The following is a 70,672-nucleotide window of genomic DNA, read 5'->3' on the forward strand; positions in this document are numbered from 1 at the left end:
CTTGGCCTGTGTGGCTCAGTTGGTTGAGCATTATCCCGTGCACCAAAAGGTTGCTGGTTCCATTCCCGGTCAGGGTACATGCCCACTTGTAGGCTCGATCCCCAGTAGGGGGCGTGCAGGAGGCAGCTGATTGATGTCCACTCTCATGCTAATGTTTCTCTTCCTTTCTTCCTCTCTCTCAAAATCAATTAAAATATTTTTTAAAAAGAAAGAAACTGAGAGGTTGGGATGTTGTTTGGGTGAGTGGAAGGTTGGGAGTCCTTGGTGAATGTGGCAGAATGATAGCATAAGAAGGTGCAGAAGTTGGGTAGGCCCAATGAGAAGAGCCTCAAAGGAGTCTCTCGATAGGGCTGCTGAGTGTCCCCACAACATGGCGGCTGACTTCTTCCAGATGGAGCAATCCAGGAAAGAGGACAAGGAGGAAGCACAGGTGCCTTTCATGACCTGTTCCGCAAAGTTGCCAGCTGTCACTTGCTTCATTCTATTCATTTAAAATGACTCATCACCCTGGCTGGGTAGCTCAGTTGCTTAGAGCATCGTCTCAATGAGCCAAAGTTTTAGGTTCAATCTCTGGTCAGGCCACATACAAGAAGCAACCAATGAGTGCATAAATAAGTGGAACAACAAATCAACATCTCTCTTTCTCTCTCTGTCTCTCTTTTCCTGCCTCTCTCTCTCTAAAATCAAAACATAAAAATTATTTTTTAAAAATGAGTCACCAAGTCTAGCCTCACTGAAGAGGAGGGGAAGTAGGCACCACCTCTTGAAGGGAGGAGCATCAAAAAATTTGTGGACATAGGTTAAAACTACCAGAGCAGAGATATTGATTAACTTTAGACTTTGTTAAGAATGCACGTTAAAATAGCAAGAGTAACTATTAAAAAATTAATACAGTGCTTCTAAATAAATAGAGAGGAAAACGAAAGAAGAAAACAAATTCAACCTATCTAAAAGATGACCAAGCCCTGGCTGGTTTGGCTCAGTAGTTGAAGCATTGGCCTGTGGACCAAAGAGTCCTGGGTTTGGTTCCTGCTAGGGGCACCTACCTAAAATAATAATAATAATAATAAAAGATGACCAAGGCCCTGGCCAGTTTGGCTCAGCAGTAAGAGTGTCAGCCTGCGGTCCAGAGAGACCCGGGTTTGGTTCCCGCTAAGGGCATGTACCTCGGTTGCAGTTTGTCCCCAGCCCTGGTTGGGTTGTGCAGGTAGCAGCCACTTGTTATGTCCCTTTCACGTCGATGTTTCTCTCTCTCTCTCCCTCCTACTTGATCTGAACAAAAAAATGGAAAAATGTCCTCAGGTGAGGATAAAAAAATTAATTAATTTAAAATAAATAAATAAATAAATAATGACCAAGAACAGAGGGAATGAATGGGATGGTTGCTTGGGCTCAGCATTTATTCCCACCTCCTTTATTTTATTATTTTTTTTATTATCCTCACCCGAGGACATTTTTCCATTTTTGTTCATGTAGAGTGGGAGGGAGAGAGAAGAACAGAGAGAGAGAGAGAAACATCGATGTGAAAGAAACGCATTGAGTGGCTGCCACCCGCACGACTGACCAGAGCCGGGGACAAACTGCAACTGAGGTACGTGCCCTTAGCGGGAACCGAACCCGGGTCTCTCAGGACCACAGGCCGACGCTCTAACCACTGAGCCAAACCGGCCAGGGCCCCACCTCCTTTTAATGTGCCTTTGTACTTACTGCTGAGGTAGGGTGTTTCCCAGACTGTGTGCAGGCAGGCCCTGGGATGCAAATTAGGTTTTGCCAGTTAGGTGCACTTACACAAGAATTGTAAAACTGAAGGAATAGGGGGCTTTCTTTTTACTGTGTGGAACTGTTTTTCTGCTGGATATCAATGTTGAGGAGGAGTGGGGCTTCAGCCTTTCCTTCTTGTGGCAGCAATGGCTTCCAGGTCTCAGCTTGCTGATCTCTGGCTCATGACTATGGTGGTGTCTTCTTGAACTCAATAGTTACACTGCTGACCACCTGTTCCCCCACCTTACTGGTGGTGACAGAGGTAGCAGCTCCTTTGGAGAGCCGATTCTGTGATGGTGTCCTGTGAATCCTGCCCAGAACACACCCCTCTGGCCTCTCTGATGGTTGTATATGGTTCCAATTCCTTGTACAAAATCCCTTTCTGTATGAGATGGCTGCAGCAATTTCTGCTTCCTGCCCCGAACCTTCACTGATAGAAAGTGGGGGGCGGAGGGAGAGAAATTTGGAAAGGAAGACAAATAGAAAACACTTAATAAATGGGCAAGAGTAAATCCAAATGTACAGCAACCACCACCAATGTGGTCAACTAAACCCTACAGGTAAAAGACAGACAGGTAGACAAAGTCATCATGTGATCCAGCAGTCCCACTCCTTGGTGGTTACCTTACAGAAATGAAAGCTGCTCATGCAAAATCCTCTACAGTGAATGTTTCGAGCAGTATCATTCATCATTGCCCAAAGCTGGAAACAACCCAGATGTTCTTCAATGGGTTTATGGCTAAACAAACAATGGCATACTACTCAGTAATAAGTAGGAAAAACTGCCCCCCCACACATATGTGTACACTCATGTACACACAGCACCGACAAATCTCAAAGACTACACTGAGCAAAAGAAGCCAGATGGTGGGGGCAGGGTGCAAGAGTGGAGTGGAGGGGTCAATGGGGGGAAAAGGGGGACATCTGTAATACTTACAACAATAAAAATAAAATTTAGAAAAGAAGCCAGATGAAAGACTACATACTGTATGATTTTGTTTGTAATAAATTCTAGTAAAAACAGAAAGTAGCCCAGTGGGAGCCAGAGGCCAGGGGCTGGGGTTGGAAGGAATTTTGGGAGGTGATGGAAATGTTCTATATCTTGATTTTAGTGGTGGTTACACGACATTTCTCAAAATTCATTGAACTGTACACTTCAAAAGGGTGAATTTTACTGTATGTAAATTATACTTTAATAAAGCTGATTTTTTTAAAAAAGATAAGGACTTTTAGATAGTATCAAACTAAAGCCAAACCATATGCTGTTTCAAGAGATACTCGTGATTTCCGGCGCTGGACTCCCCGCCCCACGGCGCGTGCCTTCTCGTCACCGCTGCGGACCCGTAGGGAAGCAGTTCGGGCGCAGGCCGGGTGGTGTGGTCTCCTGCCTGGACAGTGTGAAAGAACAATGCAGAAGGACTCCGGCCCACTAGTGCCTTTACATTGGATTGGTTTTGGCTATGCAGCACTGGTTGCTTCTGGTGGGATCATTGGCTACGCCAAAGCAGGTAGTGTCCCATCCCTGGCTGCTGGGCTCCTCTTCGGTGGTTTAGCAGGCTTGGGTACTTATCAGCTGTCTCAGGACCCAAAGAACGTTTGGGTTTTCCTAGTCACATCTGGAACCTTGGCTGGCATTATGGGAATGAGATTCTACCACTCTGGAGAATTTATGCCCTGCGGGCTTAATTGCAGGTGCCAGTTTGCTGATGGTCGCCAAACTTGGAATTAGTGTGCTCAATAGACCCCATTGATCATAGTCATGTCCCAGCTCGGGCTCATGATGAATTTTAAAACTTCCACTATTTTTATTATATTAAGAGAAATAAATGGAGCATTTTCACATTAAAAAAAAAAGAGAGAGATACTCATAAGACACAGAAACATAGAAAGATTGAAAGGGAACAAATAGATAAAGTCCCTCTAGACTTTCTTCCTGCTCTATTGGCTTCTGTGACTCACACCTCTTCATCACATGGCTATCTGGGGGAAGTCTGGCCAGATTCTGGGGGGTTGCCCTCAATCTGTTGACTGTGCCCAAAAGGGGTGGGTCACAGCGAGCTGTGAGGAGCACTTGCCACTGAAGGGGATGTGAATGGGCTAGACCCAGCCCTCTAACTGTCTAATACTCCCCCAACCTCCACAGAGAACACGTGGCAGTGGGTGATGGCTCATCTCTTGTTCAAAACCAATCCCTCCTGTTTCTCTTGGGACTGGCTTTACCCTAAGTCCTCTCTTATTCCTCCTGCTCTTGCTCCCATTGACCCCTCCATCTCAGCAAAATGAAAGTGGGAGAATGAATGGGCTTTGCAGTCACACAGGAGCAAGTTCAAATCTCAGCTCTGCCATTTACCTTCTGGGTGATCTTGGGTAAGTCACTTGGCCCGTCTGAACCTGTTTCCTCATCTGTGAAATGGGAGCAATACTGGTACCCACTTAATAGTAACGAGCTGAGAAGTCAGTGAGCAGATGCACAAGGAATGCACAGCACAGCACCTCCTGGCTGCTTGACTGCGTGACCTGGGGCTCCTCACTTGGAGGGTGAGGATAAAAGCAGAATCTTCATCATAGGTTCATGTGCAGATACAATGAGCAAGTAAAGAGAAAGACTTCCTGGCTGTGCTCCCTGGACACATTCCTTGGCCTCTTTGGGCTTCAGTTTCCTCATCTGTCATATGGACTAATGATTCACCTCCCTGGGTTGGTGTGCAAAATAAATGTGCTAATACGTGAAATGTGCTTAGAACAACGACAGACTCAATAAATGTGACTTGATGTAATAATTGCAATGGGTACTAGTGTAATAAATGGAGACGGGACCCATCATTATGTACTTAGAGCATACTAAGTGCATTCTATCCTCCTCTTTACTCCTAGCATCGCAGTGATCAGCATCAAACCCCATATTCCATAAAGAATTTGTGGAAGTTGGGGCTGGGGAAAGAGGCTGGAAACTACAGGGGGTGAGTGGAAGTAGAGGTGGCTGGAAAGAAGAGAGGCCAGGCCTATCAGAACAGACAAGAAGCAGAGGGCAACTCAGTGCCTCATGGAAAATACCCCCATGTTGGGTGCTCAGGCCTGCCCTTCACAGCCAGCTCCAGGCCCTTTGGCCTTGTGCCCCAGCTCAGCCTCCTTGTTGCTCCTGAAGAGGCTGGATCAGTGGCACAAAATCCCTGCCAGCACTCCCACTCTTGGTCTGGAACCAAAAGACAGGCTACTGGCAGGCCTGGGGATATGTCCAAGCTGGGTGTGAAGGACCCTCCACCTTCACTCAGATGTCTAGTCTTGTCTGTGCTCCTTCTAAAGTGGGCCAGAAACATGGCATCCACACCCTCCCTGACAGAAGGTGGGGCCACTCCAAGCCTCCCCTTCCAGAGTAAACAAGCTGGCAAGATGGTTGGATGGGGTGGGGACAACAGGCCAGGATGCCAGGGCCCCTCCCACGTAGGCCTCCTGCAGGGTTTGGAGGGTCTCAGGAGGCTGAGCTGAGGGCCCCAGGAATGCTTCACTGGGCAACAGGCATGCCCATAAAAATACCGTGGCCACCAGGGCTGCAATCTGCCATCTGGGCCCTAGGCCTTCCTTGCCCTGCGGGCCAGCTCGGCTCACTCGGGAATTCCTGCGCCTCCGCGTGACCGCCGCGAGCCTAAGGGGGCACTGAGGAGGAGCTTCTTCCCCAGGCTTCCAGGACAGGACTGTGGGAGAGTGGGGCCACTGGGAAAGGTCGGGATGAGGCCAATCCCCATGACAAAGAAATAAGACGTCAAGCTTGGGAAAGCTGGCAGGGAATCAGAGGAATATCTGGGAACTGGGAGTGGCAGTTAGAGGGGCGCCCTCTCCGCGACCTCCTTGCCGCCAGGCTCTGGACTGCTCAGGAGCCGGTGCCCCTCTGTGCGTCCCTGGCTGGCTGAGATCGAGGCCCACCCGCCCCTCCCGTATTGGGCCCCTAGGATTACGGGGGACCCGTGGGGAGAGCCCAGGGACTCGGGAATCCTGCCTAGGGTGGGGAGGCGCCCAAACACCTCAAGACCAGGACACGGCCGGGACCGCGTTGCGCGTGAGTTCCCATATCTCGCCAGCACCCTGGAGGGCAGAAAGGAGGCTGAGGGGAGGGTGTCTGTTTCCCTACCCGACTCCTCTCTCCAAGGCCCAGTGGCCCCGCACCTTGGGAGCACCCCCGCCCCGCGATTCCTGCCTGGAGCCCCCACTACGGTGCGGGCGTTCGAGGCACTCCAGGGCTGTGGGCGCGGGTCCCACTGAGCTCCCCGTAGGGACCGCCAGGGGTTCCCAGCCCGCGCGGGGCTCCGCAGCCAGTCTCCGCAGGGACCAGGGTCGAGGGCGCGGCGGGGCGGGGCGGGGCGGGCGGCGGGGGAGGTGATCTCACTCCCCCCTCCCCCGCCTCCTCGGCGCTCCCCTCCCCATCCCCTGCGCGCACGCCCGTCCCGCCCCGCCCCCGCCCCGCCGCTGCCGCCGCCGCCGCCGCAGCCGCAGCAGCATCGGCAGGCATCGCAGAGCACTCGGGCGGCGGGTCCGAGGCCGGCGTGCGCGGAGGCTGGGCGGGCAACCCCAGTGGCGGCTGTAGCGCAGGTAAGGCGGGAAGATCTGCCCTCGCGACACTACCGCGGCTGCGACGCCCCCGGCCCCCGGACTCCTGCCCATGGGGCGAGAGCCAGAGAGCCTCTCCTCCGGGCCCACGGTCACGGGTGGGGCGGCCGGAGCCCCACCCAGGTGGCCCCCGGCTCGGTCCTGCGGTCGAGAGCTGGGCGGGGGAAGGAGGCCAGGGCCAGAGCCCGACAGGTGAGGGGCACCTGGGCTGCGCCCCAAATGCCGACCCGGGGAGGGACACTCTTGGGGTGGGGGGGCGATGCAGAAGTCAGGCAAGGTTTGTGCAGGCAGGTGGGGGCTTAAGTTGGCATGTCCCTATGGGTGTGTGCGTGTGTGAGAAAGGGAGCGCGGATGGGGCCTGATGACCCCCATCCGCTGCCGTGGGGTGTGGCCCTGGGCGTGGCTGCCCCTCTTGCCCATTCGATGTGTCAGTCCCACTGAAAATTCGGCCGCCAGCGTGGTAGGAGAGGAGGTTGGGCTAGACTGCCCCTGCAATGGGGGAAGGGTAGGGAACCAGGCTGGGCGCTGCCTGGTCCTCCGCCCCAAGGTAGGGGTGGGGGGCTTTGTTCTTCTCACTCTTCTTTACAAACCCCAGCCTGCACTCCCCGGGGCTCCCCTCCAAGACTGCACCAGATCTGAGGTCTCCCCAGAGGCACAGGGTGTGTCTGGAGCCTCAGTTTCTGCAGGCTCATGTGGTCAAGAAAGGGTACATCGAGTGAGATCCTCCTGGGCGCCCACCAGTGTGCGCCTGTGCACATGGTTGTAGAATGTGGATCCATCAGGTAGAGGGGTGGTAGGGAGGGCATCAGGGCCAGGGTTTCTGGAAAGCAAGATGCTCGGCTCAGGCCCTACCCCTACCCGCTGCAGGTCTTTTTGCCTGTTGCAAAGTCTTCCTACCTCTGGTTATGGGAAGGTCTGCAATTCCTATTACCCCCTTCCTAAGGCAAATTTTGGTTGGCAGGGATTGCAAAGAGCACCTAGTACAACCTGCTGCCCCCTACAGGATATCTGGAGCCCCGCCCATCACTGCCTGTCTCAGGGAGGCAGGCCTAGGGCCATCTGCCCCCTTCAAAGAGTGGGGGCTTGGCACCCCCCTCCAAATCGGAGATGCTTCCAGTTAACACCCAGAAGGCAGGGGTTGGTGGACAGCCCAGTGCCATCTCTGCTGACTCACATGGCCTTGACAGTGAATAATCCAGTCAGCCTTCCTATAAACTGCTTCTGAACCCCATCTTTCTTGTCCCCTGTGGAGTGGCTGGGGCAGGGGCCTGCCTGGGGTCTCTTGCCAGCTCCTTATTGTAGGGCAATGGGACTCAGCTGGGCCTGGCCTCTCACCTGGCACCGTGCCCATGTAGTGCCAGCATGTGCGCCCATGGGATCCTGAGCCTTTGGGGTTCTTGGGGAACTCAGGTGAGGGCTGGGACCCTCCTACCCCCAGCTCCTGGCCATTTTTCTATGCTGCATCCTGGTCTCTTTCCATACTTATTTATGTCTCTGTGTGCGTGATCTTATTGTGGTACACTTGAAATATACGGAAAAGAACAAAAGAAATTTAGAATCACTGGTGATATGATCACCACGAGAGAAACCCATTAGCACACCCCAGCCTCAGTCTCCTTCGTTTGCTACAACCTGCTCCTGAGAGGTTCCTCCACTAGTGCCCAGACCCATGCAGAGCACCGAGTGGGCACATAGCAACTTGAGGCAGCAGGGACCCCTCCCTGTGCAGTAATGAGGTCCCCCCTGCCCAAGGACTCAGTGGCCCTTGGGGTAGGCAGTCATTCACTGGGCAGCTGCTCACTGTCAAGTGCCCACTTGGGCCAGCTCACAACTGCCCATGGAAAAGCCAGTAATGAACCAGACTGACACTGTCTTCGTCCTCTGGGGGCACAAACTGGTTTTCACTTTTCCTTTGTGACTATCTGAAGGGAAAAAGGAGGCATGGAGTAAGGAAGGGCCTACTCTAGTGGACAGGAGCACACAGGCTACACTCCCATCAGCCTCTTTCTGCTGCTGAGGTGGGTGCCTTCCATGACATGTGCTTGGGCAAGACCAGCTGGGGAGAGTGGAGGAAGCAGCACATGTGCCATACTTGCCACTCCCCAGCCCAGTGACGCCCGATTCTCAGTTTCTTCTCTGACTTTGAATGTCAGCCTTCTTGGCTATCACATGAGGGTACAGACTCCTTAATCTCCAAGGTCCCTTTCAAGGCAAACAGTCCCTGGTGCCACTTTAAATGGCTACAACTGGAAAGAAGGTCTCTGGGGCACTCTTCTGGGCAGTGAGGGCCATGTGGTCTTGCAGAGTGGCCCAGCCTCCAGGAAAGTCTAGGAGAAGGTGTGATGGAGGCTTTTCATGGATCTCCTTTTTGGGCTAAAGGTTGAAACAGCTCTGGGGCCAGGAGGGGGTGTGGGTGCCCTGAGCCTAGGAAGGGCATGCTGTGGGGAGAATGGAATAGAGGTGGGAGGTCCTGTGTAGAGATCTGCATCCTAGCCAACTCCCCTACTCCACTAGGCTCCCTCTGAGCCCCAAGGGCCCCGCCCTACCCCGTGATTCAGACAATGGGGAAGGCATGGGATCTGAATCCCCTTTCAGGGTTCCCAAGTTGGCTGCTGCATTTGCCCTGCTTCTTCCCCTGATTGGGAAGGTTAGGTTTGGGTCCCTAGGTGGGGCCCAGCGCCAATCCTGAACACCCCTCTTCTGCTTCACCACCCCCTTACTCTCCAAGTCAGTTACTCACCTCTCTACTCCCCCCCATCACCTTTCCCCTCCCTGCTCAGTTGGAGTTTCACTGTGGGGGTGCACCACTCCCCTCTCCCTCCACTTGCTTCTGCCTGCTCCACCCCTCCCTGTATGTGCACTGGATTCTCTCCCTCAGCTTTCCCTTTTGTCTAGCTTCTCTCTCTGTTCCTCTCCCCTCCTACCTTATCACCTCTTTCATGTCCTCTCGATTAAACTTGGTCCCTCTGAGCTCTGAGCCCAGCACATGTCCACCGGGCTCCATGACTTTCCATTGGGCTCAGACCTCGTCTGACCTGGAGGGTAGACAGGAGGCACTTGGTCATCTCCTGCCAGAGGACTGGGTTAGCAGGGCCAGCCTGCCTTCTCCCCAGATATCTACAGGATCTTTGTGGCTTCCCAAAGGTTGGTGAGAGGGAGGAGCCTGGAGGGTGGAGAGTTCCTCTGCAGGGGGAGGGTATGGACTGCTGGTTCTTTCCAGAAGCTTTTCTTTGTCCAATGCCCCCCACCCAAGGCCTCAGGAGCTTGCCTGGGTCCTCCATGTTTCCCACAGGTCATGAAGCTGCAGAGGGAGCACCCAGGCACTATCCTGACACTCATGCCAATCCCTGGCCCTAAACCCAGTAAGGACAGCTGTGTTGGCCTTGGGATTGGGTGGTGCGAGAGGGCAACAGCACTCTGGGCTTTGCCCACTTGGCCATGGGGGCCTTCTGAGCTGTCTGTCTTGATGTCAGCCTGATGGTGGAGCTTGAAGGGGGGGTATGAGTCTCAAGGAGCCCCCTCCCCTCAGCTCTCTGGTCTAAAACAATCACAGCCAGACAAATTGGGGGAGGGCAGCAGGGCTGGAGGTTTGTATGCGGGATGGTTTTGGGTGTGTGAGTGTGTACATATTCCCATATGTATGTGTGGGGATCATATATCTGGTTGCATGTGTGCATTCGTGTGTGTGTGTGTGTGTGTGTGTGTCTGAGAGAGAGAAAGAGAGAGAGAGCGCGCGCGCGAGCGAGCGCTTGCGTACACAGATCCTCCTATGCCCACATGAATCCCTCGGATGTCCCTACTGGGCCTGCGCTAGAAAGGGGTGGGACTGATGGTGGTGGCTTCAGAGACTGGCATGCCTTGTTGCATGATGTGGGGCTTCCCGTTTGGGGTGCCCTCTGGCCCCTCCCCTGGCCGCCTGCGTTCATGCCTTAGGAATGCCTGGGATGACAGAAGCTACATTGTCCGCCCCCAGTCTTCCTGTGCCCCCTCTGCCCTTTCACCCATTGGGTGTGGGGACCCCTGAAGGGGCTGGAGGAGCCTGGCAGTATCTGAGCCGTTTCTAGACGCCCAATCCCCACCCCCATCTTGGGGTCAGACATCCCAGGACTGGTGGGTCTGAGCAGCAAACTCGGGAGGCATGGGACTTGGTGCCTCTTCCTGCGGCTGGGCCCCGCTTGCCTCTCCACTTTACTCAGTACGCTCTCTCCCCGCTCTCTCCCCGCCTTGCTTGTCTGCTCTGCAGCTTCTCTCCCCTGGAGTCCTGGAGGCAGGCCCTGCCAGAGCATACGAATAGAACGTACATTGCCCCTCTGGCCTAGATCCAGAAACCCCCTCTAGTCCCACGTTCATTTTTCAGGTCAGGGGTTTCAGGTTTTGTTCAGAGTCTACTTTCCAGAGACAGAGGAAGGGCTTAGAGAGGGTGGAGGTGCAGCTTTTAAGCTGTGAGCAACTGTACATGGGAAATGTGGCTGTACCGCTGGCATTCTAGAGGTCTGGGAGGCCAGAGTCTTGGCCCCTAATCCACTGGGCCTCAGTTTCCCCTTCTGCACAGTGCTATCCCTAAGTCCTGACTGGAGAGAAGGGCCTTCCAGGTAGTCGAAGCCTCTTTGTGAGGAGCCCTTGGTTTTAAGAAAGGGGTCGGAGCAACCCAACATTTTGGATAACTGGAGGGGCCCAAGAAACCCAGGCTGTCCCTGAGTTGAACAGGGAAAGAAATTTGTTTTCTCTTGGACAGAGTCCTTGAATAGGCAGTGTCTTTGGATGGGCTGTCAAGTAAAACCCAAGGTTGAGGGATGGGCTGGTTTCTGCTCTGTGCTGAGGGTCACATCCTACTTACGCATGGCCTGCTTCCAAGATTTTCCTCCCTGCTTCCCACATTTGCTTGCCATCTGCCTAGCAAATAAGCCCTTCTCCAGGGTGCAGGATGACTTGGAGGCCATTCTCATCCAGGCTCCTGACCCTCTGGGTACACATGTTGGGAAACCAAGTCTCTGAGAGACAAGCTGACCCCCAGAGGAAGAAGAGCCTCTGAGCCATCTAGAACCCCACCCCTGGTGAGCATCTGACCTTGGACACAGTATTCTGGTTTTCTGAGCCTCAGTTTCCTCATTTGTAAAATGAGGATAATGATAGCACATCCTTCCCACGAGGAGATTTTAAGGATTAAATGAGTGATGTGTATAAAAGTGTCCCTGGAATGTGGTAAGTGCTATGCATGAATTTACTTGATAAGATGGGGCAGCTGACTGTGACCTGGAGACAGAGTGTGTGTCCAGAGAAAAACTGTTCCTGCCAGTGAGATTCCCCCTTCCTGCCCCAGTGTAGACTGTTCTCTTTGCTCTCCCACAAAGGGTTAACCTCCGTCCCACCCCTTCCTCATTCTTTAAGGAGAATGGCCCTCTACAGGTAAGCTTTTGTTGCCTTGGAGACCTCAGCCTAGTAGGGGCTGAGGGTGTACTCTGGATTGGGGTAGGGGGGAGACTTTCCAGAGGGGTGAGGCAGGGAGCACAGAAGATGAAACAGCAGTCCTTGAAGACTTCCAGGCCCCCAAGTATCTGTGGGGGCTCTCACCCATCAGCCTCCTTTATGTATTATCTAAATAATCCATTAGGCTGCAGCAAGCTTTCCTCTAGGCTTCCCCTATCTCTGCCAGTGGAGGGAGCTGGGCTCCATCTCCATGGAAACCCGCCAGCCACAGCCTGGGGGGGGGGAGGGTGAGGAGGAGACTTAAAGGAACACAGTGCATGGGATGTAGGTGACACCCACACCCTCATATACACACAGAAAGACTCCAAGGCCCCTACCAGCCCTGCTGAGGAGACAATCCAGGCATTGGTGTCACCATACATGCCCCCAGACCTACAGATATGCAGGCGTGGCACCCACACTCTAACCATCTCCCACATGGGACACTGAGCCCCCAGCCCTGCTCCCACTCAGGCCTGCCAGGTCACAGCACTGCCATTCTCAACACTGGGCTGGAGGACCTTCTTGTTACTTATCCCTTGGGCAGGTGCATTTCCATCAGATGGGAGGGGCAGAGAGGTCTCAAGGCAGGATATGAGAGATGGCAGGAGGTGAGCACATGCAGGGTACCCTTAAAGGTTCCCAGGGTGTGTGTGTGTGTGTGTGTTCAGGGAGGAAAGCAAGGCACCCCAAGTCTCAGCCTGGCTCCATGTCCTCCCAAGACACACCCCACCCCTGTAGTCAGTGGACAGAGGTCAGAGGAGAGAAATTCCAGAGGCACAGAGGGGCCAGGGTGTGGCCAGCGGTGGATCTCCTCCAGGTCCCACTGAGCCCTTCCCTGCAGGCTCCAGTGGGCCTGACCTTGCCAACCTCATCCACTTCAGTGCCTGCCACGCCCTTTCTCTCTGCCAGGCTGTGAGTGGTGTTTGAGGCCCCCAGGGGAGGATGGTTCCCAGCTGGACCCACGGAGGAGCAGTCTGCCTTTGTTGTGACCTCCCCCAGCATAGTGATGGGTTTATGCAGTGGGTGCACATGCAGGTGTGCACATGGACACTCACTGTTGTGCTTGTGAACTCTTGGGCTTCCCTGCAACCCCCAGCCAGGTGGCAGCTCACTCTGCAATCTCAGAAGAATCCACTGTGGTCCTCTGGGTCCTTCTTCCGTTCCCCTCTTCAGGGACGGGGGTGGGGGGGGGCGGTCACCTGCTCTCTGAGGGCCAGCAGTGGCTCATTCATCTTGTCTTACTACCACACCCTTGCTCCAATGCCACAAGTGGCCAAGGACCTGCTGCTCTGTCTCTGTCATTGTTGTTTTTCTCGTGAGGGCTTTGTTTGTCTCTCTGGTGCTGGCTCACAGCTTCTCTACTCCACCCTGTCTATCAGTCCAGCCTGACTTCCAAGTCCAAAAAAGCCCCCTCCTCTGACTCAGGTTCATCTCCTCTCCTCCTTCCCCACCCCTTGTCTGGTGCATCTCCCAGGGACCAGTACACAGGAGAGTCACCACTAGGCCTGTATGTACACACACACACACACACACACACACACACACACACACACACACATGCGCGCCCCTCACTGTTCTTGCTTGGCCACTTCTCATCAGTGCTTTCTGCAGCTGTCTCCCACCTTTTGTACTCCTTTCCCCTCTGCTCTGTCTTTCCCTGCTGCCTGGGTCTCTGTTTCTGGATTCTTTATCTTGGTTACCATGGTGGTCCAGCATTTGTCTTTGTCTTCCATTCCCTCCCCCAGCCCTACTTCTCAGCTTCTCCAGCTCCCTCCTGCCTCTTTCTCGCCCTGTCTGTCACCCTTCAGTCTTCCCCAGTCTGCCCCACCTTCACAGTCATGGCCTTGGCTCCATCTGTACACCAGCTTGTGGAATACTCCCTCCCTCCTTCCTTGCCCCTGGGCGGGGGGGGGGGGGGGGAGCTGCTGAGCTGACAACCTGAGCTGCTTGCTCTGTAATTGCCAGAGGAATGGTGAGAGATCAGAGACCCAGCAGCAGTGGGAGGAGAGGGGGCAGAGCTGCCAGCTTTCAGGGAGCCTTTCAACCTGGCTCCTGCCTGTCTCTAAGTGCCTGGGAAGGTGGCAAGCTGGTTGGCAAATACCAGGAGACAAAAAGAGGTTGGATATAAGACTGAGGCATTGGTATGGGGCACACTGGGGACCAGAGGTTTGGGGGATTGCATTTCCCCAGTGAATACACCTAGGGTATATATACCACACCCCGTTCTGGGAGCCTAGATTTGGAGGACAAATGGAGAAGCTGGCATGACAGGGAATATCATTCCAGCAAATGGAGCACTTGGGCCTCCTCGAGTGCAAGTGCAGGAAGGTCATTCTTTGAGTGTCTTTTCTTTCTTCTCCCTCCCCTCCCCCTCCTAAAACCAGAGCACTCAGAGCTCCCAAGGCTGCTGTTTGATCACCTGCCCTCTGATCTGAGTCTCCTACTGCTTCCTACAGGCCTTGAAGTTGAGGCCAAGGCTGCCTAGGACCCACCCTGCTTGCACTAGCTTTGTAGGGGAAGGTGGGGGTGGAACAGGTCTGCTGTTGCTCCTCCCTTCTGGGCCCCATCTCAGCTCTTGCAAGTTGGGAATTGGCCATGTGTTTGCCACTTCCTCTCCTCCAAGTCATTCTGGCCTTCAGCCCATCCACATTGACCCACTCTGGTGCTTCTCCACCTCCCCCTGCAGCATTGGGTGAGGGAGTCAGAGCTCCAAACTGACTGCTATTCACCACCATCAGTTTTCCCTGCCCATTCCCCAGGAAGTCTGTTGCATTTGTCACTCTTCATTGATCACCTTACACAACACCAATTTTTGGCTCCTGGTTTCCTCCTGATGGAGTCTAGATATCTTAGCACAGCATTACAGGACTCCCCACCCACCCCTATGGCAACCTGGATGAAGCTTGCCCCCCCCAATAAGGTCCTGGCTGGCATAAGGAAGATGCCCAGTATGGACTTGGTGAGGGCATCTAGACCCAAGCTCCAGCCTGCAACCTCTCAACCACTCAGCATCCTGCTCTTGCCCCTATTCCACTTCCACCACTTACCTTTCTCACATCTTTTCCTGTTTGGAGTCAAAGTGGTCTGTCTTCTTGGGAGTCTGTTTCCTTTTCAGAAGTTGGGCCTCCCAGGCAGTGGAGAGGTGTCAGAAGCACTGGCCCAGAGCTTTCCCTGACCCCTGCCCTGACCCTGGCCTGGAGCATATGGAAGTGGGGAGGCCACAGTCATCTCTATTGCCCCCTGGGGGCCTGAGGGACAGCAGAGAGGTGCTTTCCTCCTTCCCTCCCTTCCCCCCTTTCCTCCCTCCCTCCCTCCCTCCCTCCCTCATGTCACTTCCCGAGGTCAGGCTTTCTTCCCCCTTCTTTGTTCATTTTCCTCAATCTATTCTGTGAAATGCAGCTTCCTTGGGCCCCTTTCCTTCCTTCTCTGTCTCCACTTCTCGAGCCCCTCACCCCCTGCTACATTTTTAGGCCTGTACAGCATTCAAGAGCCCATACCAATGAGACTGTGACAAGAGTTTTTCTCTACATATGTGTGCAGCCATACTTCTGTGTGCACACAGAAATAGCCCACATAAGGATTCATCTGCCACAGATACAGACAAACACACAAGAAGACACATACAAATGTGCTTCTGCATGTACACACACAACCACATAAATACTGATGTGCACATCTGGCTACATGCAGATCCACACCCACACTCATGCCCACAGGCACCTGCTTGCTGGCACATCCAGTCACACATGGGAACAACATGCACAGAGCGGCCTGTGGCATGCCCAGGGGAGCTGATTCAGGCAACAAGTTGGTGCTGGAGAGGCAGCTGATGGGAAAGGCAAATATAGAGAATAGGAAGGGAATGAAAAACAACCTGGAGGCCCAGCCAGTGCTTAGTCTCTTCGAAGTTGGGGAGTGGGGAGGGAGGAATGGGGGGAATCGGCCAGCCACAAGCTGGGGGAGGAAGATGGGGGGCGGGGCCAGGAGCCCTGGCCGCCCAGATGTTAGTCACTAACAACAGTCCGTTTTCTTTTCTCTCCTCCCCCACCTTTTCCTTCCCTCCTCCCATCTCCCAGTGCCCCTACCCTCAGCTCCCACCCCAAGCCGCCCACCAGCCCCCTTCCCACCGGGCCGTAGCCTGAGCCAAATCAGGCCCGCTGTGCCGCGCCAAGCTGCCGGCGCCGCCGGGAAGATGGCCATGGCGCTGCGGTGCTTGTGGCCTCTCCTCCTGTGCAGTCCCTGCCTGCTCATCCAGATCCCTGAGGAATGTGAGTAGCTGGAGGGAGCCTTGGCACCTCCTTTCACCACCGTGCTTGACTCCTCTTTATCTTCTAACTCCTCACCTTTTTCTAGTTCTGGGCCCTCACCCCTCCTTTCTTGGGCACGGAGTGGGCAGGGGGTACGCGAGTGGGCAGGGGGTACCCAGGACGTTGGGTACCTCTGGAGAGAACAGGATGGAAGGTGCAGGGTGTGTCAGCACCATGGACGGGGAGCAGAGCAGCGGACAGGCTGGGATTTTCAGCACCACGGACAGCGAGTCTGGCACTGGACCCACCTCCTTGGTCCTCCACGGTGCTCTCCCTGGATCCCGAGGGGTGTGGTGGGTGGGGAAAATGAGGCTGTCCCCAGTGCTCAACTAGCTTGTGCAAAGGCCTGGATTCAAGTCTTGATCCCACTTTTGACTTGGGTAATCTCATCTTGGGCCCATGTAGCCCTATGAACTGAGACAGGAAAAGACACCTTGCGAAGGCCAGCAGGCTTCTGGATCCTAATGATTTGATGCATAGTTATTTGGTGGGTCTGGGAGGTGGGGCTTCTGAAGCATTACATTTGTAGGGGATCACAGGTAGGTGGGGGGGTGTTTGGGAATGTAACTAAAGGGTTGTGACTGAACATGAGTATTTGTGTATGCTTGTGAGTTGGGCAGACTATATGTTTGTATATGTGGATGTGCGTGGTTATGATTGACTAAGTGTGGATCCTGAGTGTGATTGCTGAGTGTGATTTTGATTTCCTATATGAGTAAGATTGTGAATCACCAGAACTATTACTGATTGGTCAGGTTTGAGAAGGTCTGTAGATATTTGACTATTAACATTTGATTGTAGGGGGTCATGTGTGCATATGAGTGCCTGTTTGTGTGGGGGAGTATGTTACTGTGATGGTCTTTTCTCCTGAGTGTGAGCAGGAGATGTAAATACTATTGTAAGTGGCTGTTGGGCTTTTAGTGAGAGGCATTTTACAAGATAGTATTTGTGTATCTTGAGCCTACTCCTTCGATAGCTCCAATCCCTCCCCTCACCTCACCTTGCCATGTTTGTCTCTGAGCCTGGACCTGGAGGAGGTGAGTGTCCCTAAAAGATGAGCTGGGAGCTAGGAGCAAGAAAGACTGTTCATTCCAGGAATGGGACAGGAGCCAAAGGAGGTGGGCTTAGAAGATACCTGGCATTGAGGGGCAGTGAGGGTTTAGAGGAGATGGAAAAGGGTTGACAGAACAAATGTGGGGGATGCCCCCATAGATACACACATGGAGTCATACCTATTTGGGCTCCCCCAGCTACAGATGCACTTGGACACATGCATGGATAGACAGACAAACCAACTGTATCCAGCCAGGCACAGAGATACAGAAGGGGCAGAGACCCTGAGAGGACACAGGAGGCACACAGACATGAATATATGTACACATACACATGCAAGTGAGGGGGTTTAGACACAAAGGAACAGTCATCCACACAGACATAAAGGCAGGTGTACAATACAACATTGTACACTGAATGCAAGCATATACACACAGTCTTCAGATGTACTCTGGCAAGACACACCCCTGTACAAATACACTGGCAGGCACTCACAAAAATACTGCAGTACATACCAGGGCATCCACACATGTGCTGGTCTCACACTTTTTACACATTCACACATATGTACTCATCCTCCTTTCCTCTCCATCTCCTCTGAGTTCCTTTTCAGGCCTTACCCTGGGTATCGGCCCTCCCTGCTACCACTTGGGCTGCTGGGCCATCTGGCTGGTTGTGTCTGTGCATGGAGAGGCAGGGAGAATTTGAAGAAAGGCAGGAGTGAGGAAAAAGAAGTAGGCCAAAGACCATGGCAGTTCAGAGGCTGCCCTGGCCACTGGCCTGCACTTGGTATTAACCCCGATACAATATGACCCCAGCTCAAGCTTTCTCCCCAGCCATTCCAGGCCCCTTTGTCTTCTTCTGCTTTCTCCACCCAGTCTATTTTCCCTATCCTGTAGTCCCTGTCATTGTCTCTTGCTCTTGGGCTGCCTGTACTGGCCCCTCCCAGCTCAGGGCTCTCTCTGCAGTGTCCCCAGGGAGACCCCTCCTCTCTCCTGGGGACCCTTACACTGAGGTCTTCTGCAGGCACAAAGCTTTCAGAAGCAGCCAACTGCTACCTCCCCTGCCCTGCCTTCCCTCCCTCTCCTCCCTCTTCACAGCCACCCTGGCCAGTGCTGGGCTGAGTCCTGTAACTGGGCAATGGCTCTGGCCTCAACCCCAGGGAGCTTGGTAGCAGGCTGGGAGGAAGGAAGGGGAGAAAACGAGGGCTGTGTCAGCCCTGCGGGCGATGGAAACACAGATACAGCAGGGCCTTTGGGAGGATTTTGCAGGGAGGGGGCAGCTGGGCTCTGAAGGCTGGGCCTGGGTAATTGAAAACACTGAGCCCCGCTAATTGGATTAGGAGGGAAGTAGGCTGGAGCAGGGGAGGGTACATTGGCTGTTGGCTGTCTGCCTCCCAGCCTTCTAAGGTATCCTGGGTGGGGGGGTCAGTTCTGAAGTCTCTGCCAGGGAGATGTAAGCATCTATCCAAAGGACACTCCTTGTTAAAGGCACACATTTCTTTTCCCCTGCCCTCTGGCACAGAGGCCTGGCTCCCCCTGGGCATTGCCCCACCCCTGAACCAGTGATCTGGGCCCTGTCCTGTCCTGGGTCTTGACTTGCCACAGCTCCAGCCCAACATGTGCCTTCCACGCCATGTTACACGCCATACCATCCTCTCCTACCCTCCCCTTCCCCAGGGGCTTTGCACATGCTTACTTCTTCCCATGGCATCAGGCCTCCTGCTTGGGCTATGTATCAACATTTCTCTCCACTTTCTCCCTTGCTGCCTGGACTTCTCAGATGAAGGACACCATGGTAAGTGGGGGAGGGTAGAAATGTTTTCTAGGAGACCAGGGAGAGAGGGGAAGAGGGGGTGCTAGCATGTTCCCCTCTCCCTCCTCCTCTCCTTGTGTGCCATGTGCCCTGTGCTGGTTGCTATCTTTTTTGGCACTTGGGTCCTTGTCCCGTTGTCTCAGACTGGAGGCCCACCTCTGCCTCTCCCTCTCCCTCTCTCTCACCTGTGTGGGTTGTCTTTGTTCTGTCAGTGCCCTAGCCTGGCTTTTCTCTGTCACTCTTGCTGTTTTTTTTCTGGTGCTCTGTTCTCTGTGATCCCCTCTCTCCCTGTGAGCAGTTAGTCTTTGGTTTCTGTGTCCTTGGTTTTGTTGTCTCCTTTTTTTTTCTTCCACACCCTTTGCCTCTCTCTTTGGCTTCATCTCTTTCTCTTTTAGGTATCTTTCATTGTAACTTTTTTTAAAATATGTTTTTTATTGTTTTTTTTTTTAGAGAGAGAGGAAGGGAAAGGAAGAGAGACATATAAACTTCAATGAAAGAGAAACATCTATCACCTGCCTCCTGCACACCCCCTACTGGGCATGTGCCCTGACCGGGAATTGAACCAGTGACTTCTTGGTACATGGGTTGATGCTTAACCAACTGAGCCACATCAACCATGTTCTTTGCAACTTTTGTTGCTGCTTTTTCTCTGTTCTGTTTCTTTCTACATTTGTGCTATGTCCCTTTCTCTCTTTTCATGTCCCACATGCCTATGGCAAAGCTAGTTAGTCTCTTGAGCTTGTTCTAACTTTTCTCTCACTCCCATGGCTCTGGGGCCCCTAGGGCTCTAGACTCTGCTTCTCTCATGATGGGATGAGGGTTGAGGCTATGATGTCATCCTTACCACCACTCTCCCCATCCTGTCCCCAGTGATGGAGCCACCTGTCATCACAGAACAGTCTCCACTGCGCCTGGTTGTCTTCCCCACAGATGATATCAGCCTGAAGTGTGAGGCCAGTGGCAAACCCGAAGTGCAGTGAGTGACCTTCACCCTCTAAGCCCTGTTGTTGACTATTGACATCAACTTCTAGTCCTCAAGCCTCCCAGACTTCCAGCTTCCGAGCCCAGAAGCCCCAGATCTGCCTCATCACCCTTGGTCCTTGCGCTGTCCCAGCTTATCCCAGGGGCCCCTGGCTGCTACTGCCCTTGCCTCTGGCCTATTCCAGCTCCTGACCCAGGTTCCAAGGGCCTCAGTCCTCTGAGCCCTTTTCTGCCCACAGGTTCCGCTGGACTCGGGATGGCATCCACTTCAAACCCAAGAAGGAAGTGGGTGTGACTGTGCACCAAGCACCCCACTCTGGCTCTTTCACCATCACCGGCAACAACAGCAACTTTGCCCAGAGGTTCCAGGGCACCTATCGCTGCTTTGCCAGCAATAAGCTGGGCACCGCCATGTCCCACGAGATCCAGCTCATGGCTGAGGGTGCGAGGCACTGCAGGAATGGGGGAAAGGCCTGGGATACATGAGAGGGTCCCTGACCAGGTCTCAGGGACCTTGTGTGAGAGCTATGGGCTCAGGCTTGTTGGCCTGATGGAGTGGGTGGACGATTGATTCTCTGCCTGCATTGTCCCTCCCTCTGGCCTGCCCTGTCTCTGTCTGAGTCATTGCCTGGGCTTGGGCTTCTGTCCCCTCTCCATCTCTGCAATCCCATTTCCTTCTCCATCACTCTTGGGTCATCTCTCTCCACTCTGTCTCCTTCCCTCTGCTTTCCCTCTTCCCTCTCTCCTGCTCCTTCTCTCCACCTCCAACCTGGCTTCTCTGGCTCTGTCTTTATCTGTGTCGCCCTTTCCCTGGGGTTTTCCCTCTGCATTCCATCCTCCTTGAGCTTTCTGCCTCCCAAGCTTGCTTCTCCTCTCTCTGCCCCTCTGGTTACCTTGGGAACTGTTGCCATGGTTTCTGTGTCAGGATGATGGAAGGGTCTGCGATTCCTGAATCCCTCCACAGCTCCCCTCCCCCACTGCTGCACCTCAGCTTCTCCCCACCCATCCTTGTCCTGTCCTGGGGGTGGGAGCTGAGAATTGTGGAGCGTTAACCCTTTACAGCCATCTGGCCTGCCATCCTCTCCTGCATGGAGTGCCAATCTCAGCGCTGAGCCCAGAAAGGACCCAAAGTCTCTGCCTCCCTTTATGCGACCTTCCTTATGGTCTTGCCCTCTCATGCTCTCAGTCTTCCTTCCACCTTTCCCCTACTCTGACCTGCTTTGACCAGGAGCAGAGTTGGGACCCATCGTGCTGGCATCTCTGTCCTACTAGGTGCTCCCAAGTGGCCAAAGGAGAAAGTAAAACCTGTCGAGGTAGAGGAAGGGGAGTCAGTGATTCTGCCTTGCCACCCTCCACCCAGTGCAGAGCCACTCCGGATCTACTGGATGAACAGCAGTGAGTGCCCACAAAGGGCTGATGCCTGGGGTGGGGGTGCCAGTGGGCATGTCTTCCTGGATGGAGGTCCTGACCTCTGCTTCCTTTACCCCCACCCCCGCAGAGATCTTGCATATCAAACAGGATGAGCGGGTGACAATGGGCCAGAATGGCAACCTCTACTTTGCCAATGTGCTCACCTCGGACAACCACTCAGACTACATCTGCCATGCCCACTTCCCTGGCACTCGGACAATCATTCAAAAGGAACCCATTGACCTCCGGGTCAAAGCCAGTGAGTCCCAAAGGCTCTGACATACCCCCACTCCTCTCTCACCCTCAGGCCTGGCCCATTCCCTAGATCAGAAGACCTTGGTCTTCCTCAAGGACAGCTTGACTCCCACCTCAACCCTGCCCAGACCCCTTCCTAGGTGGCAAGAGCAGAGATGGGGCCCTCCCTTTAGTAGAGGATGAAACTGAGACTCCACAGGCTTGTTTGGGTGTCCAGAATCATCCACTCCCTTGTTCCTCACAGCCAACAGCATGATCGACAGGAAGCCGAGTCTGCTGTTCCCCACCAACGCCAGCAGCCACCTGGTGGCCTTGCAGGGGCAGCCATTGGTCCTAGAATGCATCGCTGAGGGCTTGTGAGTCCAGGAGCCCTGGGTGGGGTCGGGCAGGGTCTCTGCTGAGGGGCGGGGCTCAGTGACCCTGTCCTGTCTCCCCTCCTCTCTCCTCCTTGGCCTCCCTGCACTGTGGCCCTGGGCAGCCCCACGCCCACCATCAAGTGGCTGCGCCCAAGCGGCCCCATGCCAGCCGACCGAGTCACCTATGAGAACCACAACAAGACTCTGTATTTGGCGGATGTGGTAGAAGAGGACGATGGCGAGTACCGTTGCCTGGCTGAGAACTCTCTGGGCAGTGACCGGCATGCCTACTATGTCACTGTGGAGGGTATGGTGCCTCTGCTAGGCTTGACCCCTGCCCTGTTGGGTCAAGGCTTCCAAGAATGACCTCTGGGGCTTTGGTGGGCAGCTCAGTTGGTTAGAGCATCATCTTGATGTGCCAAGGTTGCAGGTTCGATCCCCGTTTGGGACACATACAAGAATCAACCATTGAATGCGTAAAATAGGTAGAGCAAGAAGTTGATGTTTTTTTTTCTCTCTCTCAAATCAATTTAAAAAAGAAAGAATCAGAAAATCTTAAAAAAAAATGACCTGGGGACCGAAGTTTACAATGCCCACTGTCACAGGGTCCGAGGAGGGGAGCCAGGATGGGGGCGGGGACGTGGATCTGGGCTGTGGGAAGAGCTGGCTGCAGGCTTCGGACTCAGGGAGGCTCTCCCCTTCCTTGCAGCTGCCCCGTACTGGCTGCATAAGCCCCAGAGCCGTTTGTATGGGCCAGGGGAGACTGCTCGTCTGGACTGCCAAGTGCAGGGCAGGCCTGAACCAGAGGTCACCTGGAGGATCAACGGGATCCCCATGGAGGGTGAGAGGGCCTGGGGCAGGGGCAGGGAGCATGGGGAGCCCTGAGGAATGGGGGAGGCAGAGGAGAGGCCTCAGCATGGCTCACTGCCCTGGCCTGTGGGTCCACCTGCTATATGCACAGAGCTGGCCAAGGACCAGAAGTACCGGATCCAGCATGGAGCTCTGATCCTGAGCAACGTGCAGCCCAGTGACACGATGGTGACCCAGTGTGAGGCCCGCAACCGGCACGGGGTCCTGCTGGCCAATGCCTACATCTATGTTGTCCGTGAGTGCCAGCAGGCTAGGCTTGCCTGCCCTCCCCTCTGTGCCTTCACAATCTCCAGTCTGTCCCTGCAGCCCACCAGGCAAGGCCACCAGGCTGACTCAGCCAGCAGCTGGTTTATCTACCACTCTGCCTTTTGTCTCTCTGGGGCCCTTCACCCCATCTCTCACTTATCCTCACAACAGCAGGGCAGGGGGTGCGGAGAAAGGGCAGAAGAAGCAGCCTCAGAGAGTGTCTGGTCTACCTCATGTCACCTTGGCCAGGATATGTTCAAGACCGACATGGTGGCTCTTTCCTGGAGCCTCAGGGAAGTTGGGGACTGGGCAGGAAGGGGTAGACTATCAGTAGGGCCTCAGATAATTGGTAAAACTTGGGTGGCTGGGACAGGGAGGCACATTCGAGGCCAAGAGAGGCTCAGCCTGGTGGGAGCTTGAGCTGGGCACAGGGAAGCAAGATGAGTAGGGCTCCTCAGGGGACTCTGCCCTCTGTGCTCTCTCTCGTGACTCCTCCTCCTCCAGAGCTGCCGGCCAAGATCCTGACCCCAGACAATGAGACCTATTTGGCAGTTGAAGGCAGCACTGCTTACCTTCTGTGCAAGGTCTTTGGAGCCCCTGTGCCCAGCGTCCAGTGGTAAGTGCCCCCACCCCAGCAGGGGTGATCTAAGCCATCTTGTGGCCTAGGAAGCCAGGGAGGGCAGGGGAACACAGCAGTGGGGTCTGAGCTAGGCCCACCCTGCTGTGCTAGGCTGGACAAGGAAGGAAAGACCGTGCTACAGGACGAACGCTTCTTCCCCTACACCAACGGGACCCTGGGTATTCGAGACCTCCAGGCCAATGACACGGGACACTATTTCTGCCAGGCTGCCAACGACCAAAACAATGTAACCATCATGGCGAACCTGCAGGTCAAAGGTCAGGTGACCCCCCCCATGCGATTACCACCTCCAGGAGGGATGGTCAGGGTCTCTGGAGGACACCAGAGTGACCCTCCCTTCCCATCATTGCCCTCAGATGCCACTCAGATCACACAGGGGCCCCAGAGCACAATCAAGAAGAAAGGCTCAAGAGTGATATTCACCTGCCAGGCCTCCTTTGACCCCTCTTTGCAGCACAGCATCACCTGGCACAGAGATGGTCGAAACCTCCAGGAGCTTGGGGACAGTGACAAGTGCGGGCCCAGCCCCAAACAGGGCTCAGTGGAAGGGGACACTGTGGGAAAAGCAGAATGTCCAGATCTCCTGGCCTCTTCCATGGGGGGAGCACTGCTGCTTTGAGGGAGAAGGTTCTGGCAGGAGAGGGAGGGGAAGGGAGCAAAGCACAGATGATAGAAAGTGGTGGGTCCACTGGGAGCATAAGGACAGGCATCTCTCCTTCCCCTTCCCACCAGGTACTTCATAGAGGACGGGAGCCTGACCATCTACAGCCTGGACTATAGCGACCAGGGCAACTACAGCTGTGTGGCCAGCACAAGGCTGGATGTGGTGAAAAGCAGGGCAGAGCTCCATGTGGTGGGTGAGTCGTAGGGTGGTAGCAGGCTCATGGCCTGGAAGCATGGGGGCACCAGACTTTCGAGCACAGGGGCCCAGGTTCACATTACAGGGCCCTTTTGAGCTGGAGGTTAGCTCTTTTGCCTCAAGTGTGGGCCAGAGAACCCATCCTCTGTGACCCTCAGGGAGCCCTGGGCCTGTGCCTCAGCTGGAGCTGTCTGATCATCACCTGCTGAAGCAGAACCAGGTGCGCCTGTCTTGGAGCCCCGCTGACGACCACAACTCTCCCATTGAGAGTAAGAGGCCTGAGCATGATGCCTTTCACCTCCCCCACTACCACCCCCACTAGCCCTGCTCCTCCTGGGCTCTGGCTCCATGACTGCCACCTCCCTGGGGCTCATGGTTCCTCATGCAAGTCGGAGAATACCAGTTGCCTTGGGCACTCATTCCCTCAGGAAAAGCCAGACTTGTACCCCCATGACTCCTCCTTCAAGCCACACACTGATAACTCCATTGTCCATACTCACTTCTTTTTGCAGAATATGACATTGAATTTGAAGACAAGGAGATGGCTCCTGAGAAATGGTACAGTCTGGGCAAGGTGCCTGGAAACCAGACCTCCACCACCCTCAAGCTGTCACCCTATGTCCATTACACCTTTAGAGTTACTGCCATCAACAAATATGGCCCTGGGGAGCCCAGTCCGGCCTCTGAGACTGTGGTCACACCTGAGGCAGGTGAGCTACCTGGGAGAGGTCTCAGTCGCCAGGGTCCCCAGGCTCTTCCAGGAGGGCCTACAGAGGCGACTGCACCCCAGCTCCTCTGCTTTCAGGTTTCCCGAGGGAGCTGTGGGGATAGGGTTTCCTCAGGGCCAATTGGCGCCTAGTTTCCAGGGCCGGAATGGGCCCTTCCTTCCTTGCTTCTCAGACCTTCATTGCCTCGGCAAGAGCCCACAGCATTGATGTGTTAACAACATATTACTTTCCAGCCCCGGAGAAGAACCCTGTGGACGTGAAGGGAGAAGGGAACGAGACCAACAATATGGTCATCACTTGGAAGGTGAGGGGGCCTGGGCTGAGCTCACCCCTGGACATCATGCCAGGACCCACGTGTTTGCTGACCCCTTTGGCTGTGCTAAGGACCAAAGGATGACTGGGGATGTGAGGCTGGGTCACAGGTTGGGGGTGGGTCCCAGGAGGGGACTGCTCTTGGCTGACCAGTTCCTATTCTGCTCACCCCTGCAGCCACTCAGATGGATGGACTGGAACGCCCCCCAGGTGCAGTACCGTGTGCAGTGGCGCCCTCAGGGGACACCAGGGGCCTGGCAGGAACAGATCGTGAGCGACCCCTTCTTGGTGGTGTCCAACACCTCCACCTTTGTGCCCTATGAGATCAAGGTCCAGGCCATCAACAGCCAGGGCAAGGGCCCCGAACCCCAGGTCACCATTGGCTACTCTGGGGAAGACTGTGAGTAGCGGGTGTGGAGCCTGCCTGCGCCTTCACAGCCCACGCCCCTCCCACTGCGCACCCAGCCCCTACCTCTTGATAGTACATTTCTTAGGAGGAAGAATATTGTCTTAGATAACCAAAGTGCCATTATGGAAGTCCAGAAAGTTAACATTGATACAGTACATTTCTCTAGTTGGCAGTTGATATTTCAATTGTATCAGTCAGTGCTGTTTTTCCCCCAGTCCAGGGTCCAGTCCAGGATCCCACACTGGGTCTAGGTGCCCTGCTGCTTTCCTTCCCTTGAATGTGAAACATTATCAAATATTCATTTTGATCACCTGGTCAAGATTTTCTCTGGTTACTCCTCCCTGTAGTTAATATTTTCTGCCTTGCAACTAATAAATAGTCTTTAGGGAGTGACCCTGAGGCCATACAAATGCCCTGCCCCTCAAACTGCTTGCTCTCATAGAGCATCCAAACCCATCTTCCCCCGAGGGAGGGTTCTGGGCTGGCCTCAGGATGCCACAGGCCCTCAGCCATGTTACTGGCTGTTTCCAGACCCCCAGGCAAGACCTCAGCTGGAAGAAGTCAAAATCCTCAACTCGACTACCGTGCTGGTCAAATGGTGGCCTGTGGATCCAGCCCAGGTCAAGGGCCACCTCCTTGGATACAATGTAAGGGTTCAAGGTGTGGGAGCTGGGGAAATCCCTGGGGTGAGGTGTGAGGCCACCAAGAGTGAGCAAAGATTGATGGCGGGCCACTGCCACCTTCCAGCTGCTCTTCTGAAAGTCCTTAGGTTGTGGAAAGGGTTCCCATTGAGGGCAGTGGGTAGCATGTTACCAGAGGTCACTGCTGGATGCCTTCTGCCCCTTTGGGGTCTCCTGTTACCTGCAGGTGACATACTGGTTAGAGGGCAATCAGAGGAAGCACAGCAAGAGGCACATCCACAAAAGCCATGAGCTGGTGCCCGCCAACACCACTAGCATCATCTTGGGAGGCCTGCAGCCCTATAGCTTCTATTGCCTGGAGGTGCAGGCTTTTAACAGCCGGGGACTAGGGCCTGCCAGCGAGAAGAACTTCAGCACCCCAGAGGGAGGTGAGCTTTGCACCCTGTGACCCTGTCCCAGCCCCTCCTCACTGTCCCAGAGTGAGCCTGGGTGAGGACCTGCTGCTCGTCTCTGTGCCCCGCAGTGCCCAGCCAACCTGAGGCGTTGCACCTGGAGTGCCAGTCCAACACCAGCCTGCTGCTGCAGTGGAAGCCTCCGCTCAGCCACAATGGCGTGCTCACCGGCTACGTGCTCTCCTACTACCCACGTACGTATGTTGTGGGCCCAGAGCCCCAGGCCAGCCTGAGCAGGAGATGGAGGGGAGCTGGAGTGTGGGTAGAGCTGTCTGCCAAGACTGACCCCGTCCCTGCCTGTCCTTACAGTGGATGATGGGGGCAAGGAACAGTTGTCCTTCAACCTTTCAAACCCTGAGCTACGGGCATACAACCTGACCAGCCTTAGTCCCCACCTGCGGTACCGCTTCCAGCTGCAGGCCACCACAAATGAGGGCCCTGGCGACTCCATTATGCAGGAAGGAGGCACCATGGCTTTATCTGGTAAGGTAGAAGGGCTGAGGAGGCCCTGCCAGGAAGCCAGGCCCAAGAGGGCAGACCTTGAGCTGCCTCGAAGTCCCACACTCTCCTCTTGCTCCCCAGGGCCCCCGGATTTTGGCAACGTCTCAGCTGTGGCTGGTGAGAATTACAGCGTGGTTTCCTGGGTCCCCAAGGAGGGCCGGTGCAACTTTGGGTTCCAGATCTTGTTCAAACCCCAGAGGGGTGAGCACAATGGGGCCTCCGGTAGGGAAGGGGCTCTGGGCCCAGAGGGGCTGAGGGTGGTGTGGAGCCAGGGTGCTGCCTGGCACTCCTACTCATCCCTGTTGCCCTCTCGCCCCTGCAGATGAGAAGGCAGACGCTTCTATCCTACCACAGTATGTCAACTACAGCCAGAGGTCCTACACGCAGTGGAACTTGCAGCCTGATACTGACTACGAGATCCACTTGCTCAAGGAGCATGTGGTCCTGCGCCAAATATCTGTGAGGACCAATGGCACTGGTGAGGCCCCAGAGAGCTGGGAGCACTGCCCAGTTAGCTTCCCTCTGCCCCAGCTCAGCCACAAGCACCCTAAGCCCCATGGCTCCTTTCTCCTCTCAGAATTTGGGTGCCCATTGGCCCATGACGGAGAAATCCAGGCCCCTGAAACGGCCCGTTTTAGTATCCTATTTTAACTTTCTACGACAATCATTTTCTCAGAAGGTTTTCCTCCCTGCCCCTGTTCTCCAGAGAGTCCCCGCTCTGGCGTCAATTACAGGCATCCTGCAGCCCCAGGTCATCACCCTCCCCACCTGGCCCTGTGGCATCTGTGGCCCAGGCCTGCCACTGCCCCTGCCAATTCCTTGAGGGCAGAGGGGTTGTGACAAAAAAGTGAGGCTCGCACACAAGGCCATGAACCTGGGGGCATTGGCTTGGGCTGAGGGTCTGCAGTACCCAGGGGCTCTGTCTCACCCGGGACTGGGCTCTACCCATCAGGCCGAGTGAGACTCCCTCCCCCCGGCTTTGTCAACGAGGGCTGGTTCATCGGCTTCGTCAGCGCCATCATTCTCTTGCTCCTCATCTTGCTCATCCTTTGCTTTATCAAGCGCAGCAAAGGTGGCAAGTACTCAGGTAATTCTGACCCCAGGCTACCCTACATCCCTTCCACAAGTCCTCTGTGGTCCCTGCGCTCCTGGTAGGACAGCATGGGCATGTTGGGGGCAGATAGGGGCCCAGAGCAAATGGCAGCCAGGCCCATGTGAGGTGAGTGATACACCTTTGAAAGTTTCTTGCCTTCTGAGAGCTGCCAAGACAGTGCTGGGGGCGCTCAGAGCACAAGAGGGAGTGCCTCACCTGTGTCCCCCACCTGGGGATGGGGCCGTGTCCAGGGATAGGCTACAGAAGCCAGCTCCTCTCTGTGTGTCTTCAGTAAAGGATAAGGAGGACACCCAGGTGGACTCTGAGGCCCGGCCGATGAAGGATGAGACCTTTGGTGAATACAGGTGAGCTGGGGGTGGGAACATTGCCAACACACTGCCCAGCACCACCCTCACTTTCATATCTGACCCTGTCTCTCTCTCTTCTCTGTGCTGCTGGGTGACAACAGGTCCCTGGAGAGGTAAGACAGGGGTGGTGGGAAGATATTGTCAGACCCTAACTGGCAGGGACCCTCCTGCGGACAATGTGTGCTTGCGAATGCCAGGCTCTGCGCTCCCCCAGCTCCCTGTTTCAGGGTCAAGCCAGCACCTCCAACTCCTCTTCTGTACACCGACACTCAGCTTCTAGGCCTGTCTGTCACCTTCCCAACTCCCCACTCTGGACTCTGCAAAGGCTGACACCTGGATAGGTCTCTTATCTGGCTCACCTACAGGCAAAGAGCCAGGCCCCGTGAGCCCCCCGGGCTGAGTGTCCCCTTGCTCCCTCACACTGCCAGGATTCTGAGTAGGCTCAAACCTTGCCCTTCTGGTGGTGTGCATGCCACTTGCCCTCCCAGATGTGTGTCAAGGATGAGAACCTGTTCTCCATTGCATTCAGAGCAAATGGAAGACAAACAAAACCTGGGCCACTGGGGCTCCGCCATGCCTCCCAGCCAGGCCTCCTCCATCAGGCCAGCACCTGCCAGCTTCTGCTGGGCCCCACTGGGCAGCCTCCCACTCCCTCCCGCCCTCTGCCCCTGCAGCGACAATGAGGAGAAGGCCTTTGGCAGCAGCCAGCCATCCCTCAATGGAGACATCAAGCCCCTGGGCAGTGACGACAGCCTGGCTGACTATGGGGGCAGCGTGGACGTCCAGTTCAACGAGGATGGCTCCTTCATTGGCCAGTACAGCGGCAAGAAGGAGAAGGAGGCAGCAGGAGGCAATGACAGCTCAGGGGCTGCCTCCCCCATCAACCCTGCAGGGAGCCTGGAGTAGTGGGGTCCAGCCAGGCAAGGCCGGCAGGGTGCAGCCCAGGGTCAGGCCACAGGGGAGTCAGAGGCCAAGACTCCTAGCCCAATGCCTGTTCTGGGTCCCTGACCTTGGGACTGAGGCCCCTCCCTGTCTCCACTAGGCCTTGCCCCAGTCTCTGGCCCTGGGCCTGTGGGAGGCTTGAGTTGGGAGCAGAAGAGAGGATCTCACTGCTTAATCCCCTTCTGACTACCCGCACCCACTTTATTGCCAAAACCCAGCTGCACCCCTTGTTGGGCACACACTGCTTTGCTCCAGCTCGGGGGCCGGCTGATCACTCACATCAGGAGCCTTCAGGTGCTGTCTTGCCAGCCTTCGGGCAGACAGAGGCTGAGGTGGTCAGGGAGGAGAAGTGGGGATGGCCGCAGAGGGGTCTCCCAGATGCTGCCTGGTGGGATCGTCTCAGGACCAGGACTGACACCTTCATCCCCAGCCACTCCTTGGCCAGCCTGGCTGGGACTGAGGATAGAATTTGTGTCCCCACCATCTGCTCCCTTTTCTTTGCCATCTCTGCTCCAACCGGGGTGGGGGCTGGGTAAGCTGGCTATGGGTGCAGAGGAGGCCATCTGGAAAGCCCAGAGTTCCCATTTGCCAGTATCACCCTCCTCCCACTGCCCACCCCACCCTGTGGCTGGCTTTTAGGAGCTCCATACACACGCTGCCTTCGGTACCCACCAGACAACATCCAAGTGGCCTCCATCACTGCCAGGGTGCGGGGCGGGCACACCTCCTCCCCACTTCCCATGGCCCCTGCCTCTCCCAGCTGCTACCACACTCTAGGACCCCTTAGCAGCCCCCCAGTCTGAACACTTTCCTTCCTCAGCCTTTCCCTCTGCCCACCTTGGGAATGTAAATACACCGTGACTTTGAAAGTTCCTACCCTCGCCCTTTCCCCATGTGCCACTAGTGTGTAGGCAGATGTCTGAGTCTCTAGGTGGTTTCTAGGTTTTATAGCAATTAGCTTTGATGATCCCATCCCAGGAAAAATAAAAACAGACAAAAAAAAAAAAAAAAAAAAGGAAAGATGGGTTCTCCCAGCTCTGCTGTGCTCCTGCCAGCAGCCCCATCTCCCTGTCTGCCTTTGCTTGGTCTGTTGATGAGTCCTTTACAAAAAAACAAAAGTATATATATATATGTATATAAATATCAGAATTATAATAGGCAAATAAAAACCTGGAAAGGAAGAGAAACTGTTGTGATTTTACCGAGCACAATTTCCCTGTCATCTCCCTCACTGCCTGCAGTGGGCCAACTTCTGTTTCCCCTTCCAGGCCATGCTGCCTGCGCCTCTCTCCCCTGGGGACTCCCAGGCAGCTCTGGGCTGTCCTCACCATGGGGCCCCCTCATTCCTGCAGCGGGCCAGGCTCGGGCAGAGTGTGGCTGGGACCCAGAAGCCTCTTTTTTCTCTGATGTGACATAACAACAAATAGATATATTTCTCTCTCAAATCAATTAAAAAACAAACAATAGCTGAAGATATATTTCTCGTCCTCCTTTGCACCTAAGTGGGGCCAGTGCAGTCTGAGTAAAGGGGCAACCTCTGGGCTGTCCCCTTAAAGAAGCAGAGAATGCCTTTCCCGGTCCGTCTCCTCACCAGGGGGAACGTAAAACGCCAATCTGAGGGTGGGCCCTGCAGAGCCATCGTGAACCACCGAAGGGAAGCTGGCTAGTGAGAACAGTTGAGCAGCAACATAAAAGGAACCTCTGCCCTGGGCTGCCTCTCTGCATGTTTAAAAAAATTAATAGACTTTGTTTTTTACAACAATTTCAGCCCTGGCCGGTTTGGCTCAGCGGTTAGAGCGTTGGCCTGCGGTCCTGAGAGACCCGGGTTCGGTTCCCGCTAAGGGCGCGTACCTCGGTTGCAGTTTGTCCCCGGCCCTGGTCGGTTGTGCGGGTGGCAGCCACTCGATGTGTCCCTTCACGTCAATGTTTCTCTCTCTCTCTCTCTGTTCCTCTCTCTCCCTCCCGCTCTACCTGAACAGAAAATGGAAAAATGTCCTCGGGTGAGGATAAAAAAACAAACAAACAAAAAAAAATACAACAATTTCAATTTTACAGAAAAATTGGGCAGAGAATAGAAAGTTCCCATACAGAGTTTCTCACTCCCGACCCGCAGCAGTTTCCCCGTTACTAAATCTTTCATTGATGTGGGACATTTGTTACAACTGATGAGACAATAATGGTATGTTATCTTTTTTTTTTTTTTATTAGAGTAGAGAGAGAGAGAGAAAGAAACATCAATTTCTTGTTCCACTTATTTATACATTCATTGGTTGCTTCTTGTATATGCCCTGACCAGGGATCGGACCCACAACCTTGGCATACTGGGGATGACACTCTAACTAACTGAACTACCCAGCCAATAACAACAGTTTACATTAAGGTTCACTCTTGGGGTTGTATGTTATTTGGACAAATGTATAATGACATGGATCCACCTTTACAGCATCATGCAGAGTAATTTCACTGCCCTAAAAGTCCCCTAAAAATGTCTTTATTGAGGGTTAGCAGACATGAAATAAAGTGCACATCTGAGTTTTTTTTACCTACGAATACACACTCAGATCTAAGCTTTAGAACATTTTCGTCACTCCAGAAAGCTCCTTCATGCCTCCATCCTGCCAATACTGGCATTGTGACGTCATTCATGTGGCTGTCTGTCAAATCTTCCCTCCTGTTCATTGCTGAGTAGTATCCATTGCATGGGTGCACCCCAACTTAATTATCTATTTTCCATTGGTGGACATTTGGGGCATTGCCAGTTCTGGCTATCATGGATAAAGTGGATATATGCAGCCCTGGCCGGGTAGATCAGTTGGTTACAGTTGGTTAGAGTATTGTCTCGATATGCCAAGGCACATAAAACAAGCCACCAATGAATGCATAATTAAGTGGAACAACAAATCAATCTCTCTCTCTCAAATCAATTAAAAACAAGAACAGTGAGTATATGCAGTCTTTTTTCGGGAGTGAGGGAGAGGGTATATGCCTTAGGAACATGGTTATTGGGCCAGAGAGTGGGTGTGGCCATTTTTAAGTTATACTGTCTCTTAGATCCCAACTCACTTTACTGTCCTCTGCTTCATGATACCAGAGTGAGAACTCTGCAAAACACATTCATGCTCTGCCAGCTGGCTCCAAGTGAGGCTCTGCTAACAGAGGGTGTTAGAGGGAGACCCCAGGGCTGAAGGAGGAAGGAGGGACATGCTCCTTCCTGTCAGCACCACCATAACAAGGCTTCTTTACCTTCGCAGCAATTATCTCATTTCCATGGCACTAACTGAATCCAATTTTCAGATTGCTCAACACTTACAAAAGCAGCTTTGTTGCATCCAAGCTCTGAGACACCAACACCAAGCAACCAGTGCCCCTCCTCCTGAGAGGTCTGGGTCCCAGACCCATGGGGCCCTCTTCTGAGCTCAGAGACCCTAGCACTAGGTAGGCTCTGTCCCCCTTAGACTGAGTTTCTCCTGAAAGGTTGCTAAGTTTGAGGAGTTGCAGTCTCTTCCTTTTGTTGCAGCCTTAGGTGGGGGAGCTGCTGTAACAAAAGACCATAAACCAAGTGGCTTACACAACAGAAACATATTGTCTCCCACTTCTGGAGGCCAGAAGTTCAGGATCAAGGTGTCAATGTGGGTTTGATCCCTCTGAAGGTGCTAGGGAAGGATCTGTCATCATTTGTTTCTGCTTCCTGATAGGATCCAGACTGATTGAGTAATTGGTAATAGGAGTGGTGTCAGGAATAATATTCTGAAAGAGGCGCCTTGGAGATTGGTTTGTTCATCTGCATCTTTGGGCTTGAAAGCACCATTAAGTTTCAGGATCACACTCATCCCTATCCACTGCCCTACCTTTCACATGAGAAATGTGAAGAGGCTGGAAATTCCACTGACATGGGGTTCTGTAACCCACACAATTAAATGTTGTGCTTGATTTTAAGCACTGTCAGCCCTATGGCTACAAAAGATAATTTTTAGACTGACATAGAAGCTCTCTACTGCCTTGCAAGGGAACACCCAGTCTCTTCAAGACCCACCACAACCATCCCCTGTTACCATTAAACTCACAATGAGGGTCCATTCTCAGCATGATCTAGGGGTACAGGCACATGCTAAGACCCAGGAGAAAGTAGCTTATACACCAAAAGTATAGCAAGATTTTTTAAAATTGATTTTTAGGAAGAGAGAGAGGGAAACACTGATGTTAGAATGGAACATGTATTAGCTGCTTCCTGCACGCACCCTACTGGGAATTGAGCCCACAACCCGGGCATGTGCCCTAACCAGGAATTGAACCAGCAACCTTCTGATGCAAGGGACGACACCCAACCAACTGAGCCACATGGGCCAGGGCACAACTTTTTTTTTTCTAGTAAATACTGGCAGAAACCTGAGAGAATGTGTGTGGGAGTGGATTCTAAGGACGTTATACCAAGGAAGATGGAATGTAACAGTGGGTTGGGCACAATTTATTCAGCTGGGGTCCATTTACCAAAGATTCTACATTTAATGTTAGCCCATGCAGCTGGAAGGGACTTTAACAGCCTATTTTGTTGGTTGACTTAAATTTAACCTGTGGACCAAATTCAATGCTATCAAAATGCCAGAACAACGCTGGCTTTGGGAAAGAATCCAAAGGTGTAATTCTTTGGGGAACTGCAGCCATCAGTGTCTTAAATTTGAGAGTTGCAAGTATGGTGATATCTCTCATATCCCAATTTGTCTATTTTGCTGCGAACAACAGGTAGATGGATCTTGGAGAATGACCGTGGATTAATGTAAGCTTAATCAGACAGTGATGCCAACTGCAGCTGCTGTTCCAGATGTAGTTTCTCTTTACTGAAGCATCACAACCCCTGGCCTCTGGTATGCAGCTATTGTCCTATCAAGTGTTTTACTCTATAACAATTTTCTTTCTTTTATCTTTTGAACATTTTTTTCTTGATTGATTTTAGAGAGGAAGGGAGAGGGAGAGAGAGACAGAAACATCGATGAGGGTGAACATCTACTGGCCGCCTCCTACATGCCCCCCACTGGGGATTTGGCCCACAATCTGGGCATGTGCCCTGACAGGAATCAAACTGGAAACCTCTTGGTGTGTGGGTTGACACTCAACCACTGAGTGGCACTGGCCGGGCATCTATAGCAATTTTCAAAGTCCAGCAGAAGCACTTTGTTTTTACCTGGAAGGGCCAATAGTACACCTTCACAGTCTTGCCTACGGGCCATGTCATTTCTCCTTCTCTTTGATGCAATATAGTATTTAGAAACTTAGATTATCTTACCATTCAATATAACATCTACTGGTCCACTACACTGATGACATCATCCTGGTTGAATATGATAAGCAAGAAGCAGAAAGTACTATAAATGCCTTAGTAAGACATATGCAAACTAGAAGGTAGGAGATATATCCCCATGAAAATTTAGGAAAGTAAAACTTCAATGAAGTTTCTAGAAATTCAATGCTCTAGTCTAAAGCATATAAAGATATCCTCTGCAATGTAAAAGACATGATGCTGCCCTGGCTGGTTTGGCTCAGCAGTTAAGAGCGTTGGCCCGAGGATCCAAGGTCTTGGGTTTGATTCCTAGTCAAGGGCATACCTGGGTTGCAGGTTCGATTCAGTGGAAAAATATCCTCAGGTGAGAATTACCCCCCCCCCAAAAGACATGATGCTGCACCTTGCACAAACTACTTTTATATCACATGTGTGTGTGTTATGTTGACCTATTTATTGTGTAACTCGTAAGACTCCCAATTTTGTGTGGGAATCAGAGCAAGTGATAACTGTGCAGTGAGTCCAGGCTGCAGTGCAAGCTACTCTTCCAGTAGGGTCTTTTGACCCAGTAGATCCAATAATACTAAAATGTCTGTGGAAAGTAGTGATATTGTGTGGAGTCTCTGGCAAACACCAACAGGAGAGGCACTGTGCAGATATCTAGGGTTTTATAGAAAATTCATGCCCTCTTCTTTCAATAACCATTCTCCTTTGGCTTGCTATCAGGCCCTGGTAGAGACTGAACTCTTAGGACTACTAGTGACCATGTGACCTCAGTTTTTCATCAGGAACTGGGTGTTGGTCTGATCTGTCAAGCCATAGGTTGGGCACGTACTGCAGTTTATCACAATGAATGAAAATGGGACTTTATTTTTTTATTTATTTTTTGGTGAGAAGAGAAGTTTTATTAATTTTTTTCTTTTATTTTATTGTTGATACTCTTACAGATGTCCTCTAATTTCTCCCCCTTTGCCCACCTCCCAGCCCCCACCTCCCCACCTCTGGCCTTTACCACACTGTAGTCTGTGTCCAAGGGCTATGCACATGTGTTCTTTGGCTAATCCCTAACCTACTTTTATCTAGTCCCCACCACCTTCCTCCCCTCTGACATCTGTCAGTCTGTTCCATGTATTCATGCCTCTGGTTCTATTTTGTTCGTCAGTTTATTTTGTTCATTAGATTTTACATATGAGTGAAATCATATGGTACTTGTCTTTCTCTGACTTGCTTATTTCCTTTAGCATAATAGTCTTCCAGATCCATCCATGCTGTCACAAAGGGTAAGATTTCCTTCTTTTTTACAATGTAGTATTTAATTGTAAATGTACCAAAGCTTTTTTTGTTGTTGTTGTTCAGGTAGAGTGGGAGGGAGAGAGAGGAACAGAGAGAGAGAGAGAGAAACATCGACGTGAAAGGGACACATCGAGTGGCTGCCACCCGCACAACCGACCAGGGCCGGGAACAAACTGCAACCGAGGTACGTGCCCTTAGCGGGAACCGAACCCGGGTCTCTCAGGACCGCAGGCCGACGCTCTAACCGCTGAGCCAATCCGGCAAGGGCCCAAAGCTTTTTTTTAAACTTTTTTCTTCTGTATTGATTTTAGAGAGAGAGGAAGGGAGAGGGAGAGAGAGCTAGAAACATTGATGAGAGAGAACATCGACTGGTTGCCTCCTGCGGGCCCACAACCCCAGCATGCGCCCTGACAGGAAATTGAACTGGCGACCTCTTGATGCATGGGTCAACGCTCAACCACTGAGCCATACCGGCCCGGCCACCACAGCTTTTTTGTATCCACTTATCTACTGATGGGCATTTTGGCTTTTTCCAGATCTTAGCTATGGTAAATAACTGCTATGAACTTAAGGATGTTTTTGGGAATCTTAGTATATATTTGGAAATGGGATTTTAGAGATAGAAACTCAGGTGGTTTCAGAAAGCACAAAAAGGGTCCTGCCTGATTTAGCTCAGCGGTTAGAGCGTCGGTCCATGGACCAAAGAGGTGCGGGTTCGATTCCGGTAAAAGACACGTACCTTGGTTGCAGTTAGGTCCCCGGCCCTAGTTGGGCTTGTGCGGGGAGGCAACCAATCAATGTTTCTCTCTCTCTCTCTCCCTCTCACTCTGTCTGAAGATAAATGGAAAAATATCCTGCAGTGAGAATTAAAAAAAAAAAGAAAGCACAAAACGTAGCATGAGCAGGTGCCTCCTATTCCTTTGACACTAAGTCCTGCAACGTGGCCTCTTCTCCCTCAACTGTGTCCATGCTTCCTGGAATGTTTCCTATGACCAGTTGACTGAGGATGAAGTAACTCAAGCCTGGTTTATAGATGGTTCTGCACAATCTGCTAGTAGATGGCTGCAGCATTAGAGCATCACTGATGGGTGACCCTGAGGACAGTGGCAAAGGAAAATTCTCCAAGTAGGCAGAACCTTGAGCAGTACAGCTGATTGTCCATTCTTTATTATTATTATCATTGATTTGAGAGAGAGTAGTTTTTCCACTTATTTATGCATTCACTGAGTTCAATGATTTTAGAGTCCACAATGATTTTAGAGTTACAGAGCATTTGTCTTTCTCTGTCTGACTTATTTCACTTAGCAGTACAGTGCCCTCAAGGTCCATCCATATTGTCACAAATGGCAGAATTTCCTTCTTTTTCATGGTTGAATAACATTCAGTTGTATACATATACTGCATTTTCTTTGCCCATTCATCCATTCACAGGCACTTAGGTTATTTCCACGTCTTGGCTATTGTAATTAATGCTGCAATGAACGTGGGGGTGCAGATATCTTTTAAATATACTGTTTCCATTTCTTTGGGATATATTCTTATAAGTGGGATTGCTGGATCATATGGTAGTTCTATTCCTAATTTTTTGAGGGTCCTCCATACTGTTTCCCATAGTGGTTGCACCAATTTACATTACTACTGACAGTGAACAAAGGTTCTTCTTTCTCCACATCCTCACCCACATTTATCTCTTATCTTTTTGATGATAGTCATTCTAACAGATGGGAGGTGATATCTCATTGTGGTTTTGATTTGCATTCCCTGGTGATTAGTGATGTCCAGCACCTTCTCATGTGCTTGTTGACTATTCATATATCTTCTTTGGGAAAATGTCTATTTGGGCACTTCACACATTTAATTGGATTATTTTATTTTATTTTTTGCTGCTGAGTTGTAGGAGTTCCTTATATATTTTGGATATTAACCCCTTGTCCAATATCTGGTTTGCAAATATTTTTACCCTTCTGTGGGTTGCCTTTTCATTATGTCTATGGTTTCCCTGGCTGTGCAGAAGCTCTTTAAAATGATGTAGTTCAGCCCTGGCCAGTTTGACTCAGTAGTTAGAGCATTAGCCTGCAGACCGAAGGGTTGCGGGATTGATTCTGATCAAGGGCACATGCCTGGGTTGCAGGTTTGATCCCCGGCTCCAGTAGGAGTCATGTGGGAGGCAATTGATGTGTCTCTCTTGCATCGATGTCTCTCTCTCTCTCTCTCTCTCTCTCTCCCTCCCTCCCTCCCTCCCTCCCTCCCTTCCACTCTATCTAAAAATCAATGGAGCCTGGTCAGTGTGGCTCAATGGATCGAGCATTGTCCCATGGACTGAGAGGTCCCGGTTCAATTTCCGGTCAGGGCACATGCCCAGGTTGTGGGCTTAATTTCAAGTAGGGTGTGTACAAGAGGCAGCCAATTGATGTTTCTCTCTCACATCAATGTTTCTCTCTCTCTCAAAACTCAATTAAAAATATTTTTAAAAAGCAATGGAAAAACATCCTTGGGTGAGGATAAAAAAAAAGTGATGTAGTTTATTGCCTATTCTGACAGGCCTGAGAGATGACCAGAAGTATGGATCTACATTGATTCATAGGAAACTGCTAATGATTCGGCTGAATGGTCATGACTTGGAAAGAACAGAGTTGGAAGTTTGGTTACAGAGGTTTGAGGAAGAGGAATATGAATTAACTTCCCAGAAGGAGTTTTCAGTGCAGAGGAAACTCTCAGTATCCAGGTGGACGAAATGATGTGCTCTATGGATGCCAGCCAGCCTCTTTCCCAGCCACCCCAGTGCATGCTCAATGGGTCTATGACAAAGTGGCCATGGTGGCAACAGTGGGTTATGCATGGGCTTAGCAACATAGACTTCCTCTTGCCAAGGTTGCTTCTAAGGGCCAACAGCAGACAATCGCACAGCCACAGGTGTGGCACCATTCCCCTGGGGTGCCCCAGCCTCTGGTGGAGACAGCACCTTGAAAGGTCTGCCACTAAGGATTCAGACTCTTCAGGAATGAAAGTTTGAGAAACTCCACCAGGTATAGAACTCCAACCAACCAGGATGCCAGCTGAGAGCAAGTGAAATATGGAAAAGATAGAAGGAAATTATAAAAATCTGTTTGGGACTGCTGACCAGTTAGAGAAATAAGTATTACAGCCATGTGTAATTTCTTTCTTAAATATATAAAACACTATTTTCTTTTCTCCTTCTTCTCCTTTCCCTTATTACTTTACATAGCATTTTTTTTAAAGTTATCTTTTTTCCCCCTTTATTGATATTTCAGAGAGAGAGAAAGGGAGAGGGAGAGAGAGACAGAAACATTGATGAGAGAGAACATAGACTGGCTGCTTCCTGCATTCCCCCCACTGGAGATCGGGTCCACAACCTGGGCATGTGCCCTGACTGGGAATTGAACCAGCAACCTCTAGGTGCGTGGGTCAATGCTCAACCACTGAGCCACAATGGCCGGACCTTAGCAATTGTTTTAACGGGAAACTACAATTTAGTCTCTTATAGTCACAAAATATTCAAGTGGAATTATGACTTATTTAGAGGAGAAACTAACCTCATGAATACTGTGGCTGTCATTTGGAGAAGATTGCAAAGGCTGTCGGGACTTTGTTTCTCTCCCCTTTGGGAAGAAGGTGAGAGCAATATTTTAAAAAGATGCTGGCATTTTGTCAGGCAGAAACATCAAGTTGTCAGCATTGCTGAGAGAAGTTCAAATACATGTAGAAGGGTTTGTATTGATGCTGAGAAACCAAAGGGGTGGGAGGGGAATTATGCCACATCTAGCTTTGTGATGCTGGCACATGGGGATTCTGCAACCATACTTCTTCCTTGTCTCTGGCTTCTGTTAGGTTCCCCCAGGAGCAACACCAGAGAAGGACTGCAAGGCTGGAGAAGGGAACAAGGGTCTTGCTCCTTCCTGTTTGCTTTATGTTACTATTGCTGTCACCCAGCCTTGGCCCCCAGCTTAAGAACATCAGTTGATTTCCATCTCCAGCTCAGAACCAGTCAGGGAACACCCACCTCAGAAGTTGGAGTCCCGGATCTATGTGGCCCCTCTCCTGAGCTCTAGCAGTATTGGCCACAGCCATTCAGCACCTCTCCTCAGAGTCTGATTTCCAGTTCTTCAGGGCCCCTCCTCTGAGCTTAGAAATTCACAACCCCACCTCTGCCTCTCGTCCTCCCAACCTGAAAGTGGGAGCTGCTTCCGGCAGTTATTTCCTCTGTGCTATCTCAGTTCCTCCAACGCCTTCCTTCCACTGCCTGCTTAATCTACTCCCTATATTCAATCCTCTCTGTTGAAATACTTTGTGCAGTTTGTTTTCCCAGCCGGATTCTGACTCATAGTGTCCTTTAATGGTTATTTGTCAATTATATCTCAATAACACTGGAAAAATAAAAATAAGAAAAGTGGGCAGCCCTAGCTGGTTTGGCTCAGCGGTTAGAGAGTTGGCCTGCGGTCCAGAGAGACCCAGGTTCGGTTCCTGCTAAGGGCATGCACCTTGGTTGCAGTTTGTCCCTGGCCCTGGTTGGTCGTGCGGGTGGCAGCCACTCGATGTGTCCCTTTCACATCGATGTTTCTCTCTCTGTCTCTCTCTCCCCCCCTCTCTCTCTCCCTCCCACTCTATCTGAACAAAAAATTGAAAAATGTCCTCAGGTGAGGATAAAAAAAGAAAGGTGGGCAAAGTATATGATATGATTAGGGAGTTTATAGAAGAAAACCCCAAAATGCTAACAGTCATAAAAAGATGTTCAAACCCATTGATTATCAGAGAAATACAAATTAAAACAATAATGAGATACCACTGTATACCCATTAGATGGGAAAAAAACAGAACAAAACAAAACCACAACCACACACTCTGAGAAACACAGGTAATACCAAATGCTGGTACCGACGTAGGGATATAGGTATATAGGGATCCAGGACCCCTTGTGTACTGTTGCTGGGAATATAGGCACAGCCATTCTGGAGAACAACATGGCAGTACCTAGTTAAATTAAGTACACACTTAGCCTAAATCCCTATAATTCTGCTCTTAGGCATATATCACAGAGAAATTCTTACACAAGGCATTTGTGACAACTCTTATTGCAGCTTTATTTGCAGTGACTAGCAAGTGCAGGTAATCTGGACATTTGCCATTGAGGAAGCAGATAAGACATTAGGGAACACTGCAGTATTTGCCAGCAAGAGTATATGTAGAGCTCTGGCCGGTTGCTCAGTGGTTAGAGCATCGACCCACGGACCAATGAGTCGCGGGTTTGATTCTGGCCAAGGGCACGTACCTCGATTGTGATTCGTCCCTGGCCCTGGTTGGGGTCATGCGAGAGGCAGCAAGTTGATGTGTCTCTTTCATGTCGATGTTCCTTTCTGTCTCTCTCTTTTCCTCTCTCTCCCTCCCACTCTATCTGAACAAAAATAAAAAAATGTCCTCGGGTGAGGATAAAAAAAATAAAAAAAGTATATGTAGAGCCCTGGCCAGGTGGCTCGGTTGGTTAGAGCATCATCCCATGCACCAAAAGGTTGTGAGTTTGATTCCTGGTCAGGGCACATACCTAGGTTTTGGGTTCAATCCTCGGTCGGGGCATGTACAGGAGGCAACCGATCGATGTTTCTCTCTCATCAATGTTTCTCTCTCTCTAAAATCAATAAAAAACATATCCTTGGTGAGAAGTTTTAAAAAAAAGATTATATGTAGATCCAGCATTATAAAGAGATCTTACCCCTGGCTGCGTATCTCCATTGGTTAGAGTGTCGTCTCAATACACCAAGGTTTTGGGTTTGATCCCCAGTCAGAGCACATACCAATGAATGCATGCATGGGTAGAACAACAGATCAGTATCTCTCTCTCTCTCTCTCAAATCAATAATAATAATAAAATAAAGAGAGCCTAAAAGCATGATGCTGAATGACTCCTGTGGCCAGTAATGACAGAGTAAGTAATCTGAACTATAGCACTCACTAAGAACAACTAGATGAGCTCAGCAAACTATGAAAAACATTTGCTTGGAGGACTTCCGGTCAAGATGGCGGGTAGGTAAACGCGGTATCGCGTCCTCCCACAACCACATCAAAGTTACAACTAAACTACAGAACAACCATCATCCAAAACCGCCTGAAATCAAGCTGAATGGAAGTCCTACAACTACGGGATTAAAAAAAAAAAAGCAGCTACATCCAGACTGGTAGGAGGGGCGGCGGCGCGATGGGCTGGTCCCACACCCACGGGTGGCGGATAAAAATCAGGAGGCTCCCGCGGCTGGGAAGGTCCTTCCTGAGGACTGAGGGGTCCCCGTCCCACACCAGGTGCCCCGCTCAGGGTTCCAGTGCCAGGAAGAGAATCCCCATAACTTCTGGCTGGAAAAACCAGTGGGAATTGAGGCTCAGGGAGGCTGAAGCGGCTGGAGCCCCAGGCAGCTCCTTAAAGGGCCCGCGCACGGACTTGTCGGACTCTCTCCCTCTAAGCTTGGAGGGGAGGCAGCTCGAGGGGCGCCAGAGACATACAGGGAAGAACTGAGTTGTTTGGCACTGGAGCAAGGGCTGGAGAGGGGGCTTTCTCGGGGACAAACGTGCTGTAAGAGGCCTTTGTTCCTTTGGTGAGCCCTTCCCTGGGGGCGGCAGACAGAAGCCATAACTGGGACTCCAGCAACCTGGCTCACACTGGTAGCCCCGCCCTGGTGACTCCCTGAGGCCCCGCCCCGCCCAACTTTCAAGCCCACCCAAGCTGTTGCCACTTGCTTAACCATAGGATTGGCCGGTCTTGGATCCTGCTTCAGGTTTTTCCTAAATTCTTTCAAACGAGCAGCATCGGGTCTCAGCGAGCCCCATACCTCTCATTAAGTAATACACAGAAACAAACACAGGGAGGCAGCCAAAATGAGGATACAAAGAAACAGGTCCCAAATGAAAGAACAGAACAAAACCCCAAGAAAAGAACTAAGCGAAATGGAGATAAGCAACCTAACAGATGCTGAGTTCAAAATACTGCTTATAAGGATGCTCAATGAACTCAGTGAGGGCCTCAAGAGCATAAAAAAGGACCAGTCAGAAATGATGGATACACAGTTAGAAACGAAGGAGGCTTTAACTGAAATAAAGAATAATTTGCATAGCTTCAATAATAGAGTACGTAAATCCAAGGAGCAAACCATCGATTTGAAATATAAGGAAGCAAAAAACGCCCAATCAGAACAGCAAAAAGAAAAAAGAATCCAAAAAAATGAGGATAGTGTAAGGAGCCTCTGGGACAACCTCAAGCGTGCCAACATTCGCATCTTGGGGGTGCCCGAAGGAGAAGAGAGAGAACAAGAAATCAAAAACCTGTTTGAAACAATAATGGCAGAAAACTTTCCTAACTTGGTGAAGGAAACAGACATACACGTCCAGGAAGCACAGAGAGTCCTAAACAAGATGAACCCCAAGAGGCCCACACCAAGACACATCATCATCAAAATGCAAAAGGTTCAAGACAAAGAGAGAATCTTAAAAGCAGCAAGAGAAAGGCAGCGAGTTACCTACAAGGGATTTCCCATTAGGCTGTCAGCTGATTTCTCAAAAGAAACTTTGCAGGCCAGAAGGGAGTGGCAAGAAATATTCAGAGTGATGAAAACCAAGAACCTACAACCAAAATTACTCTATCCTGCAAAGCTGTCATTTAGAATCGATGGACATATAAAAACTTTCCCAGACAAGAAAAAGTTAAAGGAGTTCATCACTACCAAACCATTATTATATGAAATGATGAAGGGTCTTTTTGAAGAAAAAGATAAAATGTATGAACAAACAAAATGGCAATGAATACATATCTATCAACAATGGAATCTACAAACAAAATGAACAGGAAGAACAGGAACATGCTCATAGATACAGAGAACATTTTGTTGGTTGCCAGTTGGGAAGGGGGTTGGGAGAATGGGTGAAAAAGGTGAAGGGATTAAGAAGCACAAATTCATTGCTAGACTGACAAACCTCAAAGGGAAAGGGGTTTGGAGGGTGGGAAGAGATAAACCAAAGAACTTATATGCATAACCAATGGACACGGACAATAGTTTGGGAAAAGGTGGGAGGGGGGCGGGAGAGGGGAGGAGGGGGGTCAATGGGGGAAAAATGTGGAACATATGTAATACATTTTGCATCCAACAATAAAGATGTGAAAAAAAAAAAAGAAAGAAAAACATTTGCTTGAAAATATCCAAGTGATCTTTTACATGTGGCTGCAGCCGTTAGGTAAGCCAACATGGGCGCTTACAAGTACATCCAGGAGCTATGGAGGAAGCAGCAGTTCGATGTGCAGTAATGCGCTTCCTTCTCTGGATGCACTGCTGGCAGTACCGCCAGCTCTCTCTGCTCCAAAGGGCCCCCTGCCCTACCCACCCAATAAAGTGCGCAGGCTGGGATACAAGGCCAAGCAAGGTTATGTCATATATCTGATTCGTGTGCGCCATGGTGGCCGCAAATGCCCTGTTCCTAAGGGTGCGACCTATGGCAAACCTGTCCATCATGGTGTTAATCAGCTCAAGTTTGCTTGAAGTCTTCAGTCTGTTGCCGAGGAGCAACCTGGACACCACTGTGGGACTCTGAGAGTCCTGAATTCTTACTGGGTTGGTAAAGATTCCACATACAAATTATTTGAGGCTATCCTCATTGATCCATTTCATAAAGCTATCAGAAGGAATCCTGACACCCAATGGATCATCAAACCAGTCCACAAGCACAGGGAGATGCGAGGGCTGACATCTGCAGGCCGCAAGAGCTGTGGCCTTGGAAAGGGCCACAAGTTCCACCACACGATTGATGGTTCTCGCCCTGCAGCTTGGAGAAGGCGCAATACTCTCCTGCTCCACTATTACCGCTAAAATAAGTAATGTTTGTAAAATTCTTACCTAATAAACAATTTAGGACAGTCAAAAAAATATCCAAGTGATAACAGGTAGTGAAGAATTATGGGGCAAAGATATAAGAGAAAGAAGAAACAGAGGTGAGCTCAGCATTTATGTGGCTTATCCCTTAATGCTACCTGCTAATTCCAGAAGAGGCGGATGAGAAGCTGAGAAGTTGAGCACAGCTATTTAGATAGACTTGTGTGGTAAGAAATCCAAACTTGGAGTCTAGGGCCCACCAAAGAGGTGTCACCTCATGCTTTGGGTTGAAAACCCAAAGGTCTAGGAGTAAGTGTAAAGTAGAAATAGAGTAGCCCTGTTCCCTAAGGGACTATAGTCAAGCTCTGAGCCATTTCAATCCCTGAAGACTGGATAACACAAATCCAGAATTTCTAGTGTCCCAGCTGTCTGCCAAAAGCAAATATAAATCTTCTCTGGGTCACCCTGGCCGGTTTGACTCAGTGGTTGGAGCCTCGGCCTGCAGACCAGAGGGTCCTAGGTTCGGTTCCTGCTAGGGGCACGTACCAAAAATAAAATAAAATAAAATTCATTATTAAATCTTCTCTGGGCCTTGGCCGGGTAGCTCAATTGGTTAGAGCATTGTCCTGATACACCAAGGTTTCAGGTTCGATCCCCAGTCAGGGCACATACAAGAATCAACCAGTGGGGGTGGGGGAGTTAGGAGGAGGGTGCTAATGAGGGAAAAAGGAGAAACATCTGTAACAAAAATAAATTAGTAAAAAATAATTTTAAAAAAGAGTCAACCAGTGAGCCTGGCCAGTGTGGTTCAGTAGACTGAGCGTCATCCCATGGACTGAGGGGTCCTAGTTCAATTCCTGGTCAGGGCACATGCCCGGGTTGCAGGCTCAATCCCCAGTAGGGGGCGTGCAGGAGGCAGCTGATCGATATTTCTCACATGGATGTTTCTACTTCTCTCTCCTTTACTTTCTCTCTGAAAAAATCAATAAAAACATATTTTTTAAAAAAGGAATCAACCAATGAAAGTATGAATGAGTGGAGCAACAAATCAATGTTTTTCTCTCTAAAATCAATCAATAAAAAATCGTCTCTGGCCCTGGCCAGTTTGGCTCAGCGGTTAGAGCGTCGGCCTGCCGTCCGGAGAGACCCAGGTTCGGTTTCCGCTAAGGGCACGTACTTCGGTTGCAGTTTGTCCCCGGCCCTGGTTGGTTGTGCGGGTGGCAGCCACTCGATGTGTCCCTTCACGTCGATGTTTCTCTCTCTCTCTCTCCCTTCCTCTCTCTCCCTCCCACTCTATCTGTACGAAAAATGGAAAAATATCCTCGGGTGAGGATAAAAAAAAAAAAAATCGTCTCTGTAGGAAAATAGCATCATTCTCTCTTTTTTTAAAAAAATATGTTTTCATTGATTCTTTTGGAGAGAGAGATAGAAACATTGATGTGAGAGAGATACACCAGTTGGCTGCCTCCTGCAGGCCCCCTGCTGGAGATCGAACCTGCAACCTGAGCATATGCTCTAACCGGGTATCGAACCTGGACCTCGCAGTCCATGGGATGATACTCAATCTGCTGAGCCACACGGGCCGGGCAGCATCATTCTTGACTACAAATTATTTATACAGTTTTCCATATACAATGTCCAGCACTCAATTTAAAATAATCAGGCTAGCCCTGGCCGGTTTGGCTCAGTGGCTGTAGCGTCAGCCTGTGGTCCAGAGAGACCCGAGTTAGGTTCCTGCTAAGGGCACGTACCTTGGGTGCAGTTTGTCCCCGGCCCTGGTTGGGTCGTGCGGGAGGCAGCCACTCAATGTGTCCCTTTCACGTCAGTGTTTCTCTCTCTCTCTCTCTCCCTTCCACTCTATCTGAACAAAGTATCAAAAAATGTCCTTGGGGAAGGATAAAATAATAATAATAATAATAATAATAATAATAATAAAAAATAATCAGGCCAGCCCTGGCTGGTTTTTCTCCGTGGTTAGAGCGTTGGCTCATGGACCAATAAATTGCAGCTTCCATTCCATTCAATGGCATGTACCTCGGTTGTGGTTCATCCCTGGCCCTGGTCAGGGTCATGCGGGAGGCAACCAGTCAATGTGTTTCTCTCTCACGCTGATGTTTCTCTACCACCCCCTCCCTCCGACTCTATCTGAAGATAACTAGAAAAATATCCTCGAATAAAGATTTAAAAACATAATTTAAAAAATATAATAATCAGGTCAAGCCCTGGCCAGGTAGCTCAGTTGATTAGAGCATCATCCTGATATACCAAGGTTGTGGGTTCGATCCCTGGTCAGGGTACATACAAGAATCAACCAATGAATGCATAAATAAGTAGAACAACAAATCAATGTTTCTCTTTCTCCCTCTCTCTCAAACCAATACAAATAAATAAATAAATAAAATAATCAGACCATAGGGAGAGAAGAAGATATGTAATAAAAATAAAATTAGGTGCTGGCTGGTTTCTCAGTGGTTAGAGCATAGGCCCGTGGTCCAGAGAGACCAGGGTTCGGTTCCTGCTAAGGTCATGTACCCCAGTTGCAGTTTGTCCCCGGCCCCGGTTGGGGTCATGTGGGAGGCAACCACTTGACGTGTCTCTCTCATATCGATGTTTCTCTCTCTCTCTCTTCCTCCCTCTCTCCCTTCCGCTGTATCTAAAAGATAAATGCAATAATGTCGTCAGGTGAGGAAAGAAAGAAAGAAAGAAAGAAAGAAGAAAAAGAAAGAAAGAAAGAAAGAAAGAAAGAAAGAAAGAAAGAAAGAAAGAAAGAAAGAAAGAAAGAAAATTAGAAAAGTAACAGATAACAGAAACTGAGCTACAGGGACTTCAATGAAATAATCAAACAGATCTTGAAATAATTATATTTAATACATTTAAGCAAATAGAAGACAAAATTGAAAAATTCAGCAGACAATTTGAAACTACAAAAAGAATCCAATAAAAATACTAAAAATATAAAATACAATAACCAAAATTAAGAGCTTAATGAGCGACTTAAGCAGAAGCTAAAGAGAGAATTATTGCCCTGGCCGGTTTGGCTCAGTGGTTAGAGCGTCGGCCTGCGGTCCAGAGAGACCCGGGTTCGGTTCCCGCTAAGGGCATGTACCTCAGTTGCAGTTTGTCCCCGGCCCTGGTTGGGTTGTGTGGGTGGCAGCCACTCGATGTGTCCCTTTCACGTCGATGTTTCTCTCTCTCTCTCTCTTTCTCTCTCTCTCTCCCTCCCACTCTATCTGAACAACAACAACAAAAAAACAAAACAAAACAAAACAAAAAAAAGAGAGAGTTATTGAACCAGAAGTTAGGTCAGAAGGAAATAGCCAGAATAAAGCTTGGAGAGGTAAATGGACAGTAAAAGGAAGTAAAAGACATAGAGAATACAAAAAGAAAGTCTAATAGATGTTTTATTGGACTACTAGAAGGAAAGGAGAGAAAGAATGGGGCATTAACAATATTTGAGGAGTTAGTGGATGAAAATTTTCCAAAATTCACGACAGACATCAAGTCACAATTTCTAGAAATCATATGAACTCAAGGCAGGGTAAAACTAAAAAAAATCACATCTAGGCACATCAGAGTAAAGCAAAGACAAAAACATTCAAAGTAATCAGAGGAGGGGAAAAAAGATTACCTTTATAATTATGCAATTATACTGACAGCCAACTTCTCAATACAAATTATAGAAACCAGAAAACAGGAAATGATATATTCATTTACTGACAAAAATAGCTGCCAGCTTTAAATGTTACATCCAATGAAAATATCTATCGCAGATCACAAAAATGGCAATAAATTCTTCTCATCCCGTATGCACATCCTTTTGTAACATGACTTTGCAGTTCCTTTCTTCAAGAGAAGAAGCACATTTCTCCACCCTTAAATCTGGCCTTGGCTATGTGATTTGTTTTGGCCAATGGGGCACTGAGAAGCATTAAATTTAAAAAGTGCTTGTACATTAAGAAATTTTCCCTTGCTGCTCTCAGGAATTCTGTGACCACTACCATGTGAATACACATGGGAGACACAGGCCTCAGTCACCCCATCACTCCAGCCAAGCTATCAGCCGACAGCAACCACATGAGTGAACCCAGGGAAGACCAAAAGAAGAACCATGCAGCTGAGCCCAGCCCAAATTGTTGGCACACATAATTGTGATAGGATAAATTACTACTTGGCGGTGGTTCCCTATGTAGCAAAAGCTAACTTATAAAACATTATTTGAGGAAGAAGTAAAATAGACATTTTCAAGGGAAAAAACACCTGACTGAATTCCTTATTTATAAACTTTACCAAAGAAAGCTCTAGGTTTTTGAAACATTAAGAGCACTTGCGCTGTGCTGAGACATCTAGGTAGCATGGTCAGTTGCCTTGTCTTGTTTTGTTTTGTTTTTTGATACATGCCCCTAGCGGGTACTGAACCCAGGACTCTATGGTCCGCAGGCCGACGCTCCAACCGCTGAGCCAAACTGGCCAGGGCCAGTTGCCTCGTCTTGTTGAATAAGATATAGGCCAGTTGTGATCTTGTCCAACTTGTGTGGAGAATCACTTGTGGTGCCAGGTGCGGGTTAGGCATGCACAGTAGGACCAAGTTACAAGGTGTGTCTTAAGATAGTTTGTCAATTGTAAAGCTGAAAGTATATAAAATCAGAAATCAATTTCTCTTCTTAAAAGACTATTTAGGCAGCCTGAAGCAGACAATGGTGGAGCTGGCTGAGGTGGACGAAGCTGAATTGCAGCGTGTGGTGGCGGCTGAAAAGCAGAAGGCACAGTTCACTGCACAGGTGCATCACTTCATGGAGTTATGTTGGGATAAATGTGTGGAGAAGCCAGGGAATTGCCTAGACTCTCGCACTGAAAATCGTCTCTCCAGCTGTGTGGACCACTTCATTGACACTATTCTTGCTATCACCAGTTGGTTTGCCCAGATTGTACAGAAAGGAGGGCAGTTGGCTATTCCCTGGAAGAATGACAGAAGAAGCAAAGGACTTGTTATTAAACAGATTGAAGCGCCAGTCGGGGAAAGATGTCAACCCACTGTCAGGTCAACTTCAGGCTATTACTAAGCCTGTTGGTGCTAAAAAGTTACAGATCAAATGTTTAAAAGTGAAATTTATTTATTTGGAGTTCAGAAATTCCACATTGTATCACAGCAGTTACTCAATAAATGTGAAGTTTCCGGAAAAAAAAAACAACCATTTAAATTTGACTGTAATTTTACAGAATAATTTGTTGGAACTGGTTATTGATTAAGGTTTGAAGATGAATTTTGAAAATATAACATCACTTGCTTAATTTTAGACAAAAGTTTAAAATGAATCTTCTCAGCCCTGGCTGGTTTGGCACAGCAGTTAGAGCCCTGCGGACCAAAGAGTCGTTTGTTCAATTCCGGTCAAGGGCACGTACCTGGGTTGTGGTTCAGTCCCCAGTCCTGGTCAGGATTGTGCGGAAGGCAACCAATTGATGTGTCTCTCTCACATTGATGTTTCTTCTCTCTTTTTCTCCCCACCTCCCACTCTAAAAAAAAAAAAAAAAAAAAGAAAGAATGTTCTAAGTTTGTGAAAATTATTTTTAAAACTTTTCTTCTCTTCCTGACAATATATCATTATTTCTATGCTATGAGATTTATTAAAAATAAAACATTAAGCCCTGGCCGGTTTGGCTCAGCAGTTGGAGCATCAGCCTGCGGTCTAGAGAGACCGGGGTTCGGTTCCCGCTAAGGGCACGTACCTCGGTTGCAGTTTGTCTCTGGCCCCAGTTGGGGTTGTGTGGGTGGCAACTACTCGATGTGTCCCTTTCACATTGATGTTTTTCTCCCTCTCTATCTGAACCAAAAATGGAAAAATGTCCTCGGGTGAGGATAAAAATAAATAAATAAAAAATAAATAAAACATTAAAACAATTGAAATATACATTATCTCCTGCAAAAAAATTGCTGTCAAACTGACCCAATTCAATAAAATAACAAGCAAGAAACATGATTTACCAAATTAAAAATCTTTAAATAGCCCAACTAGTGTGGCTCAGTGGTTGAGCATCTACCCATGCACCAAGAGGTCGCCAGTTTGATTCCCGTTTGGGGCACATGCCCAGGTTGTGGGCCCGATCCCCAGTGCGGGGCATGCGGGAGGCGACTGATCAAATGTTTCTATCTCTCTCTCCCTCTCCTTTCCTTTCTCTCTAAAATCAATAAAGAGCATTTTTTCATATGTCTCTTGGCCATTTGTATATCCTGTTTGGAGAGGTGTCTATTTAAGTCTTCTGCCCAGTTTTTACTTGGGTTGTTTTTCTTTTGTTGAATTGTATGAGTACTCTATATATATTGGAAATTAACCCCTTCTCTAATGTATTATTAGCAATTATGTTCTCCCATATAGTGGGTTCCCTTTCCGTTTTGATTCTTATGCTCAGCATCACTAATCATCAGAGAGATGCAAATTAAAACAACTATGAGGTATCACCTGTCAGAATGGCCGCCATCAACAAATCATCAAACAAGTGTTGGCGAGGGTGTGGAGAAAAGGGGACTCTAATACACTGCTGGTGGGAATGCAGACTGGTGCAGCCACTATGGAAAACAATATGGTGTTTCCTCAAAAAATTAAAAATTGAACTTCCATTTGACCCAGTGATCCCACTTCTAGGAATATATTCTAAGAAGCCTGAAACACTAATCAGAAAGAATATATGTACTCCCATGTTCATAGCAGCAATATTTACAACTGCTAAGATCTGGAAACAGTCCAAGTGTCCATCAATAGATGAGTGGATAAGAACGCCATGGTACATATACACAATGGAGTACTATGCAGCTGTAAGAAAGAAAGATCTCTTATCCTTTGAGACGATATGGAGGGACCTCGAGAGTATTATCCTAAGCGAAACAAGCCAATCAGAGAAAGAAACATGATCTCACTTATTTGTGGAATATAATGAACAAAACAAGCTGATGAACAAAATAGAACCAGAGACATAGAAGTAGGGTATAAACTGACAAACCTCAGAAGAGGGGGACAGGGGGAGGGAAGAGATAAACCACAGAACTTATATGCATGTATATGTAACCATGGACATATACTACAATACTGGGAATGGGGGTGGGATCAGGAGGAGGGTGTCAATGGGGGAAAAAGGAGAAACATCTGCAACAAAAATAAATAAATTAATTTTAAAACTAAAATCAATAAAAAAATAAATAAAAACTTTAAATATTAGTATATATGGTATTCATTCTATCATGAAGGGGCAGCCATTTGTTCTTACTGGAATAGACACTTACTCAGGATCTGAATTTTCCTTCCCTGGACACAATGCTTCTACCAAAACTACTGTCCATGGGCTTATAGAGTGCCTTCCACCTTCGTGGTATTCCATACAACATTGCTCTGAAGGAACTCACTTCACAGGAAAAGAAGTGAGGCAATGGGCCCATGCTCATGGAATTCACTTGTCTTACCATGTTCCCTACCATCCTGAAATAGCTGGCTTGATAGAAAGGTGGAATGGCCTTTTGAAGATTCAGTTACAGGGCCAGCTAGGTGGCAGTACCTTCTAAGGCTGGGGCAGGGTTCTCCAGAAGGCTGTATATGTGAATCAGTATCCAATATATTGTTCTGATTCTCCCATAGGCAGGATTCACGGGTCCGGGAATCAAGGGGAGGAAATGGAAGTGGACCACTCACTATTACCCCTAGTGACCTACTAGCAAACTTTTTGTTTCCTTTTCCTGTAACTTTATGCTCTTCGGGCCTAGGGTTCTTAGTCCCAGAGGGAGAAATGCTTCCACTAGGAGGTAAAGCAGTGATTCCAGTGCACGGGGAGTTAAGACTGCTAAACTTCCTCATGCTTCTAAATCAACAGACAAAGGACGCAGTTCCTGTGCTGACTGGGGTAATTGATCCTTACTACTACTCCACAATGGAGCTGCCTTTTATAAAAAATCCTCATCTGAGGATATTTCCCCATTGATTTTCAGATAGGGTAGGAGAGAGAGAGACAGAGAGAGAAACATTGATGTGAGAGAGACACATTGACCAGCTGCCTCCTGCATGACCCGACCAGGGCCAGGGCTGGGGATCAATCCATAACCGAAGGACATGCCTTTGACCAGAATCAAACTCATAACTCTGGTCCGAGGACTGATGCTCTAACCACTGAACCAATATGTTTTTATTGGTTTTTAGAGAGGAAGGGAGAGGGAAAGAGATGGAAATGTGAATTGGTTGTGACCCTGAATGTCCTCTACTAGAGATCAAGCCCACAACCCAGGCATGTGCCCTGACCAGCAATCTAACCAATGACCTTTTGATGCTTGGGACAACTGTTCAACCAACTGATCTACACCGGCTGGGCTGGAGTTGTCTTTTTTTTTTTGGTACATGCCCTTAGCCGCTAGGGCCTAGTGGGAATTGAACCTGGAACTCTCTGGTCCTCAGGCTGATGCTCCAACCACTGAGCCAAACCGGCCAGGGCTGGAGTTGTCTTTTTATAGTCATAACTGTTATAGTCATTACTGTTGCCCTTTTATGGTCTTACCCACTGTTCTCTGCTCCCACCCCCCACCAAGCCTTCCTTATTTCCTGGTAACCATGATCTGTTCTCCATTTCTACAATATTGTCATTTCAAGAATGTTACATGAATGGGATTTTAGAGATCATACAGTTCCATTCCTAGAGCTTGCTTTTGTCACTCAGCACAATTCTCTGGAGCTTCATCCAGATTATTGCCTGTATCAATAGTTATCAATAGTTTCTTCCTTTATATTGCTGAGGAGTATTCTATGGTGTAGATGTACCACAGTTTGTTTAAACACTCATCCACTGGAGGACATCTGTGTTGTTTGCTGTTTTAGGCTATTACGGACAAAGCTGCTATAAACATTCATGTACAGATTTTTTTGTGTGAACATAAGTCTTCACTTCTCTAGAATAAATGCCCAGGAGTACAGTTGCCAGGTCATATGGTAGTTCCATGTTTAGCTTTACAAAGAACCACCAGGCTGTCTTCCAAAGTGGCAGCTCCATTTTTCTTTCCCACCAGCACTGTATGAGTGACCCAGTTGTCTGCATCCTCACCAGCATTTGGTATTATCACTATTTTTTTAGTTTAGCCATTGTGATAGGCATGTAGTGATATCTCATTGTGGTTTTAGTTTGCATTTCCCTAGTGGTTAATGATGGTCAACATCTTTTTATGTATTTATTGGCTCTCTGCATATCCTCTTCAGTTAAATGTCTGTTCATGTATTTTGCCCATTTTCTAATCAAATTGTTTGTTTTGCCCTGGCCTGTGTGGCTCAGTGGTTAAAGTGCTGGCCTGTGGTCCGAAGGGTCGGGGGTTTGATTCCTGGTCAAGGGCATGTACGTGGGTTACAGGTTCAATCCCCACTGCCCAGGTTGGGGTACACATAGGATGCAACCAATCAGTGTGTCTCTCTCACATCGATGTTTCTCTCCATACCCCACCCTCTTCCACTCTCTCTAAAAAAATCAATGGAAAAAATATTCTCAAGTGAAGATTAACAACAACAACAAAAATTGTTTGTTTTTATTGTTGGGTTTTGAGTTCTTTATATATTCAATACACTAGTCTTTTCTCAGATATGTGGTATGTAAGTATTTTCTCCAAGTCTATAGCTTGCCTTTTCATCCTCTTACTTAATAGACTCTTTCAGAAAACAACGTTTTTTAAGTCTAATAAAGTCTAATTTACCAATGTTTCCTTGTAAAGATCATGCTGCTGTTGTCAAATCTAAGAACTCTTTGCCTCGCCCTAGGTCCTGCAGGTTTTCTCCTTTTTTCCCCTAAAAATTTTACATTTATGTCCATGATCCATTTTTAGTTAGTTTAAATTTTTTTTTATTGATTGATTTGGGGGAGGGGAGAGAGAGAGAGAGAGAGGAAGAGAGAGAAACATCGATTTGTTGTTCTACTTATTTATGCATTAATTAGTTGTTTCTTGTGTGCCCTGACTGGAGAACAAACCCAAAACCTTGGTGTATTGGGATGATGTTCTAACCAACTGAGCTACTCAGCCAGGGCCATTTTGGGTTAATTTTTGTATAAGGTGTGAGACTTAGGACAAGGTTCATTTTTTGTGGCTATGAATGTCCAGTTGCTCTAGGACCATTGTGTGAAAGTCTATCTTGCCTTGGCCCAGTAGCTCAGCTGGTTAGAGCACCATCCCCATATACCAAGGTTTTGGGTTCAATTCCCAGTCAGAGCACATACAAGAATCAACTAATGAATGCATAAATAAGTGGACAACAAATTGATGTCTCTATCTCTCGTCCTTCCTCTCTCCTTAAAATCAATCAATCAATCAATCAATTTTTTAAAAAAGTCTATCCTTACTCCATTGAATTGCTTTTGTACCCTTGTAAAAAATTAGTTGGGTATATTTGTGTGGGTCTATTTCTGGGTTCTCTATTCTGTTCCATTGATTATGTGTCTTTCCCTGCCAATAAGACACTGTCTCTACTATTGTGGCTATATAATAAATCTGGAAATTGGGTAGACTGATTCTTCCCACTCTATTCTTATTTATTAAAAAATTGTTGTAGCCCTGGCCAGTTTGGCTCAGCGGTTAGAGCGTCGGCCTGCCGTCCGGAGAGACCTGGGTTCGGTTTCCGCTAAGGGCACGTACTTCAGTTGCAGTTTGTCCCCTGCCCTGGTTGGTCGTGCGGGTGGCAGCTACTCGATGTGTCCCTTCACGTCGATGTTTCTCTCTCTCTCTCTCTCCCACTCTCTCTGTACAAAAAATGGAAAAATATCCTCGGGTGAGGATGGAAAAAAAAAATTGTTGTAGCTAGCCCGGCCAGTGTGGCTCAGTGGTTGAGCGTCTATCCGTGCACCAAGAGGTCACAGGTTCGATTCCCAGTCAGGGCACATGCCCAGATTGTGGGCCAAATCCCCAGTGGGAGGCATGCAGAAGGTGGCCAGTCAATGTTCTCTCTCATGGATGTTTCTATCTCTTTCTCCCTTCCTCTTTCTCTAAAAATCAATAAAAAATTTTTTTAAAATTGTTGTAGCTATTCTAATTCCTTTGCCTTTCAATATAAATTTTAGAATAATATTGTCTATATCTACATGAAATCTTGCTGGGATTTTTATAGAAATTGCATTAAATCTGCACGTCAATTTATATCTTTACTATGTTGAGTCTTCGAATCCATGAACAGATTATGTCTCTTCTTTTATTAAGCTCTTTCATGAGCTTCTTGTAATTTTCGGCAAACAAGTACTTTACATGTTGCGTTAGATTTGCACCTGTTTCATTTTTTTTGCGCTCTTATAAATGATATTGCGTTTTATTTATTTATTTATTTTTATCCTCACCCAAGGACATTTTTCCATTTTTTTGTTCAGATAGAACGGAAGGGAGAGAGAGAGAGAAACATTGATGTGAAAGGGACACATCGAGTGGTTGCCACCTGCACAACCCAACTAGGGCTGGGGAAAAACTGCAACTGAGGTGCACGCCCTTAGCAGGAACCGAACCCGGGTCTCTCTGGACTGCAGGCCAATGCTCTAACCACTGAGCCAAACCGGCTAGAGCTGATATTGCATTTTAAATGTTGGTATCCACATGTTCATTGACTCTTACATACTGATCTTGTATACTGCAACCTTGCTGAATTCCTGTACTAGTTCTAAGAGATTTTTGTACACTCCTTGGGATTTTCCATATAGACAGTTATGTCATCTACAAACAGTAACAGTTTTATTTCGTCCTTTCTGATCTGTATGCCCTTTATTTTTCTTACCTTAGTGCACTGGCTATAACTTCTAGCATTATTTTGAATAAGAGTAGTGAGAGCAAACATCCTTGCTTTGTTTCTTCCAGATCTTAGGGGGAAAGTAGTCTTTCACCTTTAAGTATAATGTTAACTGTAGGATTTATTATTTAAAAAAAACTTTTATTTATTGATTTTGAGAAGAGAGAGAGAGAAACATTGATTTGTTATTCCACTTATGTATGCATTCATTGGTTGAATATTGTATAGTATTGTATGTGCCCCGACCAGGGATCAAACCCACATCCTTGGCATATTAGGACACCATTCTAACCATCTAACCAACTGAGCTACCAGGCCAGGACTTTTTCTAGTTTCTTGAAGTGGGAACTCAGGTTATTGATTTGAGACTTAATCATCTTTTCAAAACTATGCACTTAGTGTATAAATTTTCCTCTCAGAACTGTTTTAGTTGTGTCTTGCACATTTTGCTATGCTGTATTTTCATTTCGATTCAGTTAAGTGTATTTTTTTATTTCCATCAAAACTTCTTTGACCCATGAATTATTATTATTATTATTATTATTATTATTATTATTATTATTTTATCCTCACCTAGGGACATTTTTGCATTTATCTTCAGATAGAGTGAGAGGGAGAGAGGGAGGAAGAGAAAGAAACACATTGAGTGGTTGCCACCCACACGACCCCAACCAGAGCCAGAGACAAACTGCAACCGAGGTACATGCCTTTACCGGGAACTGAACCAGGAACTCTCTGGTCCACGGGCCGACACTCTAACCGCTGAGCCAAACCGGACAGGGCTGACCCATGGATTATTGAGAAATATATTGTTCAGTTCTCAAGCACCTTTTAGTGTGTGGGATGATGATCTAACCAACTGAGCCACCTGGGGCCAGGGTTGTACAGAATTTAAAATTTTTTTATTAATTAATTTTAGAGAGAGAAGAAGGGGGGGAGAGAGAGAGAGAGAATTAATTTGTTGCTCCACCCATCCATGCATTCATTGGTTGATACTTGTATGTGCCCTAACAAGTGTGTGTGTGTGTGGGGGTCGAACCCAAAACCTTGGTGTATAGGACAGTGCTCTTACTAACTGACCTACGTGGCCAGAGCCTGTATAGCATTTTAGAACTCACACAGAGCAAAAGGATGAAGTTTCTAAAGGTAAGAATTGTCTGGCTAGAGTTACAAATGTTGCAAACATAAAAGCTCCACTCTGAATACAATAAGAAACTTTCCTTTGTTAAAAAAAAATTGCTCCGCAAAAAAAAAATGGGCAAATGAAAAACGGGCCAGACTTCTGGTAAGATAACGCGGTATCCGTCCTCCAACAACCACATCAAAATTACAACTAAACTACAGAACAACCATCACTCAAAGCCACCTGACATCCAGCTGAATGGAAGTCCTACAACTACAAAATTAAAGAAGAAGCCGCATCGAGACTGGTAGGAGGGGCGGAGGCACTGGTGGGAGGGGCGGAGGCACTGGTGGGAGGGGCGGAGGCACTGGTGGGAGGGGCGGAGGCACTGGTGGGAGGGGCGGAGGCACTGGTGGGAGGGTGGCGAGACGGGCTGGCCCCACACCCACGTGTGGCGGATAAAAATCAGGAGGACACCTGGGCTGGGAAGGTTCTCCCTGAGGACTGAGGGGTCCCCGTCCCACATCAGACGCCCCGCTCAGGGTTCCAGTGCCAGGAAGAGAAGTCCCCATAACTTCTGGCTGGAAAAACCAGCGGGAACTGAGGCTCAGGGAGGCTGAGGCAGCTGAAGCCCCAGGCAGCTCCTCTTAAAGGGCCCGCGCACGGACTTATCGGACTCACTCCCTCTAAGCTTGGAGGGGAGGCAGCTCGAGGGGCGCCAGAGACATACAGGGAAGAACTGAGCTGTTTGGCATTGGAGCGAGGGCTGGAGAAGGGGCTTTCTCCAGGACAGACATGCTGTCAGAGGCCTTTGTTCCTTTGGTGAGCCCTTCCCTGGGGCGGCAGACAGCTGCCATATCTGGACTCCAGCAACCTGGCTCACACTGTCTGCCCCACCCTGGTGATTCCCTGAGGCCCCGCCCCACCCAAATTTCAGGCCCACCCAAGCTGTTGCCAGTTGCTTTACCATAGGATTGGCCTGTTTTGGATCCTGCTTCAGGTTTTCCTAAAATCTTTCAAACAAGCAGCATCTGGTCTCAGCTAGCCCCATACGTCTCATTAAGTAATACATAGAAACAAACACAGGGAGGCAGCCAAAATGAGGAGACAAACAGGTTCCAAATGAAAGAATAGAAAAAACCTCAGGAAAAGAACTAAGTGAAATGGAGATAAGCAACCTAACAGATGCTGAGTTCAAAATAGTGCTTATAAGGATGCTCAATGAACTTGGTGAGAACCTCAGTGAACTTAGTGAGGGCCTCAAGAGCATAAAAAAGAACCAGTCAGAAATGAAAGATGCACAGTCAGAAATGAAGGAGGCACTGACTGAAATAAAGAATAATTTACACAGATTCAATAGTAGAGTAGGTAAAGCCAAGAAGCAAACCATCGATTTGGAATATAAGGAAGCAAAAAACACCCAATCAGAATAGCAAAAAGAAAAAAGAATCCAAGAAAATGAGGATAGTGTAAGGAGCCTCTGGGACAACTTCAAGCGTGCCAACCTTCGCATCTTGGGGGTGCCAGAAGGAGAAGAGAGAGAACAAGAAATCAAAAACTTATTTGAAAAAATATGGCAGAAAACTTCCCTGACTTGGTGAAGGAAACAGACATACATGTCCAGGAAGCACAGAGAGTCCCAAACAAGATGAACCCCAAGAGGCCCACACCAAGACACATCATCATCAAAATGCAAAATTTTCAAGACAAAGAGAGAATCTTAAAAGCAGCAAGAGAAAAGCAGTTAGTTACCTACAAGGGAGTTCCCATTAGACTGTCAGCTGAGCCCTGGCCAGTTTGGCTTAGCAGTTAGAGCGTGTCGGCCCACAGTCCAGAGAAATCCAGGTTTGGTTCCTGCTAAGGGTTGCAGTTTTTCCCCAGCCCTGGTTGGGTTGTGCAGGTGGCAGCCACTTGATGTGTCCCTTTCATGTGGATGTTTCTCTCTCTCCCTCCCTCCCACTCTATCTGAACAAAAAATGGAAAAATGTCCTCGGGTGAGGGTAAAAAAAAGAAACAATAGACTGTCAGCTGATTTCTCAAAAGAAACTTTGCAGGCCAGAAGGGAGTGGCAAGAAATATTTAGAGTGATGAAAAGCAAGAACCTACAACCAAGATTACTCTGTCCTGCAAAGCTGTCATTTAGAATCCATGGCCATATTAAGAGTTTCCCAGACAAGGAAAAGCTAAAGGAGTTCATCACCACCAAACCATTATTATATGAAATGTTGAAGGGTCTTCTTGAAGAAAAAGATAAAAAATATGAACAAACAAAATGGCAGTGAATACATAGCTATCAACAATTGAATCTACAAACAAAATGAACAAGCAGAACAGAAACATTCTCATAGATATAGAGGACATTTTTGTTGGTTGCCAGATGGGAGGGGGGATGAGGGAATGGGTGAAAAAGGTGAAGGGATTAAGAAGTACAAATTGCCCTGGCCAGTTTGGCTCAGCGGTTAGAGCGTCGGCCTGCGGTCCGGAGAGACCCAGGTTCGGATCCCGCTAAGGGCATGTACCTCAGTTGCAGTTTGTCCCCGGCCCTGGTTGGTCGTGCGGGTGGCAGCCACTCGATGTGTCCCTTCACGTCGATGTTTCTCTCTCTCTCCCCCTTCCTCTCTCTCCCTCCCACTCTATCTGTACAAAAAAATGGAAAAGTATCCTCGGGTGAGGATGAGGATAAAAAAAAAAAAAAAAAAAAAAAAAGTACAAATTGATTGCTAGACTGACAAACCTCAAAGGGAAGGGGGTTTGGGGGTTGGGAAGAAATAAACCATATATGTTTTATATGTATAAAGAACTTATATGTATATATGGATAACCAATGGACACAGACAACAGTGTGGGAAAAGGCAGCAGGGGGTCAGGAGTGGGGAGGAGGGGGTCATGGGGGGAAAATGAGGAACATCTGTAATACATTCAACAATAGAGATATAATTTAAAAAAAAAAAAATAAGAAAGAAAAAGGGGCTAAAAGAAGTTTGGGCTGTGAGAATTCCCTAACAAAATCATTCCTCTACTGCAGTCCCTATTTGCCTGGTTAGTTTTGTTGTGTAAAAATTATCTGAGTAAGAGAGAAATTTTAGCCCAGCCGGTGTGGCTCAGTGGCTGAGCATCGACCCATGCATCAAGAGGTCACCGGTTCGGTTCCTGGTCAGGGCACATGGCCTGGTTGCAGGCTAGATCCCCAGTGCGGGGCATGCAGGAGGCAGCCAATTGATGTGTCTCTCTCACAATGTTTCTATCTCTCTCTTCCTTCCTCTCTCTTTAAAAAAATCAATAAAAACATATTTTAAAAAGAGAGAGAGAGAGAAATTTCAAAGGCACTAGACTCTTGCCCTGGCCGGGTGGTAAGTTGGTTTGAGCATCGTTCTGTACGCCAAAACCATGCTTAGGTTTTGAGTCAGGGCATGTACGAGAGGCTACTAATCAATGTTTCTCTTTCTCTCTCTTCCTTCCTCTCTTTCTAAAATCAATTTTTATTTATTTATTTTTAAAAATGTTTTTTCTTGCCCTGCCCAGTTTGGCTCAGTGGCTGGAGAGTCAGTCTGCGGACCAGAGAGTCCCAGGTTCAGTTCCTGCTAGGTGTCCGAGAGCCTGGGAACTGGCGCCAGGCAAACTGTTCAGCCATTACCTCGCTTACCCAACCTAAACTCCCAGCCTGTTTCAGGAACTGTTTGCCCCGAACTCATAGATCAACTCCTGTCCCATTCTCCTGTCCTAGTCCAGGAACTGTTTGCTCCGGGACAATAGACTCACATTCCAGGGGCCCCCATGCGTAGCCCCTCAGGACCTAACCCTAACAACAAGTTCCCGCTGCCACAGGCGCAGATATAAAAATCACAAACCCCAGCATCGGGCGCGGCTTCTCGGACTCGACCCCCCGAGTCTGTGAACCCGCCCGGAGTGTACCCAATAAAGCCTGATTTCTGCTTATTCGGCTGTTTGGCTCTTCGGTTTCTTCCCGCCTCCCACCAGCGGCACCTGGCTACCTTACACTAGGGGCATGTACCAAAAAAAAATTTTTTTTCTCTTTTCTTTATTGATGTTAGAGAGAGAGGAAGGGAGAGGGAGAGAGAGATAGAAACACCAATGAGAGAGAACATTGATTGGCTGCCTCCTGGATGCCCTCCACTGGGGATCAGGCCCACAATCTGGGCATGTGCCCTGACCTGGAATCAAACCATTGACCTCTTGGTGCATGGGTTGATGCCCAACCAGTGAGCCATTGCAAAAGGCAGCCAATTGATGTTCTCTCTCTTAGGTGTTTCTATTTCTCTCTCTTCCTCTCCCTTCCTCTCTCTCTAACATCCATAAAGGAAAAAAATTAAAAAAAAAAATCTTTAGCCCAGCTGGTGTAGCTTGGTGGTTGAGCGTTGACCCATGCACCAAGAGGTCGCAAGTTCGATTCCCGGACAGGGCACATGCCCAGGTTGTGGGCCTGATCCCCAGTGGGGGCATGCAGGAGGCGGCCAATTGATGTTCTCTCTCATCGATGTTTCTATCTCTCTCTCCTTCTCCCTTCCTCTCTCCCTAAAAAAAATCAATAAAGAAAATAAAATAAAATACTCATTGGCCAGAGATTCCAAAGTGAACGGAGCTACACAGACCGTCTCCCAGAACCAAACTGGAATTACAACTATAACACAGACAAATCGACGGGAAAAAGCAACAGGAAAGCAGCTTGCGAGGACCATATAACGAGGGACACTGACTCGATCCTGGTAGGCTTGCGAAGGTGAGAGACGGGGGCTGGGAGCCCATGGTCAGCAGCTCCGAGGGACACTGACTCGATCCTGGTAGGCTTGCGAAGGTGAGAGACGGGGGCTGGGAGCCCATGGTCAGCAGCTCGGCAGCGGCCTTAGCTGTGAGCAACGCCCTCGGGTTACACTCCCAGGCGGCTCCACAGCGCAGAGCCGGGACAGAGCCTAAACAAGCCACAGCCACTCACGGGCTCCGGCAGAGGGAGGGCAGACTGGACTGGAACTGTGTCGGGACACTCGGGATTTGGAGGGCGCTCAGAGCTTTTGCTGAGTGGCAGCCACGCGGGACGGTGGCCATATTGCTCCTTCCCAGGGCTCTGGGGAGAGGCAGCAGCCCCTCCCTCCCACCCTGTGGGCCATTGAAGTGCTAATTAAGCTCATTAACAACCATCATCTGCCCCACCCTCGGTGAAATCACCTTATGCTGAGCACCTGAGGGAGTTTTTCAATCAACTGGCGACCCAAAACTCATCAAGTAACCTCAACTGATAGCCTCCAGGCAAAAAGCTAGAGGATAACAGTACCTTTCCTGGGCTAGCAACTTTAACCAGGAAAGTAAGACTTGACAGTGGTGTTTAACATGGGTCCTCCCTCGCTCATCTAAACCCAGGAGAGGGAGCCACAAACAGCAGAACACCAACACCCACAGGGAGAACTTGACAGGCTCCAAAGCGCACAGTGATAGCCAAAATGGTGAAACACAGAAACAGAAGCCAAATGAAAGAGCAAGAGACCTCCACTGAAGATGAGATCAATGTGGAGCAATTAGGCATGTTAACAGAGCTAGAATTCAGAGCCATGATCTTGAGGAAGCTGAACAGCATGAGTAAGGACATAGAGACACTGAAAATAAGCCAAATGGAAATTAAAAACCATCAAGAAGAGATAAAAAATGACATATCAGAAATGAAAAACACATTGGAAGGTTTAAAAAGCAGAGTAGAGGAAGCTGAGGACAGGATCAGTGAATTAGAAGACAGGGTAGAAAAAATCAACCAATCAGAAAAACAAAAGGAAAAAACGATTAAAAAACAGGAAGACAGCTTAAGAGAACTGTGGGACAACTGGAAACATAATAATATTTGCATCATAGGAGTCCCCTAAGAAGAAGAAAATCAGCAAGAGATAGAGAATATATTAAAAAAAAAAAAATAGTGACAGAAAACTTCCGTAATTTGGTGAAGGAAGAAGGCATTCAAGTTCAAGAAGCACAGAGAGTCCCAAGTAAGAAGAACTCAAATAGGCCCACACCAAGACACACAGTAATTAAAATGCCACAAATTAAAGACAAAGAGAGAATCCTAAAAGCAGCAAGAGATAAGCAACAGGTTACCTACAAAGAAAACCCCATAAGGCTCTCAGCTGACTTCTCACAAGAAACACTACAGGCCAGAAGGGAATGACATGAAGTCATCAAGGTCATGAAAAAAAAGAATCTGAATCCAAGACTACTCTACCCAGCAAGGCTATCATTCAAAAGAGAAGGTCAAATAAAGAGCTTCCCAGACAAAAAAAGGCTAAGGGAATACATTAGCACCAAACCAGCACTGCAAGAAATGTTAAAAGGATTGCTGTAATTAGCAGTAGAAATGGGAAGAAAAATAGAACCACACTAAACAAAAATGGCAATAAATAAGTACATATCAATAATCACCTTAAATGTAAAGGGACTGAATGCTCCCATAAAAAGACACAGAGTAGCTGATTGGATAAGAAAGCATGACTCATCTATATGTTGTTTACAAGAGACCCACCTCACAACAAAAGACTCACATAGGTTGAAAGTGAAGGGATGGAAAAAAATTTTCCAAGCAAATGGAAAGCAAAAAAAAGCTGGGGTAGCAATACTCATATCTGATAAAATAGATTTCAAAATGAAGGCCATAACTAGAGACAAAGAAGGCCACTACATAATATTGAAAGGATCTAACCAACAGGAAGATATAACCTTGATAAATATATATGCACCCAATATAAGAGCACCAAAATATATTAAAAATCTTCTGGAGGACTTCCAAGGAGAAATCAACAGCAATACAGTCATAGCAGGGGACTTCAACACCCTGTTGACAGCACTGGATAGATCCTCTAGGCAAAAAATTAGCAAGGAAACAGAGACTCTAAATGAAGCACTAGACCAAATGGATTTAATAGATATCTACAGAGAATTACACCCCAAAACTACAGAATACACATTCTTCTCAAGTGCACATGGGACATTCTCAAAGATAGACCACATGTTAGGGCACAAACTAAATCTCTACAAGTTCAAGAAGATTGAAATGATATCAAGCATCTTCTCAGATCACAATGGCATGGAACTAGAAATTAATTGCAACAAGAACATGCAAAGACATTTGAACACATGGAGGCTAAATAGCATGTTATTAAACAATGAATGGGGCACCGAGGAGATCAAGGAAGAAATTAAAAACTTCCTGGAAACCAATGAAAATGAACACACAACAACACAAAATCTATGGGATGCAGCGAAAGCAGTTCTCAGAGGGAAGTTCATAGCACTACAGGCCTACCTCAAAAAACAAGAAAAATTTCTAATTGACTGTCTAACCTCACAACTTAAAGAATTAGAAAGCAAACAAAAAAGAAAACCCCAGAGCAAGTAGAAGGAAGGAAATAGTAAAGATCAGAGCAGAAATAAATGACATAGAGACCAAAAAACAATTCAAAGGATCAATGAAACCAAGAGCTGGTTTTTCGAAAAGATAAACAAGATTGATGGACCCTTAGCTAGACTCACCAAGAAACAAAGAGAGAGAACCCAAACACACAAAATCAGAAATGAAAGATGAGAAGTAACAACCAACACCGCAGAAATACAAAAGATCAACAGCTACTATGAACAACTATATGGCAACAAATTTGACAATCTAAGCGAAATGGACAAATTTCTAGAAACACACAGTCTCCCAAAACTGGACCGGGAAGAGATAGAAAACTTGAACAGACCAATAACAACTAAGAAAATTGAAGAGGTAATCAAGACTCTCCCAGGAAACAAAAGCCCCGGCCCAGATGGCTTCATGGGGGAGTTTTACCGAACATTCAAAAAAGAACTAACACCCATTCTACTCAAACTATTTCAAAAAATTCAAGAAGAAGGAAGACTTCCAAACACGTTCTATGAGGCCAGCATAATTCTAATTCCAAAACCAGAAAAAGACACTACGAAGAAAGAAAACTACAGGCCAATATCCCTGATGAACATAGACGCCAAAATCCTGAACAAAATAATAGCAAATCGGATGTAGCAATACATCAAAAAAATTATTCACCACGACCAAGTGGGATTCATTCCAGAGATGCAAGGCTGGTACAATATTCGCAAATCAATAAATGTGATACACCACATAAACAAAATGAAGAATAAAAACCACATGATCATATCAATAGATGCTGAAAAAGCATTTGACAAAATCCAGCATCCATTTCTGATAAAAACGCTCAGCAATGTGGGAATAGAAGGATCATATCTCAACATAATAAAGGCCATATATGAAAGACCTACAGCCAACATCATACTCAATGGACAGAAACTAAAAACATTTCCCTTAAGAACAGGAACAAGACAGGGATGTCCACTTGCGCCACTCTTATTTAACATAGTACTGGAAGTCTTTTTTTTTTTTTTTTTATCCTCACCCGAGGACATTTTTCCATTTTTTGTACAGATAGAGTGGGAGGGAGAGAGAGAGAGAAACATCGACGTGAAGGGACACATCGAGTGGCTGCCACCCGCACGACCAACCAGGGCCGGGGACAAACTGCAACCAAAGTACGTGCCCTTAGCGGGAACTGAACCCGGGTCTCTCCGGACCGCAGGCCGACGCTCTAACCGCTGAGCCAAACCGGCCAGGGCAGTACTGGAAGTCTTAGCCACAGCAATCAGACAGGAAGAAAAAATAAAAGGGATCCAAATTGGAAAGGAGGAAGTGAAACTGTCATTATTTGCAGATGACATGATATTATACATAGAAAACCCTAAAGACTCCATCAAAAATCTACTAGACTTAATAAATGAATTTGGAAAAGTAGCAGGATACAAAATTAACGTCAAGAAATCGACGGCATTCTTGTACACCAATGATGAACTCACAGAAAGAGAAACTGAAAAAACAATCCCATTTACCATTGTGCCAAAAAAATTAAGATACCTAGGAATAAACTTAACCAAAAAAGTAAAGGACCTATTTGTTGAAAACTACAGGACATTGAAGAAAGAAATAGAGGAAGATATAAAAAAGTGGAAGCACATACCCTGTTCATGGATTGGAAGAATTAACATCATTAAAATGTCCATACTACCCAAAGCAATCTATAGATTCAATGCAATCCCCATCAAAATACCAACGATATATTTCACAGAACTAGAACAAATACTTCAAAAGTTCATATATAACCAAAAAAGACCCCGAATAGCCAAAGCAATCTTGAAAAAGAAGGACAAAGTAGGTGGGATCACAATACCAGATATCAGGTTATACTACAAAGCGACTGTAACCAAAACAGCCTGGTACTGGCACAAGAACAGGCATATAAATCAGTGGAACAGAACTGAAAACCCAGAAATGGACCCAAGGCAATATGCTCAATTAATATTTGACAAAGGTGGCAAGAGCAAACAGTGGAGTAAAGACAGCCTCTTTAATAAATGGTGTTGGGAAAATTGGACAGCTACATGCAAAAAAATGAAACTAGACCATCAACTTACACCATACACAAAAATAAACTCAAAATGGATAAAAGACTTAAATGTAACCCGTGAATCCATAAAAATTCTAGAAGAAAATGTAGGCAACAAAATTTCGGACATCATACAGAGCAGACTTTTCACTGATACATCACCTAAGGCAAGAGAAACAAAGGAGAAAATGAACACATGGGACTATATCAAACTAAAAAGCTTCTGCACAGCAAAAGAAACAATCATCAAAATGGAAAGGCAACCCACTGTATGGGAGAACATCATTGCCAATGATGTATCAGATAAGGGGTTAATTTCCAATATATATAGAGTGCTCATACAACTCCACAAAAGGAAGACAAAGAGCCCAGTTAAAAAATGGGCAGAGGAGCTGAATAGACACCTCTCCAAACAGGACATACAAATGGCCAAGAGACATATGAAGAAATGCTCAACATCACTAATCATCAGAGAGATGCAAATTAAAACAACAATGAGGTATCACCTCACACCTGTCAGAATGGCCGCCATCAACAAATCATCAAACAACAAGTGTTGGCGAGGGTGTGGAGAAAAGGGGACTCTAGTGCACTGCTGGTGGGAATGCAGACTGGTGCAACAATATGGTGTTACCTCAAAAAATTAAAAGTTGAACTTCCATTTGACCCAGTGATCCCACTTCTAGGACTATACCCTAAGAAGGCTGAAACACCAATCAGAAAGAATATATGTACCCCATGTTCATAGCAGCACTATTTATAATAGCTAAGATCTGGAAACAGCCCAAGTGTCCATCAGTAGACGAATGGATAAAAAAGCTGTGGTATATATACACAATGGAGTACTATGCAGCTATAAGAAAGAAAGGTCTCTTATCCTTTGAGACGACCTGGAGGGACCTGGAAAGTATAATCCTAAGTGAAACAAGCCAAGCAGAAAAAGACAAATACCACATGATCTCACTTATATATGGAATATAATGAACATAACAGTATGAGGAATAGGGTAGACCCAGAAACATGGAAGTAGGGTACAAACTGACAACCCTCAGAAGAGGGGGTGGTGGAGGGTGGGAAGAGATAAACCACAAAACTTATATACATGTATGCATGACCAATGGAAATGGACAACAAAGCCGGGGACGGGTCAGGGGGGATGGGGAGGAGGGTGTCAATGGGGTAAAAAAGGAGAAACATCTGTAACAAAAATAAAATAAATAAATAAATAAATAAATACTAAATAAATAAATAAATCCTTCCAGCCTGTCTGGTGTAGCTCTGTAGTTGAGCGTTGACCCATGCACCAAGAGGTCACAGGTTTAATTCCTGGTCAGGGCACATGCCCAGGTCGTGGGCCTGATCCCCAGTGGGGTCATGCAGGAGGTGGCCAGTGGATGTTCTTTCTCATGGATGTTTCCATCTCTCTCCCTCTCCCTCTCTCTCCCTCTCCCTTCCTCTTTCTCCCTCTCCGTTCCTCTCTCTCTAAAATTAATTAAGAAGCCCTGGCCGGTTTGGCTCAGTGGTTGGAGCATTGGCCTGTGGACCAGAGAGTCCCGGGTTCAGTTCCCGCTAGGGGCAAGTACCAAAAAAACAAAACAAAAAAACACCAATAAAGAAAAAAATTAAAATAAGTAAATAAATAAATAAATGAATCCTTCAAGGGTCATGCTTGTTACTTAAAAAGGTTTCACTCTTTCTTTCTTTTTTTTAATCTTCCCCTGAGGATATTTTTTCATTTATCTTCAGATAGAGTGGGAGGGAGGGAGAGAGGGAGAGAGAGAGAGAGAGAGAGAGAGAGAGAGAGAGAGAGAGAGAGAGAGAGAGACATCCATGGATGTGAAACAGACACATTGATTGGCTGCCTCCGGCAGGACTCAGACCAGGGCCAGGTTCGATACAAACTGCAAATGAGATAGGTTCCCTCTACCATAATCAAACCCGTGACTCAGCTCTAAGCACTGAGAAAACCAGCCAGGGCAGGTTTCACTCTTTCTTAGAAACCCTATAAGATTTCAAGTTAGCCCTGGCTGGTTTGGCTCAGCGGTTGGAGCATTGGCCTAGGGACCAGAGAGTCCCAGGTTGGGTTCCCGCTAGGGGCATGTACCAAAAACAAACAAACAAACAAAAAGATTTCAAGTTAGATGGACCTGGAAAGATCACTCCAGAGAAGTTTGCTATTTCAATTCAGAGATTTCAGTTACATAAGGCCTTCCCAGAGGGAAGGTGGGCTGTCACTGCCCTGGGAGAGACCCTTCCAAGTGCTGCCAGTCATTCATAGGGCCATCAGAATGAGAGAGAGACCCAGCTGGATCCATGCTGCCCACATGAAACCAACCCTTCAGGAGAACTGGACTGTGGTTCCCACAGAGCATTTTTCCAGAGTATCTGATATTGGCACTAAATTTGAGTCTGTTCTCATAGTGGGTCAGACTGCCCTATTCACAGTAGTGGCCATTTGAATCACTTTAAGAATTGCATTTACTAATAAACATGCAATTGGTTAAAAATTGAAATTGAACTGCTTGAAATAGTTTAATGCTGTGAAAAAATCATTTCACTAAGCTCTCAATGGCGCTCTGAGTCCAGCATCAATCAGCTATAAAATAGTTATAAGAAATTGTTATTAGTTCAAAGTTATAGGATTGTTTACATTTAAGGAAACAATTAGGTATGGGAGCCATGACTTCTGAAAGAGGTTAAAGGATGGAGCAGAGAAGAAAAGCATCTAATTGATAGACAAACAAATCTGGCATTTATAGATATTGCAGAAGATGGTCTAATATCACTTGATTAACTTTAGAACACAAGCTGC

At 48.4% G+C, this 70,672-nt stretch overlaps 2 protein-coding genes and 2 pseudogenes across 3 annotated transcripts; all 4 read left to right on the forward strand.

Moving 5' to 3' along the window:
• The first annotated feature begins 3,110 nt into the window (after positions 1-3,110).
• LOC118636425 lies at positions 3,111-3,522 on the forward strand (annotated as a pseudogene).
• A 2,768-nt stretch (positions 3,523-6,290) lies between these two features.
• On the forward strand, positions 6,291-31,056 carry L1CAM (L1 cell adhesion molecule). Of its 2 annotated transcripts, XM_036271255.1 has the most exons (29): positions 6,291-6,345; positions 15,909-16,100; positions 18,975-18,989; positions 19,878-19,983; positions 20,228-20,430; positions 21,261-21,383; positions 21,487-21,657; positions 21,898-22,009; positions 22,132-22,316; positions 22,719-22,850; positions 22,971-23,114; positions 23,630-23,741; positions 23,856-24,022; positions 24,122-24,278; positions 24,498-24,622; positions 24,783-24,893; positions 25,137-25,334; positions 25,586-25,656; positions 25,842-26,064; positions 26,605-26,720; positions 26,941-27,142; positions 27,238-27,360; positions 27,476-27,649; positions 27,749-27,868; positions 27,990-28,145; positions 28,620-28,754; positions 29,053-29,125; positions 29,230-29,241; positions 29,803-31,056. In XM_036271255.1, the coding sequence occupies exons 2-29, from the start codon at positions 16,025-16,027 to the stop codon at positions 30,032-30,034; spliced, it is 3,774 nt and encodes a 1,257-aa protein (XP_036127148.1). In that variant the 5' UTR covers positions 6,291-6,345; positions 15,909-16,024; the 3' UTR covers positions 30,035-31,056. The 2 variants fall into 2 exon arrangements, with proteins under 2 accessions (XP_036127148.1, XP_036127149.1); XM_036271256.1 differs by lacking the exons at positions 6,291-6,345; positions 29,230-29,241 and having other exon boundaries at positions 15,937-16,100.
• A 13,821-nt stretch (positions 31,057-44,877) lies between these two features.
• Positions 44,878-45,496, forward strand: LOC118636417 (annotated as a pseudogene).
• A 4,697-nt stretch (positions 45,497-50,193) lies between these two features.
• Positions 50,194-50,594, forward strand: LOC118636666 (mitochondrial import inner membrane translocase subunit Tim8 B-like). Its single transcript, XM_036271790.1, has one exon. The coding sequence runs from the start codon at positions 50,194-50,196 to the stop codon at positions 50,557-50,559; it is 366 nt and encodes a 121-aa protein (XP_036127683.1). The 3' UTR covers positions 50,560-50,594.
• The last annotated feature ends 20,078 nt before the right edge of the window (positions 50,595-70,672 follow it).

Source organism: Molossus molossus, unplaced genomic scaffold (assembly GCF_014108415.1).
Source record: "Molossus molossus isolate mMolMol1 unplaced genomic scaffold, mMolMol1.p scaffold_m16_p_2, whole genome shotgun sequence".
NCBI lineage: Eukaryota > Metazoa > Chordata > Mammalia > Chiroptera > Molossidae > Molossus > Molossus molossus.

What these genes read in the sequence shown, in the direction of transcription:
- L1CAM (XM_036271255.1), top strand. Translation starts at nt 16,025, where the DNA reads ATGGCCATGGCGCTGCGGTGCTTGTGGCCTCTCCTCCTGTGCAGTCCC. An exon ending in CAACGGGATCCCCATGGAGG is followed by an intron (nt 22,851 to 22,970) that starts GTGAGAGGGCCT and finishes CTATATGCACAG; the next exon opens with AGCTGGCCAAGGACCAGAAG. An exon ending in TGTGGTCACACCTGAGGCAG is followed by an intron (nt 25,335 to 25,585) that starts GTGAGCTACCTG and finishes ATTACTTTCCAG; the next exon opens with CCCCGGAGAAGAACCCTGTG.
- LOC118636666 (XM_036271790.1), top strand. Translation starts at nt 50,194, where the DNA reads ATGGTGGAGCTGGCTGAGGTGGACGAAGCTGAATTGCAGCGTGTGGTG.